General features: G+C 42.0%; 4 protein-coding genes and 1 pseudogene across 10 annotated transcripts; 2 read left to right on the top strand and 3 right to left on the bottom strand.

The window, feature by feature from the left end:
* Positions 1-7,883: 7,883 nt before the first annotated feature.
* On the bottom strand, positions 7,884-12,116 carry LOC139412672 (Rieske domain-containing protein-like). Its single transcript, XM_071159333.1, has 3 exons — positions 11,888-12,116; positions 8,422-8,456; positions 7,884-8,003 (listed from the first exon to the last, which is right to left on the bottom strand). Exons 1-3 carry the CDS (start codon positions 12,114-12,116, stop codon positions 7,884-7,886), a joined length of 384 nt encoding a protein of 127 aa, XP_071015434.1.
* Positions 12,117-14,341: 2,225 nt separating this feature from the next.
* Positions 14,342-20,405, top strand: LOC139414429 (nudix (nucleoside diphosphate linked moiety X)-type motif 2). Of its 5 annotated transcripts, none has more exons than XM_071162343.1 (3): positions 14,342-14,415; positions 19,000-19,129; positions 19,629-20,405. In XM_071162343.1, exons 1-3 carry the CDS (start codon positions 14,407-14,409, stop codon positions 19,949-19,951), a joined length of 462 nt encoding a protein of 153 aa, XP_071018444.1. In that variant the 5' UTR covers positions 14,342-14,406; the 3' UTR covers positions 19,952-20,405. The 5 variants fall into 5 exon arrangements, with proteins under 5 accessions (XP_071018444.1, XP_071018443.1, XP_071018441.1 ...); XM_071162342.1 differs by having other exon boundaries at positions 14,379-14,415; positions 18,997-19,129; XM_071162340.1 differs by lacking the exon at positions 14,342-14,415 and adding an exon at positions 15,007-15,161 and having other exon boundaries at positions 18,997-19,129.
* A 4,736-nt stretch (positions 20,406-25,141) lies between these two features.
* On the bottom strand, positions 25,142-40,116 carry LOC139413783 (ubiquitin-conjugating enzyme E2 R2-like). Of its 2 annotated transcripts, none has more exons than XM_071161530.1 (6): positions 39,783-40,116; positions 38,632-38,821; positions 37,153-37,239; positions 36,955-37,052; positions 35,928-36,062; positions 25,142-28,440 (listed from the first exon to the last, which is right to left on the bottom strand). In XM_071161530.1, exons 2-6 carry the CDS (start codon positions 38,806-38,808, stop codon positions 28,149-28,151), a joined length of 789 nt encoding a protein of 262 aa, XP_071017631.1. In that variant the 5' UTR covers positions 38,809-38,821; positions 39,783-40,116; the 3' UTR covers positions 25,142-28,148. The 2 variants fall into 2 exon arrangements, with proteins under 2 accessions (XP_071017631.1, XP_071017632.1); XM_071161531.1 differs by having other exon boundaries at positions 39,481-40,114.
* On the bottom strand, positions 27,577-27,683 carry LOC139414533 (U2 spliceosomal RNA; annotated as a pseudogene).
* A 5,332-nt stretch (positions 40,117-45,448) lies between the features above and the next one.
* LOC139413782 (ubiquitin-associated protein 1-like) lies at positions 45,449-63,946 on the top strand. Of its 2 annotated transcripts, XM_071161529.1 has the most exons (8): positions 45,449-45,615; positions 54,312-54,352; positions 54,480-54,604; positions 54,846-55,628; positions 55,799-55,945; positions 56,874-56,975; positions 58,624-58,683; positions 61,258-63,941. In XM_071161529.1, the coding sequence occupies exons 2-7, from the start codon at positions 54,319-54,321 to the stop codon at positions 58,654-58,656; spliced, it is 1,224 nt and encodes a 407-aa protein (XP_071017630.1). In that variant the 5' UTR covers positions 45,449-45,615; positions 54,312-54,318; the 3' UTR covers positions 58,657-58,683; positions 61,258-63,941. The 2 variants fall into 2 exon arrangements, with proteins under 2 accessions (XP_071017630.1, XP_071017629.1); XM_071161528.1 differs by lacking the exon at positions 58,624-58,683 and having other exon boundaries at positions 61,258-63,946.
* Positions 63,947-64,693: the final 747 nt, after the last annotated feature.

Raw genomic sequence — 64,693 nt, 5'->3', positions numbered from 1 at the left:
CAACATTGCGCCTCTCAGCAATCTATGATCATGTATAATGAATGAGGCTCATTTACTCTCCCAATCAATGTATGTAATTGACTTGCAATTCTTGAAGTCGTGACATGATCGCTTGGCCTATACACCAAGACACTGTGCCTTATGTAATGATAATGGCATGATAATTGGCAGATAACGGCGTGATAATGTCGTGATAATGAAGAGGTGTTGAAGCTGGCATATATGCTAATTAAGCTTGAGCCGATGGAATAATTGGTGTTAATTGATTGATGCAGTGTGAAACTGTAGTATTTGTATTTATTACAGATCCCCATTGGCAGCAGCTACTCTTCCTGGGGTCCAGCAAAATGAAAGCAGTTTATACCATTTTTAAAAACATTACAATACATTCACTGGTTTCGCAACACAATGTGTGCCCTCAGGCCCCTACTCTACCACTACCACATATCTACAATACAAAATCCATGTGTACGTGTGTATAGTGTGCATGTTAAAGTGTGTGTGTATGCATGTGGCTGTGCCTATGTTTGTGTAGCTCCACCGTCCCCACTGTTCCATAAGGTGTATTTGTATCTGTTTTTTTTATCTAATTTTTGTGCTTGCATCAGTTACTTGATGTGGAATAGAGTTCCATGTACTCATGACTCTATGAAGTACTGTGCCCATCCCATAGTGTGTTCTGGACTTGGGGACTGTGAAGAGACCTCTTGTGGCATGTCTTGTAGGGTATGCATGGGTGTACGAGCTGTGTGCCAGTAGTTCAAATAGACAGCTCGGTGCACTTAACATGTCAATTCCTCTCACTTTTAATGAGTTATGTGCAGTGGGTAGGGACTCTGTAGGCTCTACCTACTGCAGTAGGCTCTACCTACTGCACATAACTCACTACAAGTGAGAGGATATGTTAAGTGCACCGAGCTGTCTGTCACTTTTAATGAGTTATGTGCAGTAGGTAGAGTCCCCTTTAGACAAACTCCAGGATCTTAATGGGGTTGTTCCCTCAAGGGGACAGACATGAAGACAAATCAAATCAAATTTGTGCCGTGAGATGCTTACAAGCCCTTAACCAACAATGCAGTTCAATAAATAGAGTTAAGAAAATATTTACTAAATAAACGAAAGTAAAAAATGTAATAAAAAGTAACACAATAGAATAACAGTAACAAGGCTATATTCAGGGGTACCAAGTCATTGTGCGAGGGTACAGGTTAGTCGAGGTAATTTGTACATGTAGATGGGGGTAAAGTAACTATGAATAGATAATAAACAGCAAGTAGCAGCAGTGTAATGTAAATAGTCTGGGTGGCCATTTGATTAATTGCTCAGCAGTCTAATGGCTTGGGGGTAGCCATTCGGCCTATATGTAGCAGGGGTTGTTCGGTGAACCACGCTCATGTGAAGAGTATCTTGCTTAAGTGAGACCTGAAGATTTGCGTTGACTCCCAGAGCAAATGCCCTTGCACCTTAGCTCAGCGGGCTAACACTGTCTGAACCCAGGGTCACATTGGTGTTCTGACTTGGATGGATCTCTGCAAGGAACAAGAGGTCAAAGCGGGGGGTGAAGTGTAATGCAGGTGTTTCAGCTTGCGCGATGAGTAGCGTTTACCTTAGTAGGCTAACACAGTCTTCTGCATAGAAGAACAGGGTTCAAACAGAGTTGGTGAACTCAGACCTGCACTATGACTGACGAATCATGTTTTCTATTTTATATTCATGACTTCAAAAGAAACAGTCGCAAACATTGCACTGGAATGCTTACCAAATGTGCCCTTGTCTGGAACCAAATAAAGCCTAAGAGCCTATTAACCTACCTTTCCATGACATGACTCTCCTAAAAATAACATCTAGAATTCAACATTGTTTGATTGTGCATGCCTACGTTTGTGAATTGCATTACCATATTATAATATTTAATTTCTTAGTTATTATTGTGCTCAGCTTTATGTTACCTTGGGCATTTGTCATGTCTTGATGCAATGCAATGCGTCACATAAGGGCTTGTGGCTCTATTCGCATGCATCGGAGGTTACTGCAGATCAGCAGAAGAAAACAGGATCATTCACGCACGAGAGCATATTAATATGCCCCCCACACAAATTCCCGGACCACTGACTTCTGCTATTCAAAGGCCGATAGAGTACAACTAGGCCGATCACTCTCAACTCCAAGCATAATAATGCTCCTTTGTGGTGAGAAATTCAAAGGAAATATTTTATTTTATTTTAAATAGTACCAGATAGGGGTTCTTTGTCTTGTAACCATAGCAGAACTCTTTTGGGTGCTACAGTATATATAACCCTTTTTTTAAGGTTCAATAAAGAACCATGCTCCCAAGGTTCTAAATGGAAACTGTATGGTGCTATTATAAATAACCCTTTCATAAGGTTCTAGAAAGAAACATTAAAAAATGTTCTATATAGCACCAAAACAGGCTTTCACTATGGTTACAAACATTTTGGGGATATACAGAACCCTTTCTTATGGTACCTTATATAACCTTTATGGAGAAGGGTTTTATAAATAACCTTTCTCAATCTCAAAGGTTCTTTGTAGATCCTTTTGAAGAACCATACAGGGTTTTTTATTCTGGACAGCCATATTATATTGTTAAAATTCCATAGGTGATATTATTGTGTTAAGGTGAATGAAGTGAGCTACCTCTGGAACAGCTGGGGGTCCCTGAGGAGGTAATTGAGAACCACTGACTGATTTAGTCAACCGTTCACAATTGACACAATTCCATTCACTGGTCATAGTCATATATAATATGTCATGGCATAACACAACAGATTAGATCAACCGGAATGAGCTATGAGTAAACCACACTCCAAAACATTCTAATGAGCCACCTACCCTACATTTTAATTATCACAAAAAGTTTTAAAAACCCTTTGGTGAACTGCAAAGCACCATTGAAGAGCTCAGAGGGTTATTTGAGGCATTGTGGTTCCACATTGAACCATCACCCTTCCCAAAGAAACCCAGATTGTTTTGTGTGTACTGTCACCTCTTTAGTTTGAATTTGAAATGGCATTGCATTATTCTATAGACTATAGCTTGGCATTGCATTATTCTATAGACTATAGCTTGGCATTGCACTATTCTATAGACTATAGCCTGCCAGGGAAATGGAACCCTGGTGTCTTAATCACATCATAGGGCCATTTATTTGGGCTTGAAACTACACTGAACTAAAATATACAGTACCAGTCAAAAGTTTGGACACACTTACTCATTCAAGGGTTTTTCTTTATTTTTTTTACAATTTTCTACATTGTAGAATAATAGTGAAGACATCAAAACTATGAAATAACACATATGGAATCATGTACTAACCAAAAAAGTATTAAACAAATCAAAATATATTCTTCAAAGTAGCCACCCTTTGCCTTGATGACAGCATTCTCTCAACCAGCTTCATAAGGTAGTCACCTGGAATGCATTTCAATTACCAGGTGTGCCTTGTTAAAAGTTATTGTGTGGAATTTCTTTCCTTATTAATGTGTTTCAGCCAATCAGTTATGTTTTGACAAGGTAGGGGTGGTGTACAGAAGATAACCCTATTTGGTAAAAGATCAAGTCCATGTAATGGCAAGAATAGCTCAAATAAGCAAAGAGAAACAACAGTCCATCATTACTTTAAGACATGAAGGTCAATCAATCTGGACATTTTCACGAACTGAAAGTTTCTTCAAGTACAGTTGCAAAAACCATTAAGCGCTATGATGAAACTGGCTCTCATGAGGACTGCCACAGCCAAGGAACCACCAGAGTTACCTCTGCAGCAGAGGTTCATTAGAGTTAACTGCACCTCAGATTGCAGCCCAAATAAATGCATCACAGAGTTCAAGTAACAGACACATCTCAACATCAACTGTTCAGAGGAGACTGTGTGAATCAGGCCTTCATGGTTGAATTTCTGCAAAGAAACCACTACTAAAGGACAACAATAAGAAGAGGAGACTTGCTTGGGCCAAGAAATACGAGCAATGAACATAAGACCGGTGGAGATCTGTCCTTTGCTCTGATGAGTCCAAATTTGAGATTTTTGGTTCCAACCGCCGTGTCTTTGTGTGACACAAAGTAGGTGAACAGATGATCTCCACATGGCAGCATTCGCGCAAACTGAAAGCGTGAACCACTGCATTTAACCATGGAAAGGTGACTGGGAATATGGCCGAATACAAACAGTGTAGTTATTCCCTCCGCTGTCCCCACATGTTTCAAGATGGCCACCATTGTTCCTGTACCCAAGAAGGCAAAGGTAACTGAACTAAATTACTATCGCCCTGTAGCACTCACTTCTGTCATCATGAAGTGCTTTGAGAGGCTAGTCAAGGATCATATCACCTCCACCTTACCTTTCACCAGAGACCCACTTCAATTTGCTTACCGCCCCAATAGGTCCACAGACGATGCAATCGCCATCACACTGCACACTGCCCTATCCCATCTGGACAAGAGGAATACCTATGTAAGAATGCTGTTCATTGACCATAGCTCAGCATTCAACACCCTCCATGCTCATCATTAAGCTTGAGGCCCTGGGTCTCAACCCCGCCCTGTGCAAGTGGGTCCTGGACTTCCTGACGGGCCGCCCCCAGGTGATGAAGGTAGGAAACAACATCTCCACTTCACTGATCCTCAACACTGGGGCCCCACAAGGGTACGTGCTCAGCCCCCTCCTGTACTCCCTGTTCACCCATGACTGCGTGGCCATGCACTCCTCCAACTCAATCATCAAGTTTGCAGACGACACAACAGTAGTAGGCTTTGGGGTGCTGGTGACCAGCAACATGTGAAGGGCGAACAATATACTATTAATACTTGACCAACATCTCCCTCACTGTGTTATTTTTGTAACATTTCATTTGGAATCGAACCCAATTTACTAATCAGGCTTTTTTTTTGACATTTTTGGCCTTTTAATCGTAAAATGTAGAGACAACAACGGCTGCGAGCCACAAAGGAGCAGGTCTCTGCTGAAGTCTCGGGCTCACCTGACACGGACTCTGATCCCCACGACCTAGCCATGGTAATGGCGGCTATCATTAAATCTGAACAGACTGCTGACTAAGGTGGAGTCACTATTCACTGACATATCCACACAAAAAGCTATTCTCGCCACCGAGGTCTACATAAAGATCGACTCTGTTAAGGAAGCGAGACGTGACATCCGTCTGAATAGCCTGAAGGTTGGCGCAAATATTTATTCCGAATAAGTGGTGACACTGGAATAGCAAGTCACCCGGCTATCATCAGATGTCGTCAAACTCACTTCCAAGGTTGAAGACCTTGAGAACAGACAGCGCCGGGGGAACGGTCACATGTTCGGCATGAGAGAGGGACTCGAGACCGTAGGCGGAATGCGGCCTAGCCTGTCCATAGCTAAACTTTTACAGGAAAGTCTTGGCCTCGATTACACCCCCACCCTTGACCATGCGCACAGAAGCATACAGTCCGCACTGAAGAATGGGGAGCTGTCCAGACCCATAGTTAAATGCCACTATCTTCAGGAGAAGGAGGATGTCTTCCGTAAGGCAGCGCAAGAGGCTCCATCACCCACGATGGTAATCAAGGCCAAAAAGATCATCAAGGACAACAACCACCCGAGCCACTGCCTGTTTACCCAGCTATTATTCAGAAATCAAGGTCAGTACAGGTGCATCAAAGCTTGGACCGAGAGACTGAAAAACAGCTTCTATCTCAAAGCCATCAGACTGTTAAACAGCCATCACTAACACAGAGAGGCTGCTGCCTACATACAGACTTGAAATCATTGGCCACTTTATTTAATGGATCACTAGTCACTTTAATAATGCCACTTTAATAATGTTTACATATCTTGCATTACTTATGTACACTACCATTCAAAAGTTTGGGGTCACTTAGAAATGTTATTTTTTATTGAAAGAAAAGCACATTAAGAAAGGATTAAGATGGGCAAAAGAACACAGACACTGGGCAGAGTAACTCTGTGTTCTTTTGCCCATCTTAATCTTTAATTTTTATTGAGACATGGCTTTTTCTTTGCAACTCTGCCTAGAAGGCCAGCATCCCGAAGTCGCCTCTTCACTGTTGACGTCGAGACTGGTGTTTTGCGGGTACTATTTAATGAAGCTGCCAGTTGAGGACGTGTGAGGCGTCTGAGGATTATTTCTGTCTGTAATAAAGCCCTTTTGTGGTGAAAAACCTCATTCTGAATGGCTGGGCCTGACTCCGCAAGGGTTAGGCCTGGCTCCCCAGTGGGTGGGCCTATGCCCTCCCGGGCCCACCCACAGCTGCGCCCCTGCCCAGTCATGTGAAATCCATAGATTTCAATTGACTGATTTCCTTCTATAAACTGTAATTCAGTAAAATCTTTGAAATGGTTGCGTTTATATTTTGTTCAGTGTAGATTGCCAAAAAACATCCTTTATTTAAGCATGTAGCTGCCAGGAGGGCTGCAACAGCAGTTTACTATGCCCAGGCACAAACATTCAGTAGCCTACCATGGACAGTGCCTTGATCAGTGCAAACTAAAATAACATCACTATGCAACAATGGGTGGGGCTCTAGGGCTGTAGGAAGCTTGGCCTGCTGACAGACTCTGCCACGGATTTGCTATTGTTCCCATTCCCCTGACAATTTAAATTGTGAAATAAATAGGCTAAAAATCTATTGCAATACTGCTATTGGATTCTTTTTGGTAGACTCATTCCACTACTAAACATGAGTAGACCTACACATTGCGTAGGTCAACTAAGCTTACTGTCCACTATGACATCTAGATAGACATCATCTCTTTATATTATGTGAGTTGTTTTTCTTCTTCTGGTGTTGAACACCCGGGACACACTCGAGACCGTAGGCGGAATGCGGCCTAGCCTGTCCATAGGAGGAAAACAAGCCATCAACACTCATTTTACTATCTGAACCACAGGAGTCTTGTGCTAATCAGGCAGTGGAAGCCGCTGAGGGGAGGACGGCTCATAACATAGGCACATGCACACGCACACGCACACGCACACACACACACACACACACACACGATAACATATGCACTATACACACACGTACACATGGATTTTGTATTGTAGATATGTGGTAGTGGTAGAGTAGGGGCCTGAGGGCACACAGTGTGTTGTGAAATCTGTGAATGTATTGTAATGTTTTTAAAATTGTATAACTGCCTTATTTTGCTGGACCCCAGGAAGAGTAGTGCTGCCTTGGCAGGAACTAATGGGGATCCTTAATACATATAAATAATAATGGACATTTGATAATGAAATACAAATAATAATTCACATTTGACTTGTAGCTCCTTCTCAAGTTGGATGAGTTAAGTCTACCCGGAAACACAGGAAGTTGGTGGCACCTTAATTGGGGAGGGCAGGCTCGTGATAATGGCTGGAACAGAGCAAATGGAATGGCATCAAACACATGGAAACCGCTCCAGCCATTATTACGAGCCTGCCCTCCCCAATTAAGGTGTCACCAACCTCCTGTGTTTCCTGGTAGACTTAACTCATCCAACTTGAGAAGGAGCTACAAGTCAAATGTTCAACAAACAAAACATAACCCCCTACTCCACACATTAAGGACAGAGACATTCGTTTTTAGTTCAGTCAAATCCTGCCTTCAGAAGTTTTATGTCGTGATCTGATTTGCCACTTACGCATCTGGACATGAATCAAATGTCAAAGGTCGAGGTTGCCATAAATACTTCATCCCCATTTGAATACAAGTAAACTTCAGGAAAACCCCCAACTGTATATTAATAGTTTGATGTGGCATCATGTCCTTGCCTCCTTACCTCTTTCACCTTCCCTTCAGATCAGTGCAGATGAGAAAGCGAGGAGAGGAAGTAACTTTAGACTATTGACATGAGGCCAATCAGTCCATCAGGAGGTTGTGGCCTTAGATTTCTTAGTGGCATCTTCGGCCTCCATGCTCTCTCTCCCTACTTTGCCCTTCTCTCCCTGGAAGTAATCAGACTCGATAAAACAGGACACGTGTAATGTCTGGAATGGAATTAATAGAACAGTATCAAACATATTGAAACCACATGTTTGACTCCTTTCCATTCATTCAATTCCAGCCATTATAATGAGACAGTCTTCCTATAGCTCCTCCCACCAGCCTCCTCTGGTCACTAGTACCTTGTTTCCAACCAAGGTGCATGAATAAAGGAGCAAACTGAAAATGTGAAAGATATGCATGAATGTTATATTTATTTACGATAGAAACCAATTATTTCTTTGATGACACTGTTAAAAACACGGCACACGACACAAACACCGACACAGACACAGGCACACACAGCAACCCTGGAGCAGTTTGGGGTTTGTGTGCCTTGCTCAAGGGCACCACGACTGTAGGTGGCACCCGAGATATTGATTACAACAAAGATTAAATAGATTACAATACTAGGTCATTTACCTCTATGTCTCCATTTTGCAATGGCACTCCAGCATCTGTCCAAAGAGGAGAAATCAGAGTATTGCAGAATAAGCAAACAGTTTATGGCATTGTAACCATACCGATGTTGTGTGGTAAAATGTCCCATAGATAGTGACGTAAATCTACCACCGTGGTGGTAATTACAGTAGATTAATAGCACTTTATTATTATTTATTTATTTTTAACCCCTTTTTCTCCCCAATTTCGTGATATCCAATTGGTAGTTAGTGTCTTATCTCATTGCTGCAACTCCCGTACAGACTCGGGTGAGGCGAAAGTCGAGAGCCTTGCGTCCTCCGAAACACGACCCTGTCAAGCCGCACTGCTTCTTAACACATTGCTTGCTTAACCTTGGAAGCCAGCCGCACAAATGTGTCGGAAGAAACACCTGACGACTGCACTCAGCTTGCATGCGCCCGGCCCACTACAAGGAGTAGCTAGAGCACGATGGGACAAGGAAATCCCGGCTGCCCAAACCCTCCCCTAACCCGGACAACGCTGGGCCAATTATGCGCCGCCTCATGGGTTTCCTGGAGGCCCTGATTGATACCACTTTTGACATATATAACAGCCACTGAAGATCATGCAGAATGCATCTTCAAAGCTAGCTCGAGTCACAGATCTGTTTGCTGTCTTGCCCAACTCCGATATCGTTGTCACACCAAACAAAACCCTGTTAACACCTTGCACAGTATGTGTTTTTTGTGATATGATCAGGATGTGGAATTGGAGACAAGTTGAAGTGGAGAATGACAGTCCAAGATAAAAATATTTTAAAAATTAAGTCAAAATATAACATAACAAAAGGTATGTTTGAATGACACTGAGGGGCAGTGTTTTTAAAGCTAATGCTGGTTTGCCTGAGGCTTATGTGTTCGTACACATGCATATACACACACTCTCATTCAAATGCACACATGTGCACATACACTGACACACACAGGTAAATAGTGACATACATGCACTCTAACATATTCAGTTGGCCTTGCTGTTATGATTTATGTTGTCCTTGATGTCTTTGTTGTTTTTTTGCATTGTTTTTTGTTTTCCTTTGTCTGTCTTTTTTTTCTATTTTGTTCATTTTGTTGGTTGTTGGTGCATTTGGGGGGAGGGGGGGTCTTGGGGGTGGGGAATGGAATGGAATAATTGTTTAAAAATATATTTTCTTTTTTTGGGGGGGGGGTCTCGAATGGTTGAGAGGCAGCTCTTGAGGAACTGTGTGGGGAATCTTGGAGGGCTGGCGGTTGGGAGCTTGGGCCGGTGGCTGATGGATCGCTGGTTCAGGTCCCCGTTTTTTGACCTTGTGGGAGATCTGTCGACGTGCCCTTGAGCAGGTCATTGACCCTGGTTGCTTCGGTGTGTCACTCTGGATGGGAGTCTGTTAGATGACTAATGTGATGTAGTTGTTGAGCTGCTTCACTGCAAGTATATTATGTATATATGTGTTTTAAACATTCAATAAGAAATATTAAAATGTAAAAAAGTGAATATATTTATTTTAAAACAATGATTGATGCCATAAGTCAACGGTCACACCTGTTAATGATTTTCCATGGCGGTATAATGATGATTTAAATGATTTGACCATCTACAGTGGGGCAAAAAAGTATTTAGTCAGCCACCAATTGTGCAAGTTTTCCCACTTAAAAAGATGAGAGAGGCCTGTAATTTTCATCATAGGTACACTTCAACTATGACAGACAAAATGAGGGAAAAAAATCCAGAAAATCACATTGTAGGATTTTTAATGAATTTATTTGCAAATGATGGTGGAAAATAAGTATTTGGTCACCTACAAACAAGCAAGATTTCTGGCTCTCACAGACTTGTAACTTATTCTTTAAGAGGCTCCTCTGTCCTCCACTCGTTACCTGTATTAATGGTACCTGTTTGAACTTGTTATCAGTATAAAAGACACCTGTCCACAACCTCAAACAGTCACACTCCTATGGCCAAGACCAAAGAGCTGTCAAAGGACACCAGAAACAAAATTGTAGACCTGCACCAGGCTGGGAAGACTGAATCTGCAATAGGTAAGCAGCTTGGTTTGAAGAAATCAACTGTGGGAGCAATTATTAGGAAATGGAAGACATACAAGACCACTGATAATCTCCCTCGATCTGGGGCTCCGCGCAAGATCTCACCCCGTGGGGTCAAAATGATCACAAGAACGGTGAGCAAAAATCCCAGAACCACACAGGGGGACCTAGTGAATGACCTGCAGAGAGCTGGGACCAAAGTAACAAAGCCTACCATCAGTAACACACTACGCCGCCAGGGACTCAAATCCTGCAGTGCCAGACATGTCTCCCTGCTTAAGCCAGTACATGTCCAGGCCCGTCTGAAGTTTGCTAGAGAGCATTTGGATGATCCAGAAGAAGATTGGGAGAATGTCATATGGTCAGACTTTTTGGTAAAAACTCAACTCGTCGTGTTTGGAAGACAAAGAATGCTGAGTTGCATCCAAAGAACACCATACCTACTGTGAAGCATGGGGGTGGAAACATCATGCTTTGGGGCTGTTTTTCTGCAAAGGGACCAGGACGACTGATCCGTGGAAAGGAAAGATTGAATGGGGCCATGTATCGTGAGATTTTGAGTGAAAATCTCCTTCCATCAGCAAGGGCATTGAAGATGAAACGTGGCTGGGTCTTTCAGCATGACAATGATCCCAAACACACCGCCCGGGCAACGAAGGAGTGGCTTCGTAAGAAGCATTTCAAGGTCCTGGAGTGGCCTAGCCAGTCTCCAGATCTCAACCCCATAGAAAATCTTTGGAGGGAGTTAAAAGTCCATGTTGCCCAGCAACAGGCCCAAAACATCACTGCTCTAGAGGAGATCTGCATGGAGGAATGGGCCAAAATACCAGAAACAGTGTGTGAAAACCTTGTGAAGACTTACAGAAAACGGTTGACCTCTGTCATTGCCAACAAAGGGTATATAACAAAGTATTGAGATAAGCTTTTGTTATTGACCAAATACTTATTTTCCACCATAATTTGCAAATAAATTCATGAAAAATCCTACAATGTGATTTTCTGGATTTTCTGGATTTCTTCTCATTTTGTCTGTCATAGTTGAAGTGTACCTATGATGAAAATGACAGGCCTCTCTCATCTTTTTAAGTGGGAGAACTTGCACAATTGGTGGCTGACTAAATACTTTTTTGCCCCATTGTATATCTTTTTACACTTGTAAAATATCCAGATACAATGAGTCCCTGACTACCTCTAGAGGTAGACTGGAAGATCTGATCACAATTAGATCATTATGCATCTTTTAATCGTCTACACTTGTCTAAAAATGTAAGCACAATCATAATGGGGACAAGATGAGGACAAAGGATGTATGTTAGCCCATGTATAGGGGGTTAAAGACAAAGGAGTTGGTAATGGATGCACAAACAGATCTGGTACTCAGGCACATGAAGGAACAGTTACTCTACGGTAGCAGTGGAAGTCCAGAGCGTAGAATGTCTCCTGGTGATAGAGCACAAGTATGTCCCGGCCCTCCACGGTCCTGAACGACCGCTTGGCTTTTATCAGGTCCTCCTTCTTGCCCACAAAGTGCAAACCTGTTGCAGGCTCTTGTCTTTCTTCCCTCTCCTCCATGGATATGCTGATATTGCAAACACTGCTTACATATTGTAGAATGACATGTGAGATTTTTAGCATAGCTTTCAACTGTCCTAACAGAGTTTAAAAAAAAGTTCAATATTTAATGGTGAGTATATAAACACTAACAAAATGCTTTGGCCTAAAAGGCAGATGCAATACATAAAGTATTTGATTTCTCACATCTTTAAAACATGAATTACAAAGTGATGACTTTGTGACTAATATGTTGTGTCTGTGAGTATGTCCATATAATTTAAGTGACAGTGTAGAAAATCTCTCATGGCTACTTGATGGAATCTGACCCTTAAGTATTTGATGTATAACAGAGCGGAATAATGAGCATATTCAAGTTCAAGTTGAGTCATTTCTGAGAGTACATAAATAGTGAGAGCAGCAGGAGTCTGTGCCACATGTCCAACACCCTCTGGCAAAACCACGCCATATAGTAAGCTGCATATTTCATGTTGCAAAAATATTAATCGCCTGATGCATTCTAAATAATATAGGCCTATTTATAGTGTCTTCAGAATGTATTAACACCCCTTGACTTTTTCCACATTTTGTTGTGAATTTAAAATGTATTAAATTGAGATTTTGTGTCACTGATCTACACTCAATACCGCATAATGTTTACAAATTAATTAAATATTAAAAGCTGAATAAGTATTCTACTTAATAGAATAAATATTCTACCCTTATGTTATGGCAAGTCTTAATAAGTTCAGAAGTAAAAACGTGCTTAACAAGTCACATAATAGGTTGTATGGACTCACTCTGTGTGCACTAATAGTGTTTAACATGATTTTAAAACGACTTCCCCATCTCTGTAGCCCACACATACAATTATATGTAAGGTCCCTCAGTCGAGCAATGAATTTCAAGCACAGATTCCACCACAAAGACCAGTGAGGTTTTCAATGGTTCGCAAAGAAGGGCACCTATTTGTAGATGCTTAAAAAAAACAGACATTGAATATCCTTTTGAGCATGGTGCAGTTATTAATTACACTTTGGATGGTGTATCAGTACACCGTGTCACTACAAAGATACGGGCATCCTTCCTAACTCAGTTGCCGGAGAGGAAGGAAACAGCTCAGGGATTTCACCATGAGGCCAATGGTGATTGGTATGCTTGTCATCGGCAAGGACTAGGGAGTTTTTTAGGATAAAAATAAACGGAATAGAGCTAAGCACATGCAAAATCCTTCCTTACAAAAAAGTCCTACAGAAATCTTGCAGGATTGTATTCCTGAAGGACTACCGGCATGATTCCTACAGGATCCTGCAGGGATTGTCCAATAGGAAAGTGGCCCCAAAAGTCCTGTGCGATGTCCTGCAGGACTTCTTATTCTTGCAGTATATATATTCTGCAGGATTCCTGTAGGACTTTTTTGTAAGGGTTAGAGGAAAACTGGGTTCAGTCCTTACAAAAATACTGTGCGGTATCCTGCAGGACTTCCTATTCCTGCAGTATATATATTCTACAGGATTCCTGTAGGACTTTTTTGTAAGGGTTAGAGGAAAACTGGGTTCAGTCTGCTTTCCAACAGACACTGGGAGACAAATTCAACTTTCAGCAGGACAATTACCTAAAACACAAGTCCAAATATGCACTGGAGTTGCTTAGCAAGACTACATTGAATGTTCCTGAGTGGCCTAGTTACAGTTTTGACTTAAATCAGCTTTACAATGTATGGCCAGGCTTGATGGCCAGGCCAGGTTGATCAACAATCAACTTGACAGAGATGGAATCATTTTGTTAAAAACAATGGACAAATATTGTACAATCTAGGTTACCCAGAAAGACTCACAGCTGTAATCGCTGCCAAAGGTGATTCTATTTTACATAAATAAAAAATGTCATATATATATTTATTCCACTTTGACTACAGAGTATTTTGTGATTGTTGACAACAAAAAATGCTATTAAATCCAAGTTAAGGGGTGTGAATACTTTCTGAAGTATTCAGGCCCATAATCGTTTGACCCATAGAAGATGCATTTTATTTTTAAAACAAGATTGTTTAAATTTAAAAAACGACCCCTCCTCCTCTCCCCCCTTACTCTCTACTCCCTTTTCTCTTTAATAAAGTAAAAACACATTTCCATTTTTTTATTTTATTATGTCATATAGTGTTTTCTTTTCATTACAACCTCTCTTACTGAAGTTGTAATGAACTAATTTTAGATGCACCCAGTGGCCTGGTCTAATAAGGAGGTACCATGTCGTTATCTTGTCCCACCGGCCCATTTCCGTTGGTCATATCTACCCATCTCACTCTCTCAAGTGGGCACGTTGTTTAAAAAAATCTCTAACACAAGGTGGATATTCGCACAGACAGACTAGAATGTTTGATGTAAGACCATTTTTTGAATACATCGAATGTTATCAGTATTATTTAGTAAATTGATTAATTGTTATCAGTCATTGCATTCCGTGATAGCCTGCTAAATATTTCATAATACAAATAACATCTTAACTATCACAATGTTATCTTTGAGATATGCGCTGTCATTTTTGTTGTTGTTAATTAAGTTTATTTCTTATTTTTTTTATCCAACAAAATGATAACATGCCCTTTTTCCTCGAAAATACTGTAATGAAACAGGCAGGGAGCAGGTCTCGAACCCTCGACCTTCTAGCCCGAGGTCCGGCGCGCTTTCGACTGTGCCGCAAAAGCATGCTCGAGCGGCAGTGTCGATTTCCGCGCTTATAAACCCAGGGTCGTTACAATATGTAATGTCACGATTCCAAAGCTATGCGATATTACAGCGAACAAGTTAATCATCTCACATCTCTGAAAATATTTGTAATGTTGTGCTTCTTGTTCACAAAATTCATGCTAATGTTTGGTTTTTGAGCTAGCGCCCAATGGACTACCATTCACGCCTTGAAGGAATGCTCCCCTTGTCCCCAAATCGCCCAAAATGCAACGCGCGGCCCATTGTGTACGTTGCCCATGCGTCGTCAATGTGCGTTAATAGTAATCAATGCAGTTTCCCATTTCCTCAAAAGTATCTTTGGACATTCAGCCTACTTTCACGCTATCCTCGAGTTGGGACATCCCTGCCCCCATTGAAGTTCCCATTTAATTTGGTTAAGGTAAGATGTGTAGAGGTAGGGGCGTCCTAGAAATAGCATGAACTATTCAGCCAATGGGAACGCGAAATTAGAATAAGGAAAGCTACGTTCAAGAGTGTCTGAAATCAAAAAATGTTCATCAACAACCGCGCTTGTTACAAGTATTTCTGATGTAACTTGAGTAATCTCACAGTAAGTTAGTGTAGTGAATGATATAACTTATTTCAGAAACATGGTAGACTAGTGTGAGACCAAGCTAGCGAGCAATAGGCAAAATTCAATTTTCCCAGCGACAAGAGAACATGTCATGCTAACGCTAGTGTTCCGCATTCAGCGTTAACAGTTTACGGTTATGGCGAGGCGATGTGGAATTATTGTCTTGCGTTGTCTATGTTTATTTGGGGGCATTGCTAAAATCCTGTAAATGTAGTTATATAGCTTGCTGCATTTTAGAGAGGCTACTGTATGTACAGTAACCACGAACTCATAGGCTAGTTTCAGTAGCCAATGGTTCAACAACACAGTCTTTCAAATCAATGTGCGCTCTATTAGGCCTAGTACAGCCTGCCTTAATTGTTAAATAACAAAATTATTGGAGTGTCATGAAGTAAGTCATCATGGAGTTAATGTTTGAGTGATCATAAATGCATTTGTGAATGTACAGTGCATTCGGAAAGTATTCAGACCCCTTCACTTTTTCCTGATTTTGTTACGCTACAGCCATATTCTAAAATGCATTGAATTATTGTTTTTCCTCACCAATCTACACACAATACCCAATAATAACAGGTTTTTAGAAATTTTAGCAAATGTATTTAAAAATAACAAATAAATTCCTTATTTACATAAGTATTCAGACCCTTTGCTATGAGACTCTAAATTGAGCTCAGGTGCATCCTGTTTCCATTGATCATCCTTGATATTTCTACAACTTGATTGTAGTCCACCTGTGGCAAGGCACACACCTGTCTATATAAGGTCCCACAGTTGACAGTGCATGTCAGAGCAAAAACCAAGCCATGAGGTCGAAGGAATTGTCCGTAGAGCACTGAGACAGGATTGTGTCCAGGCACAGATCTGGGGTAGGGTACCAAAAAATGTCTGCAGTGGGCTCCATCATTCTTAAATGGAAGAAGTTTGTAACCACCAAGGCTCTTCCGAGAGCTGGCCACCCGGCCAAACTGAGTATCAGGGGAGAAGGGCCTTGGTCAGGGAGGTGACCAAGAACCCGATGGTCACACTGACAGCTCCAGAGTCTCTGTGGAGATGGGAGAACCTTCCAGAAGGACAACCATCTCTGCAGCACTTCACCAATCAGGCCTTTATGGTAGTGTGGCCAGACAGAAGCCACTCCTCAGCAAAAAGCACATGACTTCCCACTTGGAGTTTGCCAACAGGCACCGAAAGGACTCAGACCATGAGAAACAAGATTCTCTGGTCTGACAAAACCAATATTGAACTCTTTGGCCTGAATGCCAAGCATCACATCTGGAGGAAACCAGGCACTGCTTGTCACCTGGGCAATACAATCCCTACGGTGAAGCATGGCGGTGGTGGGAGACTAGTCAGGATCGAGGGAAAGATGAACAGAGCAAAGTACAGAGAGGTCCTTGATGAAAACTTGTTCTAGAGTGTTCAGGACCTCAGACTGGGGTGAAGGTTCTCCTTCCAACAGGACAACGACCCTAAGCACACAGCCAAGACAATGTAGGAGCGGCTTCTGGCCAAGTCTCGGAATGACCTTGAGTGGCCAAGCCAGAGCTCGGACTTGAGCTTGATCGAACATCTCTGGAGAGACCTGAAAATAGCTGTGCAGCGACGCTCCCCATCCAACCTACAGCTTGAGAAGATCTGCAGAGAAAAATGGGAGGACCTCCCCAACTACAGGTGTGCCAAGCTTGTAGCGTCATAGAAGAAGAAGAATTGAGGCTGTAATCGCTGCCAAATGTGCTTCAACAAAGTACTGAGTAAAAGGTCTGAAAATGTTTTTTTATATATAATATATATATATATATATATATACAGTGCCTTGCGAAAGTATTCGGCCCCCTTGAACTTTGCGACCTTTCGCCACATTTCAGGCTTCAAACATAAAGATATAAAACTGTATTTTTTTGTGAAAAATCAACAACAAGTGGGACACAATCATGTGTTACGACATTTATTGGATATTTCAAACTTTTTTAACAAATCAAAAACTGAAAAATTGGGCGTGCAAAATTATTCAGCCCCCTTAAGTTAATACTTTGTAGCGCCACCTTTTGCTGCGATTACAGCTGTAAGTCGCTTGGGGTATGTCTCTATCAGTTTTGCACATCGAGAGACTGAAATTTTTTCCCATTCCTCCTTGCAAAACAGCTCGAGCTCAGTGAGGTTGGATGGAGAGCTTTCCACAGTTCTTTCCACAGATTCTCGATTGGATTCAGGTCTGGACTTTGATTTGGCCATTCTAACACCTGGATATGTTTATTTTTGAACCATTCCATTGTAGATTTTGCTTTATGTTTTGGATCATTCTCTTGTTGGAAGACAAATCTCCGTCCCAGTCTCAGGTCTTTTGCAGACTCCACCAGGTTTTCTTCCAGAATGGTCCTGTATTTGGCTCCATCCATCTTCCCATCAATTTTAACCATCTTCCCTGTCCCTGCTGAAGAAAAGCAGGCCCAAACCATGATGCTGCCACCACCATGTTTGACAGTGGGGATGGTGTGTTCAGCTGTGTTGCTTTTATGCCAAACATAACGTTTTGCATTGTTGCCAAAAAATTCAATTTTGGCTTCATCTGACCAGAGCACCTTCTTCCACATGTTTGGTGTGTCTCCCAGGTGGCTTGTGGCAAACTTTAAACAACACTTTTTATGGATATCTTTAAGAAATGGCTTTCTTCTTGCCACTCTTCCATAAAGGCCAGATTTGTGCAATATACGACTGATTGTTGTCCTATGAACAGAGTCTCCCACCTCAGCTGTAGATCTCTGCAGTTCATCCAGAGTGATCATGGGCCTCTTGGCTGCATCTCTGATCAGTCTTCTCCTTGTATGAGCTGAAAGTTTAGAGGGACGGCCAGGTCTTGGTAGATTTGCAGTGGTCTGATACTCCTTCCATTTCAATATTATCGCTTGCACAGTGCTCCTTGGGATGTTTAAAGCTTGGGAAATCTTTTTGTATCCAAATCTGGCTTTAAACTTCTTCACAACAGTATCTCGGACCTGCCTGGTGTGTTCCTTGTTCTTCATGATGCTCTCTGCGCTTTTAACGGACCTCTGAGACTATCACAGTGCAGGTGCATTTATACGGAGACTTGATTACACACAGGTGGATTGTATTTATCATCATTAGTCATTTAGGTCAACATTGGATCATTCAGAGATCCTCACTGAACTTCTGGAGAGAGTTTGCTGCACTGAAAGTAAAGGGGCTGAATAATTTTGCACGCCCAATTTTTCAGTTTTTGATTTGTTAAAAAAGTTTGAAATATCCAATAAATGTCGTTCCACTTCATGATTGTGTCCCACTTGTTGTTGATTCTTCACAAAAAAATACAGTTTTATATCTTTATGTTTGAAGCCTGAAATGTGGCAAAAGGTCGCAAAGTTCAAGGGGGCCGAATACTTTCGCAAGGCACTGTATGTATGTGTATGTATATATATATATATATATATATATATATATATATATATATATATATATATATATATATATATATATTTGCAAACATTTCTAAAAACCTGTTTTTTCTTTGTCATTGGGGGTATTGTGTGTAGATTAATGAGGGGGAAAAACAATTTAATCCATTTTAGAATAAGGCTGTAAAAATGTGGGAAACGTGAAGGTCTTCACTATTTCTGTGCTTCAGCAGGTGATGGCCTTGCGTGCGTGTGGATTCATTGTGTTTCGTCGGCTGGCACAGTCTTCACCTCTCCCTGACAACATTGAGTACCTCCTCCTACAGACTTCATATGGCAAGCACCACTGGACCCCACCCAAAGGTATGGTGCATATCAGTGGCATATTAGTGTTCATACCCTTTCGGCCTGTTATAAATAACAGGCATAATATCACTCTTATGGGGGTCATAAGGGTCTATTGACAGCAGGCTACATATTTTAGTAGCTAACACTTTACTTGAGGTGTAGCCTACTGTCAATCGTCCCCTTGTGAGTTTTATAAGTATGACATTACATTACACCTGTTAAAACAGAGCTGGAGTATGAAAATCAACATGTCATGTTTTGTGACACATGTTCTCTAATGTGCAGAATAAGGTGTAGAATACATGCTCTATTCTAGCTTGCACTATCTTTGGTCCCATACCAAATCGTGAAACACACAAATACCTTTTGTTATGTCATTAGGGCACACTGTAGCAAAACATTTTGCAACAGAAAACAAAAAGGTTCTGATTGATCAAGGCCAGGAAGTCCCTCCCTGTTTGTCTGTTTTCTTTTGTTTGGTGCATAATGAACACAACCCTGTGCTGGTCTCTAGGCCACGTGGACCCTGGGGAGGATGATCTCACCACCGCTCTGAGGGAGACGCAGGAAGAAGCAGGGCTGCGTGAGGAGCATCTGCAGGTGGTGGATGGCTTTCTCCAGGAGCTGTGCTACGAGGTGAGAGGGCGACCCAAGACGGTTCTGTACTGGCTCGCGGAGCTGAGGGACCCCAAGATGGCCGTCACGTTGTCGAAGGAGCACCAGGACTACCGCTGGGCCAAGCTGGAGGAGGCCTGCTCCCTGGCCCAGCATAAAGACCTACAGGACACCCTGAGGGCAGCACAGCAACACCTAGACACAGAGCAAGGGAAGCATTAAGACACTACTACACACAATGTTGTGCTAGGAATTGTGAAGAGCAAGCTGCAAAAGCAAGTCTCTAGCTTTAAAAAACGTGTTTGTAACTTCGTCCCCAGGCTATTGGACACAGATGCGCGAGACTAGTGTCTGTGGGACTGCACAGCCTTGATATTTAATGGAACAGAAAGTGTGAATCTAAAGTGAGTTATAATTCTTAATTCTATGGTGGTAATTTGGTCTGAGCAAGTCATTGAACCCCTGTGTCACATACTTATACCCCCAAGGAACTGCCACCAAACTAAGGGTCAGAAAAGGATAACCTCTGTACTTTATTGACTACCCCTGTGCTTGGGAATCAGTGGCCAAATAATTCAATAGACACAATAAGTGTTTTATGTGTTAACAATGTGTGATGACTAATAATAACCTTTTTGTCTTGCACTTTAAACAAGAATAAAAACCATCCCTTAAATATGGACCTTCCAATATGCAACTTCAGCATTGACTAACCGATCTTTCACCCTTACTCCTGAGATATTTATGGAAAATATTCAGTAATATGATTTATGATCACAATGAGTGGGCAAATCTATACACAACTATGTGATAGTTAATTGGACAAGGCAACTACTGCTGAGAATTGCACACTCACCTATAATGTACTGCGATCCTGCAACACATCACCACCAAGGGGAGACAAAAACAAGTTGAATTTCACAGGAGGTGCACCAATTCATTCTTCCGTCAGCCAGAGCACAATTCAACCAGTGGCTCATTTCATGCTTGAGAAACCAGATGGGAGGTACTTTTGACAATAATGAATTTAGATCAATATTTCAGGTCAAATGAGCAGCCCAACATCCAATGGGAACTCATTTATTTATTTGTATTTATTTTATTTCACCTTTATTTAACCAGGTAGGCTAGTTGAACAAGTTCTCATTTGCAACTGCGACCTGGCCAAGATAAAGCATAGCAGTGCGAACAGACAACAACACAGAGTTACACATGGAGTAAACAATTAACAAGTCAATAACACAGTAGAAAAAAAAGAACAAAAAAGAGAGTCTATATACATTGTGTGCAAAAGGCATGAGGAGGTAGGCGAGTAATTACAATTTTGCAGATTAACACTGGAGTGATAAATGATCAGATGGTCATGTACAAGTAGAGATATTGGTGTGCAAAAGAGCAGAAAAGTAAATAAATATAAACAGTATGGGGAAGAGGTAGGTAAAAAATTGGGTGGGCTATTTACCGATAGACTATGTACAGCTGCAGCGATCGGTTAGCTGCTCAGATAGCAGATGTTTGAAGTTGGTGAGGGAGATAAAAGTCTCCAACTTCAGCGATTTTTGCAATTTGTTCCAGTCACAGGCAGCATAGAACTGGAACGAAAGGCGGCCAAATGAGGTGTTGGCTTTAGGGATGATCAGTGAGATACACCTGCTGGAGCGCGTGCTATGGGTGGGTGTTGCCATCGTGACCAGTGAACTGAGATAAGGCGGAGCTTTACCTAGCATGGACTTGTAGATGACCTGGAGCCAGTGGGTCTGGCGATGAATATGTAGCGAGGGCCAGCCGACTAGAGCATAAAGGTCGCAGTGGTGGGTGGTATAAGGTGCTTTAGTAACAAAACGGATGGCACTGTGATAAACTGCATCCAGTTTGCTGAGTAGAGTGTTGGAAGCTATTTTGTAGATGACATCGCCGAAGTCGAGGATCGGTAGGATAGTCAGTTTTACTAGGGTAAGTTTGGCGGCGTGAGTGAAGGAGGCTTTGTTGCGGAATAGAAAGCCGACTCTAGATTTGATTTTAGATTGGAGATGTTTGATATGAGTCTGGAAGGAGAGTTTACAGTCTAGCCAGACACCTAGGTACTTATAGATGTCCACATATTCTAGGTCGGAACCATCCAGGGTGGTGATGCTAGTCGGGCGTGCAGGTGCAGGCAGCGAACGGTTGAAAAGCATGCATTTGGTTTTACTAGCGTTTAAGAGCAGTTGGAGGCCACGGAAGGAGTGTTGTATGGCATTGAAGCTCGTTTGGAGGTTAGATAGCACAGTGTCCAAGGACGGGCCGGAAGTATACAGAATGGTGTCGTCTGCGCAGAGGTGGATCAGGGAATTGCCCGCAGCAAGAGCAACATCATTGATATATACAGAACAAAGAGTCGGCCCGAGAATTGAACCATGTGGCACCCCCATAGAGACTGCCAGAGGACCGGACAGCATGCCCTCCGATTTGACACACTGAACTCTGTCTGCAAAGTAGTTGGTGAACCAGGCAAGGCAGTCATCAGAAAAACCGAGGCTACTGAGTCTGCCGATAAGAATATGGTGATTGACAGAGTCGAAAGCCTTGGCAAGGTCGATGAAGACGGCTGCACAGTACTGTCTTTTATCGATGGCGGTTATGATATCGTTTAGTACCTTGAGCGTGGCTGAGGTGCACCCGTGACCGGCTCGGAAACCAGATTGCACAGCGGAGAAGGTACGGTGGGATTCGAGATGGTCAGTGACCTGTTTGTTGACTTGGCTTTCAAAGACCTTAGATAGGCAGGGCAGGATGGATATAGGTCTGTAACAGTTTGGGTCCAGGGTGTCTCCCCCTTTGAAGAGGGGGATGACTGCGGCAGCTTTCCAATCCTTGGGGATCTCAGACGATATGAGAGGTTGAACAGGCTGGTAATAGGAGTTGCGACAATGGCGGCGGATAGTTTCAGAAATAGAGGGTCCAGATTGTCAAGCCCAGCTGATTTGTACGGGTCCAGGTTTTGCAGCTCTTTCAGAACATCTTCTATCTGGATTTGGGTGAAGGAGAACCTGGAGAGGCTTGGGCGAGTAGCTGCGGGGGGGGGGGGGGGGGAGCTGTTGGCCGAGGTTGGAGTAGCCAGGAGGAAGGCATGGCCAGCCGTTGAGAAATGCTTGTTGAAGTTTTCGATAATCATGGATTTATCGGTGGTGACCGTGTTACCGAGCCTCAGTGCAGTGCACTCAGTGCAGCTGGGAGGAGGTGCTTTTGTTCTCCATGGACTTTTTGGAGTTAGAGCTACAGGATGCAAATTTCAGCCTGAAGAAGCTGGCCTTTGCTTTCCTGACTGACTGCGTGTATTGGTTCCTGACTTCCCTGAACAGTTGCATATCGCGGGGACTATTCTATGCTATTGCAGTCCGCCACAGGATGTTTTTGTGCTGGTCGAGGGCAGTCAGGTCGGGAGTGAACCAAGGGCTATATCTGTTCTTAGTTCTGCACTTTTTGAACGGAGCATGCTTATCTAAAATGGTGAGGAAGTTACTTTTAAAGAATGACCAGGCATCCTCAACTGACGGGATGAGGTCAATGTCCTTCCAGAATACCCGGGCCAGGTCGATTAGAAAGGCCTGCTCACAGAAATGTTTTAGGGAGCGTTTGACAGTGATGAGGGGTGGTCGTTTGACTGCGGATCCGTAGCGGATGCAGGCAATGAGGCAGTGATCGCTGAGATCCTGGTTGAAGACAGCGGAGGTGTATTTGTATTTATTTACAGGATGACGTCTATGAGGGTGCCCTTGTTTACAGATTTAGGGTTGTACCTGGTGGGTTCCTTTATGATTTGTGTGAGATTGAGGGCATCTAGCTTAGATTGTAGGACTGTCGGGGTGTTAAGCATATCCCAGTTTAGGTCACCTAACAGAACAAACTCTGAAGCTAGATGGGGGGCAATCAATTCACAAATGGTGTCCAGGGCACAGCTGGGAGCTGAGGGGGGTCGGTATTAGGCGGCAACAGTGAGATACTTATTTCTGGAGAGAGTAATTTTTAAAATGAGTAGTTCGAACTGTTTGGGTATGGACCTGGAAAGTATGACATTACTTTGCAGGCTATCTTTGCAGTAGACTGCAACTCCTCCCCCTTTGGCAGTTCTATCTTGACGGAAAATGTTATAGTTGGGTATGGAAATATCAGAATTTTTGGTGGCCTTCCTGAGCCAGGATTCAGACACGGCAAGGACATCAGGGTTAGCAGAGTGTGCTAAAGCAGTGAGTAAAACAAACTATGGGAGGAGGCTTCTGATGTTGACATGCATGAAACCATTCAGGAAAAGCCCCAGAGCATTCACCCAATCCAAGTCCTCAGACCTACCAGTTCCAATGGCGTCCTAAACAAGTTCCCGTGAATGCAAAAGGACATGGTTAAATTCACCTGAAGTAAATTCTGTTAAACTGTGTGTCCTTTTAAAGTTGCAGTAAACTCATTGTGGCATTTGATCTTTTCCTACACCAGAACCTTCACTCTTCTTTCCATAATCGCATAGCCTAACAGCTCATTAAACTTTCATTAGGAAGTGCATTAAAATGGTGAGAGGGAAGGAGGGAGAAGGAAACAGAGAGAGAAAGCTTGAGACCGGGACTGGCTATGTGTCCATAACTAATGTTGCCTAACAATGATTGAACCAGGAATGAAAATAATTCTTAATTTCCCCCTTTTCCAAGTCCAAAGATTGAAACCTGAACACATTTTTAAATAAGAGTTTTTTTCAGTGCAAGGCAAACAAAGAAACATCTGATCCTCAGGTGAGAGAGAATAGGATTTGGGGTAATGAAAGGAGAAAGGATGTCCAAGTGAACAAAAAATAACTACTGTAGAAAAAATGTCTTGTCCACTGACTTTGCTGATTGAGCTTTAAATTAAGATTTTAGTTACAGAAAAAATGCTTTGACAGATTACCATGTGAGGGTTAAATATCGACTCAGGAATCTAAATGTATATTCCGATACACCAACACCAGTGAAATGTTTTCTTGGGATTGAATAGTCAACATGCTTGGACTCACCTGATCTATCATTGCAATGACATTTTTTAAATGCCACAAATTGTATCACTACATTATGCATATCATATTAAAGTAATGAATCTACATTTTAAGTGTGCAGTTTTGTGGTAAATCCAGTGAGAAACGTGGGCATTTGGATACTTCCAACCTGTTCATCTCATCAGTGTTTACCATGTAGTGGAACCCCTGCGTTCACCTATACAATTGTGTTGGATCAGATATTATAGTTCAAGGAAGAAATATGCACTTGAAAACTAGTTAAACTTCCTGCTTTTCAAAATGATTTGTTCTTTCATTTCTTAAAGTATATCAAAGTACAGCAGCTGCTTTCTAAGAGACAGAAATGAGTTCAATACCAACTGGTACCATTGACAACACTCCAGACAATTCTGTCAATTCAACATTTTTAGAATATAAATTTAATAGGTGACATTTGCATCCTCACAACACAATAGGAAGAGATAATTAAATGAAAAACTACAAAACAAAGGAGGACTGCATCATCCATATCACTTTCTGTGGAAACAGTGAAGTAGTTTGTCCAAACGTGACTGTTTTCAGCCACAGAGGGAAAAGCTCCTCAAACACTGGTACACACACTTCGCAATAGTGAGATTCTGACAGCCTAGCATGTGGTCCTTCTAAACAAGTGTCATTTTGATCTAGGATTCAGGACCAGGTAAACGCTGTTCCAACTGCCTGCTCCACGTCAACACAGAAGGCAAAGGTCAGTGAGAATAAGAACGCTGGGTCTCAATACTCAATGGCTTCCTTCCTAGTGGAAATGTATCCATTCCTTTCACCTATCAGTGATCATGAAGAAAAAGGGGGCGAAGAGAGGAAGCCATTTAAAGAGTATTGAGACATGGTTCGCCCCGGTCGTTGACATCATATCCCTGAAAGTCCAGTGGCTGAGGAGAAGAACAATCTATTTGTGATCCATCAGTCAACTATTTTTTTGACATGAAGCCAGCCCCAGCGAGGGCATAAGTTCAACAGAGCAAGGGAGGAGAAAAGTTTATTTTGATTCTGTTAGTCTTCCTCAGACTGATTTGTCAAGTCTCTCCCTTATATAGTTGTTAAAAACAGGACATATTTCACACATATCCATAACTGACTGATGGTTGTGGCGTTACTGGAAGTGGTCATGAAACATTTCCTTGGCATAGAATCCAGGCCAGCACCTCCTTGTGAATGTGAGGTGTAACAGGTTCTGTGTTCCATTGAATGGGGTCATGGTAAAACACACACGCACGGAAACGTGAAAACTGCAGGCCTAATGAGCACAGATGATAGGTTGACTTGTCTGTGATGTCACCTCACTTACACAACCCAAGTATTTGCAGCAGAGTTCCAAGAAGCATAATTTTTTTTCCACCCAAAAAATGCAATTGTGCTCCATGTGTAACTCTGAATCACCAATGCAGCATGTGCTCAGTCACGAATTAGCAAAATCTATTTTCCTGGCTGATACATGTTGATGGTGACTAAATGTGCTCTTTCAGCTATATATGTGCTAACTAACATAAACAATGGCTAATGCCTTTTGGCATGTGTAAATAGTTGATTAAAATACAGAATACCACTTATTCAATTTCACTTTCCATTTTGACCACCTGACTGGCTCGCATAGAATTCCAGGAGTTTGCGCCAATTCCAAGAAAGCATATCAAGAACACGACAAAGAACCTGGTCTGGTTTAGTTTTGTGAAGCATGGCCAACGGAACAGGGCAACACAGAAATAACAAAGAGAAGGAAACATTGAATGGAGGTTGGAGGGGGAAAATGTAGGTGACATGGGGATCGATAGTGCTGTTGGAGATTTGAAGTTGCCTCTGTAAACACACAACCACAAAAAAGAAAAAAAAGAATCTAAACAATACCAAGCTCAACCTGAGGAGCAGTTTGAGTGAGCCCTCTCCAGGGATGTAGTAGTAAAGACATAAGGTGGGTAAACGCTGAATGAGTGCCAACAACACTTTTCACAACATATAGAGGTGCGTAGATGGCGTTAAGGTGCGTTTATTCTCCACTACATCCCTGGTTCTCTCCCAGTGAGAGTCTATGGAGGCCCTGCGGCAGGGAAAGGATGGATGGAAAGAGTGAAGGAGGATGTAACTCTCCTGTGGTTCTGTGCCCGAGACGGCATATCCTCTCAGTACCCCATAAAGGCTCAGTCATTACGTTTTGCTACAGAAAACAAAAATTAGCATTTCTTACTGGACAATTGAAGATGGTAGTCCATCCCTGTTTCTGTCCATTTTGGAACCTAATGAAGACCCCCCAGTTCTACAGGGATCAGAGTTCAGAGGTGAAACAGGAGGTGTGGGGTGAAGGTGGGGTCGGTCAGGGCAGAGTTTGTGTTGTGTCTGTAGGTTAAAGTTGATCGCCTTAAGAGTGAACAAACACACAAACGGACAGAACGACTGAGGCTGGCTGGCTGACAAAGCAGTGAGGGTGATGAGACAGAAAGAGGGAAACATTGACAGAGCAAGACAGCATGCCACACAAAACCGAGATTCAGCCATCCAGACAGTGAGACAGACTGAGAGAAAGCGCCAGACAGCCAGACGTACAACACAAAAATGAAAGATTAACATGGTATGAAGGGGCCAAGAGTGGACCAAAAAAAATTAAGATTTAAGCCAGAAAATTCTTCTAGCAAATACATGTAGTGACATGACAAAAAGCACAGTTGTTGGACATAAACAAAAGCAACCGCACCCAATGCTGTAAAGCAACACAAACACCACATTTCATTTAGCAGCATCTTGTGTGTGCTCCGTTACCAGAGGCACTGCAATAGCGGGTGATTCCGTAGAGCAGACAGATTAAGCCCATTTTCCATTTCCCCGTTCTAAAATGTTGTTCAGATTTTAAACGGACAATAACAGATACTACACTTGATCTTAGCCTAAAGGCAGAGATTATCTGCACATTTTGCAACAAACTATCTCCCCTGGGGTTTGGATGTTTGTTTGTGTTTATGTTCAACAACTATCTTCTTTCTATCAAGCTATCAGACCAGGGAGGCAGGCTTTGACTATATGACCATTGAGTAAGGAAACCAAAAGCATGCGTTAAAGTCACATTTCAAAAGGAGAAATTAAAACATTTCTGACTCCATCTGTGCTAAAAATATAATTTTAACTACACAAATTATATTTCGCTGAGATATTCAATATTTTTCATTGTTGTACGCGCCTTTAATTGGAATCCACTCAAATTGAGGTGTCCTATTTGTCCAGTTATTACTTGACTATCAATGTACCAGACGAAGTACATGTGTTATTCTTAGGGGATGTTCTAAGCTTAACAGGATCAGAAGGGAGGCTAGGATTGGACGTAGCAGGGTGTAAGGCGTCAATTTAGGGCGTCCATCATCATCATCATCATCATCAAGAGTCCTCGTTCCCAGAATCCTCCTGGTCGTCGTCATAGCAGCGAGTAGAGACGCCTCCTCCTTCACTTGTCCCACCTGCCTCTCCTCCTGACTCCATGTCATTATCTTCCTCCTCTTCATCCTCTTCTTCCTCCTCCTCCATGTCATCGTCGTAGAGGTCGTCGTAGAGTAGGTCTGAGCTGCTGTCCTGGGAGGGAACCCGGGTCTGGACACAGTACTCTGCCAGCGTGGTGGGTACCTTGACACCGTCGCGCTCCGCCTCTGCCACTGTGGACACCACCTGCTTCCTGTGGGAGGGGAAGAGAAGTCATAAAGGTCTCACTCACTGTGTGTGTGTGTGTGTGTGTGTGTGGTAGGGCTGTCCCCGGCAAAAAAAATATTGGTCAACCGAGAGTCATCCTGTTCTTTCGACCAATCGTTTGGTCAAAACATTTAAACTTATTGACAGACACCCTGTGTTTGAATAAAACCAACTACATACGCACTGAGCTTGTCTGATGCTTTAAGCACACTGTTTGATTAAATAATTAAGACACAAATGGTTCAAGAAAGAGTCCAATGGTCACACTGTGTTAAAAAAATGTTTTACAGTGAGAGCCTGTGTGACTGACAAGTTGTCGAGCTCTCCTCCCTAATGCAGCAAAAAGGCACCACAGCACAGCAAGTGTGCATTGCGCTGTCCGTGCTGAAACTGCAACATCATTACAGCCATTTAGTTGATTACTTTAACTGAAAAAAGTTATTACCGAAATCCCTAATTTGTTTATAAACAACATTCCCTAAACACTTGCTCTCTTTACATGCAACATGTAAGCAATACATGCATGTGACCAATAGGGCCTGACCCTATAGCCTATCATGATCACATTAATAAATGGTTTATAAAAAAAACTCAGAACAGTAACACGTGAAAGCAAAATGGATGCAGAGGATGTGAAAAAGAACACCGAAACAGGCAAATGTTTACTGGTTGCTCAGGAGGGAAAGGAGAAATCAGATCGGAGGAAAATATTCAGTATTGTTGTAATTGTCATTTACAAATAAGTTCAAAATATATATATATATGTATGGAGGGCGACCGATTATGATTTTCCAACACCGATAACCAATTATTGGTGTACCAAAAAAAGCCGATTACATATTTAAACCAAATTGAACATGTTCAACAATACTGAATGAACACTTATTTTAACTTAATATAATACAGCAATAAAAATCCATTTAGCCTCAAATAATGAAACATCTTCAATATGGTTTAAATAATGCAAAAACAAAAGTGTTGGAGAAGAAAGTAAAAGTGCCATATGTGCAATGTAAAAAAGCTAACGTTTAAGTTCCTTGCTCAGAACATGGGAACATATGAAAGCTGGTGGTATCTTTTAACATGAGACTTCAATATTCCAAGGTAAGAGGTTTTAGGTTGTAGTTAATATAGTATTTATAGGACTATTTCTCTCTATACCATTTGTATTTCATATACCTTTGACTATTGGATGTTCTTATAGGCACTTTAGTATTGCCAGTGTAACAGTATAGCTTCCGTACTTCTTCTCGCCCCTACCTGGGCTCGAACCAGGAACACATCGACAGCCGCCACCCTCGAAGCAGGGTTACCCATGCAGAGCAAGGGGAACAACTCCTCCAAGTCTCAGAGCGAGTGACGTTTGAAACGCTATTAGTGCGCACCCCGCTAACTAGCTAGCCATTTCACATTGGTTACACCAACCTAATCTCGGGAGTAGATAGGCTTGAAGTCATAAACAGCTCAATACTTGAAGCACAGCAAAGAGCTGCTGGCAAAACGCACGAAAGTGCTCTTTGAATGAATGCTTACGAGCCTGCTGGTGCCTACCATCGCTCTGTCAGATTGCTCTATCAAATCATAGACTTAATTATAACATAATAACAAACAGAAATACGAGCCTTTGGTCATTAATATGGTCGAATCCGGAAACTATCATTTCGAAAACAAAACGTTTAAAATTTCAGTGAAATACGGAACCGTTCTGTATTTTATCTAACGGGTGACATCCCTAAGTCTAAATATTGCTTTAACATTGTACAACCTTCAGTGTTATGTCATAATTACGTAAAATTCTGTCATATTAGTTCGCAACGAGCCAGGCGGCCCAAACTGTTGCATATACCCTGACTGTGTGCAATAAACGCAAGAGAAGTGACAATTTCACCTGGTTAATATTGCCTGCTAACCTGGATTTCTTTTAGCTAAATATGCAGGTTTAAATATATATACTTGTGTATTGATTTTAAGAAAGGCATTGGTGTTTATGGTTAGGTACAGTCGTGCAAAGATTGTGCTTTTTTCGGAATGCACTATTGTTAAATCATCCCCCGTTTGGCGAAGTTGGCTGTCTTTGTTAGGATGAAATAGTCTTCACACAGTTCGCAACGAGCCAGGCGGACCAAACTGCTGCATATACCCTGACTCTGTTGCAAGAGAGTTACCTAGTTACCTAGTTAAAAGAAATTCATGTTAGCAGGCAATATTAACTAAATATGCAGGTTTAAAAATATATACTTGTGTATTGATTTTAAGAAAGGCATTGATGTTTATGGTTAGGTACACCTTGGAGCAATGACAGTCCTTTTTCGCGAATGCGCACCGCATCGATTATATGCAACGCAGGACACGCTAGATAAACTAGTAATATCATCAACCATGTGTAGTTAACTAGTGATTATGATTGATTGTTTTTTATAAGATAAGTTTAATGCTAGCTAGCAACTTCCCTTGGCTTCTTACTGCATTCGCGTAACAGGCAGGCTCCTCGTGGAGTGCAATGAGAGGCAGGTTAGAGCGTTGGACTAGTTAATTAACTGTAAGGTTACAAGATTGAATCCCCGAGCTGACAAGGTAAAAATCTGTCGTTCTGCCCCTGAACAAGGCAGTTAAACCCACCGTTCCTAGGCTGTCATTGAAAATAAGAATGTGTTCTTAACTGACTTGCCTAGTTAAATAAAGGTGCAAAAAAAAAAAAAATCTGCCAAATCGGTGTCCAAAAATACCGATATGCGATTGTAATGAAAACTTGAAATCGGCCCTAATCATTCGGCCAACCTCATCCTTGCGAAAGTATTCGGCCCCCTTGAACTTTGCGACCTTTTGCCACATTTCAGGCTTCAAACAAAGATATAAAACTGTATTTTTGTGTGAAGAATCAACAACAAGTGGGACACAATCATGAAGTGGAACGACATTTATTGGATATTTCAAACTTTTTTAACAAATCAAAAACCGAAAAATTGGGCGTGCAAAATTATTCAGCCCCCTTAAGTTAATACTTTGTAGCGCCACCTTTTGCTGCGATTACAGCTGTAAGTCGCTTGGGGTATGTCTATCAGTTTTGCACATCGAGAGACTGAAATTTTTTCCCATTCCTCCTTGCAAAACAGCTCGAGCTCAGTGAGAACGGATGGAGAGCATTTGTGAACAGCAGTTTTCAGTTCTTTCCACAGATTCTCGATTGGATTCAGGTCTGGACTTTGACTTGGCCATTCTAACACCTGGATATGTTATTTTTGAACCATTCCATTGTAGATTTTGCTTTATGTTTTGGATCATTGTCTTGTTGGAAGACAAATCTCCGTCCCAGTCTCAGGTCTTTTGCAGACTCCATCAGGTTTTCTTCCAGAATGGTCCTGTATTTGGCTCCATCCATCTTCCCATCAATTTTAACCATCTTCCCTGTCCCTGCTGAAGAAAAGCAGGCCCAAACCATGATGCTGCCACCACCATGTTTGACAGTGGGGATGGTGTGTTCAGCTGTGTTGCTTTTACGCCAAACATAACGTTTTGCATTGTTGCCAAAAAGTTCAATTTTGGTTTCATCTGACCAGAGCACCTTCTTCCACATGTTTGGTGTGTCTCCCAGGTGGCTTGTGGCAAACTTTAAACAACACTTTTTATGGATATCTTTAAGAAATGGCTTTCTTCTTGCCACTTCCATAAAGGCCAGATTTGTGCAATATACGACTGATTGTTGTCCTATGGACAGAGTCTCCCACCTCAGCTGTAGATCTCTGCAGTTCATCCAGAGTGATCATGGGCCTCTTGGCTGCATCTCTGATCAGTCTTCTCCTTGTATGAGCTGAAAGTTTAGAGGGACGGCCAGGTCTTGGTAGATTTGCAGTGGTCTGATACTCCTTCCATTTCAATATTATCGCTTGCACAGTGCTCCTTGGGATGTTTAAAGCTTGGGAAATCTTTTTGTATCCAAACCCGGCTTTAAACTTCTTCACAACAGTATCTCGGACCTGCCTGGTGTGTTCCTTGTTCTTCATGATGCTCTCTGCGCTTTTAACGGACCTCTGAGACTATCACAGTGCAGGTGCATTTATACGGAGACTTGATTACACACAGGTGGATTGTATTTATCATCATTAGTCATTTAGGTCAACATTGGATCATTCAGAGATCCTCACTGAACTTCTGGAGAGAGTTTGCTGCACTGAAAGTAAAGGGGCTGAATAATTTTGCACGCCCAATTTTTCAGTTTTTGATTTGTTAAAAAAGTTTGAAATATCCAATAAATGTCGTTCCACTTCATGATTGTGTCCCACTTGTTGTTGATTCTTCACAAAAAAATACAGTTTTATATCTTTATGTTTGAAGCCTGAAATGTGGCAAAAGGTCGCAAAGTTCAAGGGGGCCGAATACTTTCGCAAGGCACTGTATATATATATATTTCAAGTTTTCATTACAATATATATATATATATATATATATATATATATATATATAGCTCAAAAAAATAAAGGGAACACTAAAATAACATCCTAGATCTGAATGAAATATTCTTATTAAATACTTTTTTCTTTACATAGTTGAATGTGCTGACAACAAAATCACACAAAAATTATCAATGGAAATCAAATGTATCAACCAATGGAGGTCTGGATTTGGAGTCACACTCAAAATTAAAGTGGAAAACCACACTACAGGCTGATCCAACTTTGATGTAATGTCCTTAAAACAAGTCAAAATGAGGCTCAGTAGTGTGTGTGGTCTCCACGTGCCTGTATGACCTCCCTACAACGCCTGGGCATGCTCCTGATGAGGTGGCGGATGGTCTCCTGAGAGATCTCCTCCCAGACCTGGACTAAAGCATCCACCAACTCCTGGACAGTCTGTGGTGCAACGTGGCGTTGGTGGATGGAGCGAGACATGATGTCCCAGATGTGCTCAATTGGATTCAGGTCTGGGGAACGGGCGGGCCAGTCCATAGCATCAATGCCTTCCTCTTGCAGGAACTGCTGACACACTCCAGCCACATGAGGTCTAGCATTGTCTTGCATTAGGAGGAACCCAGGGCCAACCGCACCAGCATATGGTCTCACAAGGGGTCTGAGGATCTCATCTCGGTACCTAATGGCAGTCAGGCTACCTCTGGCGAGCACATGGAGGGCTGTGCGGCCCCCCAAAGAAATGCCACCCCACACCATGACTGACCCACCGCCAAACCGGTCATGCTGGAGGATGTTGCAGGCAGCAGAACGTTCTCCATGGCGTCTCCAGACTGTCAAGTCTGTCACATGTGCTCAGTGTGAACCTGCTTTCATCTGTGAAGAGCACAGGGCGCCAGTGGCGAATTTGCCAATCTTGGTGTTCTCTGGCAAATGCCAAACGTCCTGCACGGTGTTGGGCTGTAAGCACAACCCCCACCTGTGGACGTCGGGCCCTCATACCACTCTCATGGAGTCTGTTTCTGACCGTTTGAGCAGACACATGCACATTTGTGGCCTGCTGGAGGGTCATTTTGCAGGGCTCTGGCAGTGCTCCTCCTTGCACAAAGGCGGAGGTAACGGTCCTGCTGCTGGGTTGTTGCCCTCCTACAGCCTCCTCCACATCTCCTGATGTACTGGCCTGTCTCCTGGTAGCGCCTCCATGCTCTGGACACTACGCTGACAGACACAGTAAACCTTCTTGCCACAGCTCGCGTTGATGTACCATCCTGGATGAGCTGCACTACCTGAACCACTTGGTAGCATGAGACAGAGTCTACAACCCACACACTAGAGTGAAAGCACCGGCAGCATTCAAAAGTGACCAAAACATCAGCCAGGAAGCATAGGAACTGAGAAGTGGTCTGTGGTCCCCACCTGCAGAACCACTCCTTTATTGGGGGTGTCTTGCTAATTGCCTATAATTTCCACCTGTTGTCTATTCCATTTGCACAACAGCATGTGAAATGTATTGTCAATCAGTGTTGCTTCCTAAGTGGACAGTGTGATTTCACAGAAGTGTGATTGACTTGGAGTTACATTGTGTTGTTTAAGTGTTCCCTTTATTTTTTTGAGCAGTGTATATAGCCTTTATTACAGCATACTAATTATTCAAAGCTCCCTTTATTTGATTTCAAAACTAAAATGATTGATTGCATTTCAAAACATGAATGTCTCGTATGCTGTGTGATGACATGAACAAATTAATAATTGATTCACCGATACAGTAGCCTATATTTTCAATTATAGGCCTAAGCAAATTACAGTATTAAGACTAAACAGGATGGGTTCTTAGGCCTAAGGCTCGATGGTGGTTATACAAGGCTGATATACTAAGCCTACTAATGATAATGACATTACTTATTATTATAATGATGATCATAATAATTGTAATAATAACAATAAGGAGATCAAGAAAAAGGAGAGTATAGGAGCGAGACCTGGGTGCATATTATGTGTGACAAATAGGTGCTGTTAAATTACAATATTATTGTTCTGCCTGTTTGGAACAGTGTAAACAGTAAATAAATCAGTAATACCTGTCAGTTCTAACAAAAACAAATTGTGAAGCCTTTATTACAGCATAGCAAGGATTAAAAACAGCCGAATCTGTGAAATTGCTTTATGTGATATTTTGCATGAGGCTTGGTGCTCACGGAATAAGTAGACTACTAAACGGGGCGGCAGGTAGCCTAGTGGTTTGAGCGTTGGACTAGTAACCAAAAGGTTGCAAGCTCGAATCCCCGAGCTGACAAGGTGAACATCTGTGGTTCTGCCCCTGAACAAGGCAGTTAACCCACTGTGCCCATCATTGTAATTAAGAATTTGTTCTTAACTGAACTTAACTGACTTGCCTAGTTAAATAAAAGTTTTTTTAAAATGTATGAAATAAATAACACTCAAACAGGCAACAGAAGCAGGATCTGTCTTACTTATGTAGACATACATATGGATGATTTATAAAGCCAGGCTATTGATTATAGACCTAATTAAGTTGGGGTTTCTTCTTCTCTCCTCAATTTTCTTAGACAATTAGGATGAGGAAAAGGCTGTTTCCTTGTCTCTGCTGCGGCAGCTGCCTCCGCTGCATTGTTCTCAATCCCAATGTGATGGTTAACTTTGTTATTATGCACGTAGCAACATAGGGAAAGGCTCCAATTCTACAGGGAACTGAAGATTATGTTTCAGAACAGCAGACAGCGACCGTATCCAACGCGTTTGTTATAAAATAATATTCAATTTACTAGTGTTGCACCAACATTTTTACATAATATAGCCATATACAATTTCCATATCACATCTTAGAGTGATGGACTGTGCCATCCCCACAGCCTCCACAATGGGTTAATCCACTGAGACAGGTGTCTTGTGCACCATGAAAGAAAATAAAATATTGGTCGACCAACAGCCTATCGACCAAACAATCAACCAGTAGACTAAATGAGGTCAGCCCTAGTGTGTGGGTAAGCCAACTTATTTGTTGTGAAAAAGGTACTCAATGGTTGGGTTAGTGTGCATATGTTCTTCCTACCTGATAATCTCTGCGTACTCCTTGTCCTTGCCCTTGCTGTCTCTCCACTTGCGGAACATAACTGAGGCATCCACGTTGGCCGGGGAGAAGGTGTTGGGCTCATTCAGCAGAGAGATCACACTCAGCAAGATGGTCCTGTACACACACGTCACTAATATGACTTTATGTCATCTAAAACATACCCATTACCTGAACATTACCTTAAAGTACACAGTTTACCTTAGCTTACCTTCTAAGTAATGTGGCCTTCATTTTCCTTGAGTGGGTGAGTTATCTGACCTGACTTCCTCTGTGAGAGCAGTGTTACCTCACCATCCCCCAGTGTTGCTCCATTTGATGCTACTTCGTCTGGGTGGTTGGTTAAACACACACTCAGAACTTTCAACCTGCCCCGAGGGTTGAGGAATTGTCCCACGAAGGGTAATGTGTCTTTGACACTTTTACTGCTGTTAGGGACTGTGTCTATTCCTAAGCTCTGCATTTTAAACATTTTACACATATTTGAGCAGTTATGACACACCATATTGCATTTTTGTCTCCCCCAAGTAGCCGGTAAGTTGTGAAGTCAATGGCTCTTTCTGCCGATGTAATCCAGTGTCACTTGTATCAACTTATATTGTAAATGTTGATTGTCTTTGTGGAAAACTGCTAAAAATTGGTAAAAGTCAAATCAAATGTTATTTGTCACATGCGCCGAATACAACTGGTGTAGACTTTAGCGTGAAATGCTTGCTTACGAGTCCTTCCCAATGATGCAGAGTTTAAAAATAAAATAGTAACACAAAAACACAAGAATGGAGCTATACACAGGGAGCACCAATGAAGTGACCAACCTAAATCAAATACATCTAATAAATAATTTCAAATAGATAAACACACTTTGGTTTTATAGTTTGACCCGCATGCAAGGTGGGGGGACTTTTTACTTTTAAGACTATTCCATTGGTTCTGTTGTTCCATTGAGCTAAATTAAGCAAACCTCAAGTATTTATACATGTTGAACCATGTTTGGAGCTAGGTGAGGTACCTGACATTCTGAGTGGGGTTCCACCTCTCTGAGGGGAGCTCCCCGCTCTGGGGGTCGTCGACGGGAGGGTGAAGGATGGAGATACACACGTCGCCGTTCTGTTGGAACACGACCTGTCAACTTCTGGATGGAGAAAACTCTTCAAATATGTTTGAATTCATATACATTGGGAATACATTAACTGGGCTTTACTCTTACCTCATAGATGTTGGGATGCCACATCTTTGTTAAAAAACGGAAGGTCGGAGGGGAGTAGGGGTAGTCAATGGGGAACTTGATGTGAGACTGATAGAGAGACACATAAATTGCCATCAGCTTCAAACATTTAATTGACAGCCAAATAACCCTGACAATTACAGTTAGATACAATTCGGCATGAGAATGATCCTGGTTTGTAGGTCATTTTAGTGTGTATGAGTTACTGGGTGCCACGTGTGTGTGTGTGTGTGTGTGCGCCTGCATGTGTACATGTACATTAGTATGTGCATGTGCATGTGTGACTAAATGTACTTCTCTATTGCTACCTCCCACCTGTCGATTAGAATTGTGCCAATTCAGCAAAATCCAATCACACACAGTGCTTGTTATATGTGCAACATTCCAGGCCTGTGCCATCAACACGCTACCATAGCCATTCAATTTGACACAAATATACTGCCTCTCTCCACTGTGTGTAATCCACTATATAAATGAATCCACTATCAAAATGAAACCAAAGAGAAGTGTGAGAACATTCTGTCCAGCAGCCCCAGCCCTTTGGGGAGCACTGCTCTGCTTCCAGATAGCATTAGCACCATTTCAAAACATGCCCTGTGTAGACATGTTGAGGTCAGTGAGAACTTCACCTTTGACACTCTTCACTACACTTCCCTTTTGGATCAGTTCCCTCTACGGCACCTATATTTTAAAATTCTAAACCTATAACAGGTGCAAACAGTAGCTTACTTGTTATAGGCAACCACTAGCTGAAAACCTAGTCTATAAATCCAGAAAAAGTTGGAATGTGATAATGACATTTAATGATTCTAATTGGACTTATGGTGGAGAAGGCATCATATAAAAGCATATTTTTGTTATCTGTAAGAAGGTTTATCTGGTCCGATAGCCAGACGAAAACATATGTGGTTGCCAAAAAAACATTTACACAACCAGTATACAACCTGACCATGAAATCACTCACATAATGTGTTATAATGATCATTGCATCTCTGTTAATGCAATCAGTTTTGCCTTCTTGGAAGAGTTTGCATGCCCTGGGCTGGATGTGAACTCTCACCAAACTGATATGCTAATGTGGAGGACTAGCCACACTGAATAAGTTATACAGGGAAAAAGGAGAAGAGCCTCATCATGCCCTTCTCTCTCTACCTCTATGCTGAGATGCCATTTATATCCGTCCACAGCTAAAAATAGGAGTCTGGAGCATAACGATCACACTGCAAGGGGGAAAGAGGCCGGGTGGGTAGGGGTGAGGATGAGCCCGGGGAGGAAGGGGGTGAGAGGCCGGGTAGGAAAGGAGAGAGTGGGAGAATGGAAGACTGAAATAGTGACAGGGAGTGAGAAAGGAGGGAGAAACACCTGAACACGTCATACACACGCACAAACATGCTACACAACTATGTGTTGTGCATCCAATGAAAGACCCCTCCCTTCCCCATCCCTCCACAGTTGCCTCACCTTAAAGTAGCCTCCCTCATACAGTGTGTTAGGGGGGCCAAAGATGGCCACCTCCCAGTTGTAAAGGTCTGACTCCTCCACCAGGCCGATGCGGAAGCCCTCCACCGGCTGATCCTGCAGGGACTTGAGTTCCATCATCAGGGCCTTCTGGGAGCTGGGCGTCGAATGGTGGGCCATGGCTATCCCACTTCTGACACATAAAGAGAGGGAGAGTGGTAAATTAGGGGAAAGGAGAGAGGCGAAAGGGATGTTCAGGTAACTAAGTGTACAACACTCACATTTCTGAATTTCCTCCTTGTGGGTTGGCTAATTGAATTACGTTTTAATAATGCCACAACCAAATCAAACAACGCCAAGTTCACGTGTTAGTCGAAACTAGGAAACTCGGAAATGTCAGACTTGCTAAGTGGTTCTAGTTATACACGTGCTGCGTTCAACTAGTTAGCAAGTCAGAAATGTTCCTAGTTCAGACAAGCAAATCAACGCGGCACAATAACCTTGTTGGCTTACTGGCTACAATAAATACATAGGCCTGTAACAATATTATACATGCATATACGGGAGGGGGTTAAGCTGGAAACTCCCGGGACCTAATGAGCAATATAAACAAACAATATTTTAACTTCGAAAAGATTTATGAGTTAGGCTATTAAGGAAAAGTTGCATGCCGTTTGAGTACAGAGGGGGCAATGACGAGACTAGCAAACGGCAACATCATATGTAATCATTAGTTACGAACTCAAAGCAGGACAAGCTCTGTCTGTATTCGTGTAGCAAAGCCTGGCGTTGACTGCAACGATTAGGCCTTTGACAACTCATACGGATTCAAGTTAATGACACACGAATTACCTCTATACACTCAGCGTTTGTACTATATTGTACCGTTTCAATGGGATAAAGCAATACGTTTCTTATGTTGCTAACTGCTGAAGCAAACACAGTCAAATCAATGGCACATATCAAGTTGTTGACAGTGTTCTATCATGCTAGGCGACAGGAACACAGTGAAATAATGTTGTCCTCGCGTGGTATTTTTCTTCTTTGTGCCACTCTTTGAACTTGGCGTGTGGGTAAACACCAACGTTAGAACACTATTTTAGCCATTATTGGGTCAAAAACTCGAGCGACGATTTGATCTCGCTGACATTTACCCAGTCTCGCCTGGTTAACGTTAGCCCCCGTTTGGACAGGCAGGCGCTCAGCTGACTCCCTGCTTGTTTGTTTATCTGCTCTTTTCTGGCAGCTCGAACTTCTCCACACGTCAGCTCAACCCCCACCAAGTAACTTGAAAAAAGAAACGGCCTTCTCTCTCCACAACATTTCCTCCACCGCCACGTCAAGAGGTCTGTAATTTATCGAGCTAACTTTCGTGGAAAAGGCAGTCCGTCGAAGCTTTGCACTTACGAACTACACTGAATTTGATCGATTTCTATTTTCACCCTATCGATGCTTCCGGCTATCATTGCGCGTGTCTGTCTCTCCACTACGTACTTGCGTAGATAGACTCACGTCCGACATGCGCGGTCCTCTCAGATGTGCAATTTTTTTATTGTCTGATAGGTTTTGTAATGCAATGACAGTTTACATAATTTAACGTAGTTTAGGCCTATAATTTTTCCTCATGTATAATTTACAGATAGAGTTGAGACTATGGACTGTCAATAGTGACATCAAAATATGGTGAATTGGAACCCATGCACAGATTCTAATCTAGGGCATGGTTACCCACACTTGGTCCTGGGGCCTCCACTGGGTGTACGTTTTGTTTTTTGCCCTAGCACTGCACAGCTGATTCAAATAACCAACTCATCATCAAGCTTTGATTATTTAAATCAGCTGTGTAGTGCCTGGGCCAACACCCAAACTTGCACCCAGGGGGCCCCAGGACCAAGTTTGGGAAACCCTGATCTAGGGTAAATAACCCTCAATGATAATTGGTCTGTGTAAGCCTACTCATTGTCAAACTAATACCACTAAAGCAAAAACAAGTTAGTCACTCTAGAACATGTTAGAATGCTTACGCTAGTCTTGTCACCAACGAGAGGTGCGTGTGTGATTCTTTTTGGTGTGCCGGAGAGAGCATTATCGAATCCAAGAGATGGTGCATGCTAGACCCTTCAGAAAGTATTCATACCCCTTGACTCATTACACATTTTATTGTTACAGCCTGAATTCAAAATGTATTAAATAGTTTTTTCCCCTCACCCATCTACACACAATAACCCATAACAACGTGAAAACATGTTTTTAGAAATGTTTGCAAATTTGTTGAAAATTAAATACAGAAATATTGAATTTACATAAGTATTCACGTCCCTGAGTCAATACTTTGTAGAAGCACCTTTAGGCAGCAATTACATCCGTGAGTCTTTATGAGTCTGTAAGAGCTTTCCACACCTGGATTGTTCAACATTTCCTTTTTTTATTTTCAACATTCTTCAAGCTCTGTCAAATTGGTTGTTGATCATTGGTAGACAAGCATTTTCAGGTCTTCCCATAGATTTTCAAGTAGATTTAAGTCAAATCTCGGCCACTCAGGAACATTCACTGTCTTTTTGGTAGGCAACTCCAGTGAAGATTTGGCCTTGTGCTTTAGGTTATTGTCCTGCTGAAAAGTTTTTATCTCCCAGTGTCTGGTGGAAAGCAGACTGAACCAGGTTTTCCTCCAGGATTTTGCCTGTGCTTAGCTCCCTTCCATTTATTTTTTATCCTGAACAATTCCTCAGTCCTTAACAATTACAAGCATACCCATAACATGATGCAGCCACCACTATGCTTGAAAATATGGAGAGTGGTACTCAGTAATGTGTTGGATTGGATTTGCCCCAAACATAACACTTTGTATTCAGGACAAAAAGTTAATTGCTTTGGGACAATTTTTGCAGTATTACTTCAGTGCCTTGTTTCAAACAGGATGCATGTTTTGAAATATTCGTATTATGTACAAGCTTCCTTCTTTTCACTCTGTCAATTAGGTTAGTATTGTGGAGTAACTACAATGTTGTTCATCCATCCTCAGTTTTCCCCTATCACAGCCATTAAAGTCTGTATCAGTTTTAGTCACCATTGGTCTTATGATGAAATCCTTGCCGTCAACTGAGTTAGGAAGGACACATGTATCTTTGTAGTGACTGTGTGTATTGATACACCATCCAAAGTGTAATTAATAACTTCACCATGCTCAAAGGGATATTCAATGTCTGCTTTATTGTTCTTTTTTTTACCCATCTACCAATTGGAAAACCTTACTGGTGTTTGTGGTTGAGTTTGTGTTTGAAATTCACAGCTCGACTGAGGGACCTTACAGATAATAGTGTTTTTTTCCAAATCAAATCAAATGTTATTTGTCACATGCGCCAAATACAACAGGTGTAGTAGACCTTACAGTGAAATGCTTACTAACAAGCCATTAACCAACAATGCAAGAAAAATACATCTTGAATAAAAAATTAATGAGTAAAATGTTGTTTTTAAAAAATAAAGATTTATTTAAAGAGCAGCAGTAAAATAACAGTACAGGGGGTACCGGTACATGGTCAATGTGTGGTGGCACAGGTTAGTTGAGGTGATTAATATGTAGAGTTAAAGTGACTATGCATAGATAATAAACAGAGAGTATTGGGGCTCCGGTACCGCTTGCCGTGCGGTAGCAGAGAGAACAGTCTATGACTTGGGTGGCTGGAGTCTTTGATGATTTTTAGGGCCTTCCTCTGACACCGCCTGGTATACAGGTCCTGGATGGCAGGAAGCTTGGCCCCAGTGATGTACTGGGTCGGACGCACTACCCTCCGTAGTGCCTTACAGTCGGAGGCCAAGCAGTTGCCATACCAGGCAGTGATGGTAGTGATGCAACCACAGACACATCGATGAGAATGGGGGCATCATTTAAAAATCATGTTAATCACCATAAATGCACACGGAGTGAGTCCATGCAACTTATTATGCAACTTATTATGTGACTTGTTAATCACTTTTTTACTCCTGATCATATTTAGGCTCACCATAACAAAGGGGTTGAATACTTATTGACTCAAGACATGTCAGCTTTTCATGTTTAATTAATTAATTAAAAAACATAAATCAACTTTGATACAATGGGGTGTGTAGGCCATTGAATAAAAAAAAACAACATTTAATCTATTTCAAATTCAGGCTGTAACACAACAAAATGTGAAAAAAGTTAAGAGGTGTGAACACTTTCTGAAGTACATTCGTAAAGTATTCAGACCCCTTCACTATTTCCACATTTTGTTATTTTACAGCCTTTTTCTAAAATGTATAAAATTATTTTTTCCCTCATCAATCTACAAACAATACCACATAATAACAAAGTGAAAACATTTAAAAAAAGGTTTTACATAAGTATTTAGATCCTTCGCTATGAGACTCTAAATTGAGCTCAGGTGCATTCTTTTTTCCATTGATCATCCTTGAAATGTTTCTACAACGTCGTAAATTCAATTGATTGGACATGATTTGGAAAGGCACACACCTGTTTATATAAGATCCCACAGTTGACAGTGCATGTCAAACAAAAACCAAACCATGATGTCGAAGGGATTGTCCGTAGAGCTCCGAGACAGGATTGTGTCGAGGCACAGATCTGGGAAAGGGTGCCAAAAAATATCTGCAGCATTGAAGGTCCCCAAGAACACAATTGCCTCCATCATTCTTAAATGAAAGAAGTTTGGAACCACCTAGACTCTTCCTAGAACTGGCAACCCCGCCAATCTGAGCAATTGGGGGAGAAGGGGCTTGGTCAGGGACGTGACCAAGAACCCGATGGTCACTCTGACAGAGCACCAGATATTCCACTGTAGAGATAGGAGAACCTTCCAGAAGGACAACCATCTCTGCAGCACTCCACCAATCAGACCTTTATGGTAGAATGGCCAGATGGAAGCCACTCCTCAGTGGCATGATCACTACAGTGAATCATGGTGGTGGCAGCATCATGCAGTGGGGATGTTTTTCAGCAGCAGGGAGAATAGTCACAATCGAGGGAAAGATGAACGGAGCAAAGTACAGAGAGATCCTTGATGAAAACCTGCTCCAGCCAAGACAACGTAGGAGTGTATTCGGATCAAGTCTCTGAATGTCCTTGGGTGGCCCAGCCAGAGTCCGGACTTGAACCTGATCAAACATCTCTGGAGAGACCTGAAAATAGCTGTGCAGCAAAGCTCTCCATCCAACCTGAAAGAGCTTGAGAGGATCTGCAGAGAAGAATGGGAGAAACTCCCCAAATACAGGTGTGAGAAGCATGTAGCGTCATACCCAAGAAGACTCGAGGCTGTAATCACTGCCAAACGTGCTTCAACAAAGTACTGAGTAAAGGGCCTGAATACCTATGTGAATGTGAAATTTGCTTTTTTTATTTTTAATAATTTTGCAAACATTTCTCAAAAACTGTTTTTGCTTTGTCTTTATATGGTATTGTGTGTAGATTGGTGAGGGGAAAAAACAATGTAACACATTTTAGAATAAGGCTGTAACGTAACAATATGGAAAAAGTCAAGGGTTCTGAATACTTCAAGAATGCACTGTGTATGGCTCTAAAGCATGCTACACAAATTATTGGGAAAGATAGACCATCCAAAGTGATGATAATCTAGATTTCACAATCATTAGGTATTGAGGCATTTTCCTAAACTGGATCTTTACATCATAAAGGCTACTGTGGTACAGTACACTTGCATTTGACTGTTGATGATGATGACATCACTATTGATTTGATAATGTCAGTTCTGATGTTATCCTTGATCAATGCATTGGAAGGAATATAAGTGTGTGGCTGATCTTAGTTTCATTCAAGGCACAATCTGGGATATTACCTGCTGTTCAATTGTCATTTCAATTAGCATATCATATTGTAGGGAACTTAGACTAACACCCAGCCATCTCGTCAAGAGACTCAGGATTGAGTTGGGCTACCCCCCGAATTCGTTATGTTGGTGTGGGGACATGTTTTTAGAATGAAGGGTGTTGAGTAGTGACCTTGGTACAACACCTTACCTGGACCTATTTGTGTAATGCATAAGGTGTTGAACTAACAGTCACATGGACCTGGGTTTGGATTTGAGAGTGGTTACATTTCCCCAGCACCATCCCTTAACTTTATACCAAACCAAACCTTAGGATTGTGGCTTTAAAGAGATTTGTAGCCGTGATCAGATGAAGCTTTAGTGCTATTTTGTTCTGAAAGGTCTTCATGCATAATGCTGAAGTATCTCATGGTGATAAGCTTTTGGGCAATATCATACCAACATTGGACACCAAGCTTGTCACTGTTTTATGAAAATTATCAATAAACTCAACGACATTGGCATGGTTATGGTTCTCAAGGGAACACTAACCATGTTTCCATGTAAACACTTGACTGACTAGCCATCATGATCTCCTGATCCCTATTCAGTTCAGACAATATTGGAGGGGATTAAATAATGAATGAATCCAGAGTAGGGTGACAAAAATCTTATAAAGAAAATGTCTGGGAACATCTCTTCAGTGTTGCCAAAGGATGATAGACAAAAAAATACTATACATTGCACTGGCATGTGCCATTGTTTTATTTAATTGTTTTATGTTTTTGAAATTACATTTTGTGTTTTCTGAGATAAATTACATTCGTTTCTGTTATGGTTGTGTCCAAAGTGTATAATTTTCCTTTTTTTAATGTAAAAAAATATTACAAAAACGTACACAACAAACTATTATGTGCAATTCAATGTGATGAGAGAATGCTGTGAATAAAATTACATTGCACCCTGTATGTTTATTTATCTACACTTGTGTCGTCATCAAGTGAAAACGTGACTTCAAACAGGAACCATAGGAAGGAAGGCGAATAAATCAAGATGGCGTTCCACTATGAAGCATGAAAGAGATTTCGATTCCAATAACATTTATTTTAACAAAGTTTGAAGGTGTCTTTGCTTTTAGGTGTACGTACGTTTTTGGAAAAGCAAGACGGAGCAGATAATACGGGTAAGGGGGTTAATGGAAGATGTTATCTCAGTTTTCTTTCAGGGGCGGTGGCGGAGAGGGAGTGAACTAGCCAGCACTGTCTAGTGCAGGCCACCAAACTAACATTAGCTAGCTAACGTTATCTAAAATGTCCACATCGGATATTCTTTATTTCTGATTGTCTTCCTTCCAGATTTTCAGTTAAGGTTTACGTTAACTTGTGGGTTATTTTGTGTCAGCTATCAAGCTAACGTTAGCTGGTCATGAAAAAGTTAGTTAGCTCATTTGTAGCTAACGTATTAACGTTAAACTGACAAAATTACCGTCCTATGCTATGTTAGCCTGCTATCTTTCTCCTCTTGAATTATCTTAATCTAACAGTTACTCGCCAATTGTTTTCCAAGGATAAATCACTCAAAATACCAGCTAACTATGTAGATAGTCACAAGCTGAGACAACCGAGCTAGCAGTCTACAGTCAGTAAGGGGTACTTTTATAGCCACTCTGACAGCTAGAAAAGTACACCCTAATGACTGTCATAGTTAGTTACGTTTTCGAGTACGTTCTTTACACATCACATGTATTTCATTTAATGAATTACTTAGCTAGTTACTGGAATGTTACTTCATAAAAAGTTGTCGCTACTCTTGCTACCTCTGTGGATGAGTCATGCAAGTATGACTCGTTCAATGTTTCCAAGATGAGATTACAGTTGGCTAGCTATAGCTGCTTGAAAATGTCACGTGTTTTTGTTGATTATGGTTTGAGTAAGTGCACTAAAATATGTTGCTAAGGACGGGTGGCCATTGCATCGACTGTCACTGCATCGACATTCCGACTGATCGAGCTATATTTTGCTCCATGGTACGCTAATAAGTCCACCCATTACTTTTTACATTTATTTTTTATTTCACCTTTATTTACATTTACAAGTGCGACCTGGTCAAGATAAAGTAAAGCATTGCGACACAAACAACAACAGAGTTACACATGGAATTAACAAGCTTACAGTAATATCACAATCGGGGAAAAAAAGTATATACAGTGTGTGCAAATGGCGTGAGGAGGTAAGGCAATGAGTAGCGAAGTAATTACAATTTAGCAAATGAACACTGGAGTGATAGATGAGCAGATGGTGATGTGCAAGTATAAATACTGGTGTGCAAAAAAGTAAATAAAAACAATATGGGGATGAGGTAGGTAGATTGGGTGGACTATTTACAGATGGGCTATGTACAGCTGCAGCGATCGGTTAGCTGCTCAGATAGCTGATGTTTAAAGTTAGTGAGGGAAATATAAGTCTCCAGCTTTAGCGATTGTTTTTATTTTTTATTTGAATTTTATTTTTAGTATTTAAAAAAAAAAATAATAATAATTTGCAATTCGTTCCTGTCATTGGCAGCAGAGAACTGGAAGGAAAGGTGGCCAAATGAGGTGTTGGCTTTGGGGATGACCAGTGAGATATACATGCTGGAGCTCATGCTACGAGTAGGTATTATCGTGACCAGTGAGCTAAGGCGGCGCTTTACCTAGCAAAGACTTATCGATGACCTGGAGCCAGTGGGTCTGGCGACGAGTATGTAGCGAGGGCCAGCCGACGAGAGCATATACAGGTCACAGTGGTGGGTGGTATATGGGGCTTTGGTGACAAAATGGATGGCCCTGTGATAGACTGCATCCAGTTTGCTGAGTAGAGTATTGGAAGCTATTTTGTAAATGACATCGCTGAAGTCGAGGATCGGTAGGATAGTCAGTTTTACGAGGGTATGTTTGGTGGCGTGAGTGAAGGAGGCTTTGTTGCGAAATAGAAAGCCGATTTGATTTTGGATTGGAGATGTTTAATATGAGTCTGGAAGGAGAGTTTACTGTCTAGCCAGACACCTAGGTATTTGTAGTTGTCCACATATTCAGTCAGAACCGTCCAGAGTAGTGATGCTTGTCGGGCGGGCGGATGCAGGCAGCAAACGGTTGAAAGCATGCATTTGGTTTTACTAGTGTTTAAGAGCAGTTGGAGGCCATGGAAGGAGAGTTGTGTGGCATTGAAGCTCGTTTGGAGGTTAGTTAGCACAGTGTCCAGGGAAGGGCCAGAAGTATACAGAAGAGTGTCGTCTGCGTCGAGGTGGATCAGGGAATCACCCGCAGCAAGAGCGACATCTTTGATATATACAGAGAAACGAGTCGGCCCAAAAATTGAACCCTGTGGTACCTCCCCATAGAGACTGCCAGAGGTCCGGACAACAGGCCCTCCGATTTGACACACTGAACTCTGAGAAGTAGTTGGTGAACCAGGCGAGGCAGTCATTAGAGAAACCAAGGCTGTTGAGTCTGCCGATAAGAATACGGTGATTAACAGAGTTGAAAGCCTTGGCCAGGTCGATGAAGACAGCTGCACAGTACTGTCTTTTATTGATGGCGATTATGATATCGTTTAGTACCTTGAGCGTGTCTGAGGTGCACCCGCTCGAAAACCGGATTGCATAGCAGAGAAGGTGCGGTGGTATTTGAAATGGGCAGTAATCTGTTCATTAACTTGGCTTTCGAAGACTTTATAAAGTTAGGGCAGGATGGATATAGGTTTATAACAGTTTGGGTCTAGAGTGTCACCTGCATTGAAGAGGGGGATGACCGCGGCAGCTTTCCAATCTTTAGGGATCTCAGACGACTTGCCTAAAAAGTGTTGTGATCCCGAAGTATGATCTGCTTCTGGGGGGCCGTCTTACATAAAGTAAACAGTGTTTTAAAAATGTTAATATAAGGAATTTGTGTACCTTTTACTTAGTACTTTTCCCACCATTGTATGTTTTAAACCAGCTGCTTTTAGACTTTTACTAAAGTAGAATTTTACTGGGTGACTTGAACTTTTAATTTAGTCATTTTAGGGCACTGAGTGGTGTAGTGGTCTAAGGCACCACAGTGCTAGAGGCGTCACTACACACCCGGGTTCGATCCCGGGCTGTATTACCACTGGCCGCAATCGGGAGTCCCATAGAGCAGCGCACAATTGGGCAATCATTGTCTGGGTTAGGGGAGGGTTTGGCCGGGGTATTCCGTCATTGTAAATTAGAATTTGTTCTTAATTGACTTGCCTAGTTAAATAAAAAAAATACATATATGGGGTACTAGTACAGAGTGGATTTTTCCTGGGGTATGAGGAAATTGGGGTAAATATTTACATTTACAGTGCCTTCAGAAAGTATTCACACACCTTGACTTTTTCCACATTTCTTTGTTACAAATTGGTATTGATGTATTTAATTGTTATTATTTTTCATCGATCTACACACTTCTCTGTCAGTGGAAGAAATATTAATATTTGTATAACATCTATTGAAAAAAAAATGGTATTAGGTAAGTGTCCAAACCTGTGAGTGTTAGAATTACCTTTCGTAGTGATTACAGCTGTGGGTCTTTCTGGGTAAATCGCTAAGAGCTTCCCGCATCTGGATTGTGCAACATTTGCCAATTTTATTTTGATTATTTTCAAAATTCTTCAAGGTCTGACAAATTTGATGTTGATCATTGCTAGACAATCATTTTCAGATTTTCAAGCAGATTAATATGTGCTATCTTTTAAAAATAAATACATTTAACCAAGAACAAATTATTATTTACAATGATGGCCTACCAGGGAACAGTGGTTTAACTGCCTTGTTAAAACCCGGGTTAACTGCTTTGTTCAGGGGCAGAACAACAGATTTCTTTACCTTGTCAGCTCGGGGATTCGAGCTGGCCCAACGCTCTAACCACTAGGCTACCTGCCACCCCAGGTGACTAGGCCACTCGAACATTCACTGTCTTGGAAAGCAACTCATGTAGATTTGGCCTTGTGTTTTAGGTTGTCCTGCTGAAAGGTGAATTCATATCAGTGTCTAGTGGAAAGCAGACTGATCCCGGTTTCCACTAGGATTTTGCCTGTGCTTAGCTTCATTCCGTTTTTTAAATTTTTTATCATGAACAATTCCCCAGTCCATAACGATTACATGCATACCCACAATATGATAGACTGTTCTCTCTGCTACCGCACGGCAAACGGTACTGGAGCGCTAAGTACTGGACCAAAAGGCTCCTGAACAGCTTCTACCCCCAAGTCATAAAACTGCTAAATAGTTAACCAAATATGTTACATGACAAAATGTATGTGGACACATGATTGTCGAACATCTCATTCCAAAATCATGGGCATTAACGTGGAGTTGGTCCTCCCCTTTGCTGCTATAACAGCCTCAACTCTTCTGGGTAGGCTTTCTACTAGATGTTGGAACATTGCTACGGGGACTTGCTTCCATTCAGCCACGAGCATTAGTGAGGTCGGTAACTGATGTTGGGCAATTAGGTCTGGCTCGCAGTCGGCGTTCCAATTCATCCCAAAGGTGTTTGATAGGGTTGAGGTCAGGGCTTTGTGCAGGCTAATCAAGTTCTTCCACACCGATCTCTACAAACCATTTCTGTGTGGAACTCACTTTGTGCACAGGGGCATTGTCATTCTGAAACAGGAAAGGGCCTTCCCTGAACTGTTGCCACAAATTTGGAAGCACAGAATTGTCTAGAATGTCATCGTATGCTGTAGCATTAAGATTTCCCTTCACTGGTACTAAGGGGTCTAGCCCGAACCATGAAAAACAGCACCAGACCATTATTCCTCATCCACCAAACTTTACAGTTGGCACGGCATTGGGACTGGTAGCATTCTCCTGGCATCAGCCAAACCTAGATTTGTCTGTCGGATGGTGAAGCGTGATTCATCACTCCCGAGAACGTGTTTTCTCTGCTCCAGAATCTAATGGTGGCGAGCTTTACACTACTCCAGCCGATGCTTGGCATTGTTCATGGTGCTCTTAGACTTGTGTGTGGCTGCTCAGCCATAGACACCCATTTTTTGAAGCTCCCGATGAACCGTTCTTGTGCTGACATTGCTTCCAGAGGCAGTTTGGAACTCGGTAGTGAGTGTTGCAACCGAAGACTGATGATTTTTGCATGCTACAAGCACTTGGCTATCCCGTTCTGTGAGCTTGTGTGGCCTACCACTTCACGCTGTGGTGTTGTTGCTCCTGTTCTGTGAGCTTGTTTCCACTTCACAATAACAGCACTTACAGTTGACAGGGGCAGCTTTAGCAGGGCAGAAATTTGTCAGACTTGTTGGAAAGGTGGCATCCTAAGACTGCACCACATTGAAAGTCACTGAGCTCTTCAGTAATGCCATTCTACTGCCCATGTTTGTCTATGGAGATTGCATTGCTGTGTGCTACATTTTTATACACTTGTCAGCCACAGTTGAAATATCAGAATCCACTCATTTGAATGCGTGTCCACATAGTTTTGTGTGTATAGATAGTCCAGGTAGCTACATTCTACTGTCTGCATCGACTCCTTTATGACTCTGCACACATAATGGACGACATACACAATGCACACTAGTCACACACTCATCACATATGCTTCTGCCTATCTATCCTATTGCCTCATCACTTTACCATTACGGCCCTACCTACAGTGCCTTCAGAAAGTAATCACACCCCTTTACTTTTTCCACATTTTGTTGTTACAGCCTGAATTTAAAATTGACGGAATTGCATTTAACTGACCAACACACAATTTCCCATTTTAATGTCAGTTAAGTTATTTCAATCAATAAGTATTCAACCCCTTTGTTATGGCATGCCTTAAAAATGTGCTTAACAATTCAGAAGTTGCTTGTACTCTGTGTGCCATAAGTGTTTAACATGATTTTTGAATGGCTACCTTATCTGTGTACCCCACACATACAATTATCTGTGAGGGCACCTATTGGTAGATGGGTAAAAAAAACAATAAAGCAGACATTGAGTATCCCTTTGCGCATGGTGAAGTTATTAATTACACTTTGGTTGTTTTCTCAATACACCCAGTCACTACGAAGATGCATGTGTCCTTCCTAACTCAGTTGACGGAGAGGATTTAATCATAAGACCAATGGTGACTAAAACAGATTGAGTTTAATGGCTGTGATATGAGAACGGAGGATGAATCAACAACATTGTAGTTACTCCACCATACTAACCTAAATGACAGAGTGAAAAGGAAGACTGTAAAGAATTAAAATATTCCAAAACATGCATCCTGTTTGCAGCAAGTAATACTGCAAAAAATGTGCAAAGCAATTAGCATTTTGTCCTGAATGCAAATTTATGTTTGGGGCAAATTCAACGCAATGCATTAGAGGATCACTCTCCATATTTTCAAGCATAGTGTTGGTTGCATCATGCTATGGGTATGCTTGTAATCATTAAGAACGGGAGTTTTTCAGGATTAAAAAATCAACTGAATGGAGCTAAGCACATGCAAAATGTTAGATGAAAACCTGTTTGTCTGCTTTCCACCAGGCACAGGGAGATACATTCACCTTTCATCAGGACAATAACATAAAACACAAGGCAAATCCACACAAGTTGCTTACCAAGAAGACCGTGAATGTTCCTGAGTGGCTGATATTTTCAAGTAGATGTAAGTCAACTCTGTCAAGAACTGAAAGTGGTTGTCTAGCATTGAACCATTTGACAGATCTTGAAGAATATTACAAAGAATAATGGGCTAATGTTGCACAATACAGGTGTGGAAAGCTCTTCGACTCATCCAGAAAGTCTCACAGCTGTAATCGCTGCTAAAGGTGCTTCTACAGAGTATTGATTCAGGGGTGTGAATACTTATGTAAATGAGACATTTCTGTATTTCATTTTCAATACACTTGCTCAAATGTCAAACTTGTTTTTACTTTGTCATCGTGGGGTATTGTGTGTAGCTGGGTGAGAAAATAAGTCCAACGGTATAAATACTTTCTGAAGGCACTGTAATATGCCCCCATGGATATACCACTGTGTTTCTACAAAGGGGGCCTGTATGGTAGCTTTTTGGGAGAGGGGGCTCCCCAGTTGCCTGGCTATTCAGACTCCTTGCTCCGGGCCAAACACTACGCCACACCTACGGACGTTGATTTCTTCCCCGCAATGAGTCTGGATCTGAGTACCTCCCCAAACGCTTTACAGAATGCGAACACATTCGGTTTTCAGCTGTGCTAACATAATTGCAAAAGGGTTTTCTCATGCTCAATTAGCCTTTTTTTTTTTAAATGATAAACTTGGATTAGCTAACACAACGTGCCATTGGAACACAGGAGGGATGGTTGCTGTTAATTGGCCTCTACACCTAATGTAGATATTCCATTCGAAAGTCGGCCGTTTCCAGCTACAATAGTCATTTACAACATTAACAATGTCTACACTGTATTTTGGATCAATTTGATATTTTAATAGACAAACATGCTTTTCTTTCAAAAACAAGGACATTTCTAAGTAACCACAAACTTTTGAACGGTAGTGTATAATCTGTTTTTGCTTTGTCATTATGGGGTATTGTGTGTAGATTGAGGGGATTAAAAAAATAATGAAACATTTTAGAATAAAGCTGAAATGTAACAATGTCTAAAAAATGATAAATAAAGTCAAGGGGTCTGTACTTCCAAATGCTCTGTATAATGGTGGATATGGTGTTGATGTTTTGTGTTGTTTCAGGGTGTTTTCACACTTGGTCCCGTTCAACCAATTTTTGTGTACTCAGTGCAGTTCTCTTAGTTTCTTTGTGCAGTGTGAACTCTCCAAATGAACTCAGACCCGTCAAAAGATCCCCGAACTGTAACCATCTCGTGAGGTGGTCTGAGTTTGGTTCTCTTGAATTCAGCGGTCTGGTTCTCCTTTTTTGAAGACAATTTTAACGCATAGCTCCCCAGGTTTGCATGTCATTATTCCCGTACCACACACTAGACTACTACAACACATTCCAAAATGTCTTTGTTCAGATTGTTTGCATTATGTGATCAATAGGCTGAGAGCTTCATAAGCTGTTCATTGATTGTGGGGTTTGAATAGTGTGAGAAGACGACATGTTTGGTGAGAAACAGATTTTGTACTATATTTTAGCTCTTAACGGGGTAGTAGCCTACCTTGTACAAATGTTTTTTTCAATTACAGCGTTGATTGAATAATTGCGGAATAAATAATCAAATGTATTTAAAGCCCTTTTTTACATCAGCAGATGTCACAATACAGAAACCCAGCCTAAAACACCAAAAAACCAAGCAATGCAGATGTAGAAGCATGGTGGCTAGGAAAAACTACCTGGAAATGCAGGAACCTAGGAAGAAACCAGGTTATGAGGGGTGGCCAGTCCTCTTCTGGCTGTGCTATATGGAGATTATAACAGAAAATGGCCAAGATGTTCATAGATGACCAGCAGGGTATTATAATAATAGTGGTAGTTATTCTGTTACCAATCAAATGCAAATATTAATAGCATCTTCTGATTGCAATTCTGTTTCATATTTTAACTAAATGCTGTCAATGTATTAGCGTACAAAATGTATAACTAGCTGTCCAATAACGCTTTCTGATTGAATGGCTTGTCCTACACATTGTAAAAACCCAGAATGCATGTTGGAAAGAGATATTGGTTCCTTTCTTAACATAGCAATGTGAATGCAAAGAGGACCACAAAATAGTTGAAGTGAACTGGCAAAAGAGTTGAGTCCTCAGTCAAAGGCAAGGGCAGTGTGAATACAAAGAGAACTGACTTCTTTTGCTCTTTGTTTTTACCCCAGAGTTCACTTTTAAATAGGACTGTGTGAAAACACCCTCACTGCTTCCTCTAAGGAATCTCTCGTTCATTCAAGAGCCCTTTGTGTTTTACAGACTATAAATGGCTGCGAGGAAGTCTGATACCCACAACAATGGTGAGTGTGTCTGTCTTTCGGCCTCTTCCTCTGTTCTCCATCTGCTCATTTTGTTTTAAAAATATTCCTGCATTTGCGTCATGGTGTCATTTTTTATTTAGGCCATTCATTCATCCTGTTTTTCCAGGACCCATCAGCTACCTTGATGATGTTCCATTTAAAATCAACGATAAGTTCCGCTGCCCTGCCAAAGTGGGTCTTCCTGTTGGCTTCTGCCTGCCTGACTGTCTCTCTGTGCTTGCAGACCTGCAGGTAAGCCTTCTGATTTATGTCACTGTTGCATCAAGCGTTTCAATGATGGGGATGCTTGGTAATTTTTATCGCTTCCCTGTAATATTAGTCTGTATTAGGAGGGCACCTCTGTAAATGTTGAAAATAAGATCTCATGACTCAACCAGATTCACCCGGGTTGATTAGTCTCGGTTCCTTTAGTCCTTTGTCTGCTGCTCCGCTCTAACTAGTCATGCTGGTTGTCTCTCTTTGGGCACTGCAGTATGACTTCTCCCTGGAGAGGCGGAGTGTGCGCTGGGGTGCGGAGCTGGCCGAGGCCAGGGCAGCGGAGGCCCGAGCTGCAGAGGTGGCCAGGGTGGAGTTGGAGAGCAGGGAGCACTCACCCCCCGCACAAGACCCTGACGGGGGATTGGCCGGCGGGGGCAAGAGGCCTCGCCCCGCCGAGGAGCAGGATGCTCTCCCGCCCGCATTGAATCCGCTGATGGCCGCACTGCGCCACAACGCTATCCTCACCCCGCTGCCCGCGCCCGCCAGGCAGACCGCTCCCAGCATCCCGGAGCCCCAGTACCTTAACCTGGCTGACTTTGAGCGCGAGGAGGACCCCTTCGACAAGCTGGAGCTGAAAACGCTGGACGATAGGGAGGAGCTGCGCAACATCCTCCAGAGCCAGCCACAGCCCCAGCAGCAGTCTGTATCCCCACCTGGGGAACCCCAGCCCGAGCTGGCATCGCGAGGCAGCACGCCTCCACCCCAACTCCTCGCCACCAGCCTTCCGGCAAAAACGGCCTTTTCCCTCAACGGGCTGGTGGCGCAACTGGACATGGACAGAGCTGGGAGTCTGGCCCAGGGACGGACAATGGACCCAGACCGGCCCTGCAACATCCGCTCGCTGACCTTCCCCAAGCTGTCGGACCAAGGGGACTTGTTATTTGACTCCTACTCTCCAGCCCCTGTACCACCTAGCCTATCCACCGGCAGCCCACCGGCACCCCAGCAGAAGACAGAGGAGCCACCCAGGCACACCCAAAATGGGGCACCAAAGCAGGTAAGCTTACACAAAGAAGGTGAAGTGGGTCGTTGCTTCGTTTCAATTACTAAATGTATTGCTTAATTATTTCAAACTTCTGAAAAGCTTAGAGGTTTTGTGGACCAGAGGAAGATGCTTTTTTTGGACTCTTATACAGATGTGATGCTATAAAAACTCTCTCTGCAAAGATAAATGCAGGTCCTCTCCCGTGCGGCGCGGCACTGCTCAACCTGTCTCCCAGTGGGCGGCAATGTGTGGAGACCATCGTGTCCATGGGGTACTCCTACGAGGGGGTCCTGCGGGCCATGCAGAGGCGAGGCCAGAATGTGGAGCAGGTACGCCCCTCCGCTCTCCCTCCCGATCACAGCACCCTAGGCCCATTTTCTCTACACAGATCTGTTACAAAGAAATGTTCTATTTGATTCTGAGCTGTCATTCACTCACTGCCCATTGCGCCCAGATAATTTTCTGTGTCATGGTTGACTGTGAAGTCATCAGGTGTCTACGTTATGTGATTGTCTGTCTTGACAAAAAAGTCCACCAGGCAACAAGTTGAGGATGGTTTTTGTGAATAGATGAATTGCGTTTACACAGTGTTTTCTTTTGTCTCAAAACACACCATCCATCACCTTTGTTTGATGCCTCAACACTATGATGGCATTGCAGTGATTGATTACAGTAGTACTGTAGGAGACACTCGTTAGGGGCTAGTTAACTCCCGAGTGGCGCAGTGGTCTAAGACACTGCATCTCAGTGCAAGACGCGAATCCAGGCTGTATCACATCTGGCTGTGATTGGGTGTCCCATAGGGCATCGCACAATTGGCCCATCGTCATCCGGGTTTGGCTGGGGCAGGCCATCATTGTAAATAAGAATTTGTTCTTAACTGACTTGCCTAGTTAAATAAAGGTTACAAAAAAACATTTGAATAAACATTAGCTAACAATGGAATTACAGAGTGGTAGTTGATACGTTGGACAGCTAACTTCCAAAATGAAAGTGTCCTCAAGCATCACGCAAGTACAATATTTTATCATGTGAATTTAGCTATCCCTCTAATCAACAATGAATATTCATGTATTTCTATTAAATGTCAACATTAGCTATTTCATAAATTCACCTCCAAGAATTTGGTCACCATCATATTTGCAGTCATAATTATCTTGCTCTCAGCTTGTAAAACCACCTAGCAAATAGACAGTCTGGACTTGCACATGAAGCCATCACCAAAAGATCAACAATGTCTGTCATCCTGTGACCCAGGTGCTGGAGTACCTGTTTACTCATACGCGTCTTTGTGAGCGGGGATTTGAGCCCAGTGCCGTAGAGGAGGGCTTAGAGATGTACCAGTGCTCTGAAGAGAAGGTGAGTCCACCTACAGTCTCTACCGTCACATACACTGATATGCACGTTTATACAGATGAACTCAGCATGCAGAACCAAAGACAGTTAGGATGACTAGCCAGCCAACTCCATTATCTCTGTTTCAACACACAAATGTTGAGTGGCCTAAGTTAAGGTTCACTTCCAGTTTTCCCTGAACTTAGATACACCAAGCATGTTCCGTTCTCCTCCCTCCACCTTTCTTCTCAAATGTGTGGTGGCCTAGGGAAAGTAATTAATTTGCGTTGGGATATTGACTATTTCAGAAAATTGCAAACTGTCCCAAATCCAGATATATTTCTGACCCTGAGGACAAAATAATAAAGAATACAACTGCATTCTAAGATACCGTTATTTAAAAAAAATCCATTAACACTTGAGAGAAGAACACCAACACTGATTGATTGTTTCAAAATATTTATTGTCACTATTTATTCTGAACAAAAATATAGACATTTCAAGTGTTGGTTTGTTTTTTTATGAGCTGAAGTAAAATATCCCGGTTTCGGGGCTGTCGCTGGGCAATACGGACTTTCAGCTCCCTCCAAAGATTTTCTATTGGGTTCAGGTCTGGAGACTGGCTAGGCCACTCCAGGACCTTTAAATGCTTCTTACGAAGCCACTCCTTAGTTGCCCTGGCTGTGTGTTTTGGGTCGTTGTCATGCTGGAAGACCCAGCCACAACCCATCTTCAATGCTCTTACTGAGGGAAGGAGGTTGTTGGCCAAGATCTTGCGATACATGGCCCGATCCATCCTCTTCTCCAAACGGTGCAGTTGTCCTGTCCCCTTTGCAGAAAAGCATCCCCAAAGAATGATGTTTCCACCTCCATGCTTCACGGTTGGGATGGTGTTCTTGGGGTTGTACTCATACTTCTTCCTCCAAACACGGCGAGTGGAGTTTAGACCAAAAAGCTCTATTTTTGTCTCATCAGACCACATGACCTTTTCCCGTTCCTCCTCTGGATCATCCAAATGGTCATTGGCAAACTTCAGACGGGCCTGGACATTCGCTGGCTTGAGCAGGGGGACCTTGCGTGCGCTGCAGGATTTTGATCCATGACGGCGTAGTGTGTTACTAATGGTTTTCTTTGAGACTGTGGTCCTAGCTCTCTTCAGGTCATTGACCAGGTCCTGCCGTGTAGTTCTGGGCTGATCCCTGACCTTCCTCATGAGCATTGATGCCCCACGAGGTGAGATCTTGCATGGAGCCCCAGACCGAGGGTGATTGACCGTCATCTTGAGCTTCTTCCATTTTCTAATAATTGCACCAACAGTTGTTGCCTTCTCACCAAGCTGCTTGCCTATTGTCCTGTAGCCCATCCCAGCCTTGTGCAGGTCTACAATTGTATCCCTGATGTCCTTACACAGCTCTCTGCTCTTGGCCATTGTGGAGAGGTTGGAGTCTGTTTGATTGAGTGTGTGGACAGGTGTCTTTTATACAGGTAACGAGTTCAGGTGCAGTTAATACAGGTAATGAGTGGAGAACAGGAGGGCTTCTTAAAGAAAAACTAACAGGTCTGTGAGAGCTGGAATTCTTACTTGTTGGTAGGTGATCAAATACTTATGTCATGTAATAAAATGCAATTACTTAAAAATCATACAATGTGATTTTCTGGATTATTGTTTTAGATTCCGTCTCTCACAGTTGAAGTGTACCTATGATAAAAATTACAGACCTCTACATGCTTTGTAAGTAGGAAAACCTGCAAAATCGGCAGTGTATCAAATACTTGTTCTCCCCACTGTGTATGTATATAATGTGTGTGTGTGTGTACAAACAAAGCATGTGTTTAGTGAGTCTGCAAGATCAGAGTTGGATTGGAATTGGACCCTTTTACATTCAAAATGTAATGAGTACTTTTGGGTGTCAGGGAAAACATATGGAGTAAAACGTACATTATTTAAAAAAAACTAAAAGTACATTAAGTTAGTTGTCAAAAATATAAATAGTAATGTACAGATACCCCCAAAAAAACAACTTAAGTAATACTTTCAAGTATATTTACTTAAGTACATTACACCACTGCACATCCAGCTTCTTCACGTGCGGGATCGATTGAGACCAGTCACTTGGACAGCTGATGAAACTGAGGAGTATTTCTGCCTGTAATAAAGCCCTTTTGTGGTGGAAAGACTCATTTTGATTGGCTGGGCATGGCTCCTCCCAGTGGGTGGGCCTATGCCCACCCATGGCTGCCCTCTTGCCCAGTCATGTGAAATCCATAAATTCCTTAACTAACTCAGTAAAATCGTTGAAATTGTTACATTCTGCGTTTTATTTACACAAGTGTAAAGGAATTAATAAGAATATGTACATAAAAAAAAATATGTGCGATGGCCGAACGGCGTATACAAGATGCAGTAGATGCTATAGAGTACAGTATATACATATGAGATGAGTAATGTATGTAAACATTATATAAAGTGGTATTGTTTAAAGTGGCTAGTGATACATTTATTACATAAATTTTTTCATTGTTAAAGTGGCTAGAGATGAGTCAGTATGTTGGCAGCAGCCACGCAATGTTAGTGATGGCTATTTAAGTCTGATGGCCTTGAGATAGAACCTGTATTTATTTCGGTCCCTGCTTTGCACACCCATCTGATGACGAAGTGTAAACATGTTTTTAGAAATGTTAACAAATGTATTAAATCACAAATTTCAAATTTACGTAAGTATTCACACCCATGAGTCAATACATGGTAGAATCCCCTTGCATGTTTTGGAATATTATTTTATTCTGTACAGGCTTCCTTTTCACTCTGTCATTTCAGTTAGTATTGTAGAGTAACTACAATGTTGTTGATCCATCCTCAGTTTTCTCCTATCACAGGCATTAAACTCTAACTGTTTTAAAGTCGCCATTGGCCTCATGGTGAAATCCCTGAGTTGTTTCCTTACTCTCCGGCAATTGAGTTAGGAAGGACGTCTGTATCTTCGCAGTGACTGGGTGTATTGCTACACCATCCAAAAGTGTAATTAATAACTTCAAGTAATCTAACGGGTACTGGAAAGTGTTGCTGACGTCTCCATGGCGAGGAGAAACAATCTTGTCTGCTGAGGTTTTTCATACATGCAAAGTAAAAACAAAAATACTACAAGACAATTGCACAAAGCATAAATATAACAGTAGAGGCAAATAAAATAGTACAGTACTAGTGTGTAAAAGCAGATAGGGACTGGGTAGTGCCATGTAACTACGACCTGGTGTTGTTGAAGGCCCAGATGGCAGTGGGTAAGAAGGATTGAATTCATATTGATATTCATTCATTTGACACTCTCTGACAAACACACAGAGATTTCTAACAAACACACAAACCACTAGGTTGTCATTCTTACCTTAGCCAAGTGCTCCATGGTGAAGACCACCTTGTATCCAGTGCTGACAACCAGATCTTTGAGCCTGCCCATGATTTTATCAGTCTTATTTATTTGGGTCCATATTCAAGTAAATTGTCATGGAGACCATGTTGAAACCACTCAAAGTAATCCTTGATTAGCGATTATTCAGAGCTCAAAGTAATGACAACTAACTACCTAATCAAATAAAACATCACTTTATCTGAGAAGTCAGCTTCAACGATGATTGATGACTAATTAGAAAGCGGAAAGACTGTGTGCGTTTCTTACTACTAGGCTGAATGGAGCCCAATCCCATATTGCACCCCTCCTCACCTGTGCACTCATTCACACCGCCTCAAATATTTAAAGCATTGGATTGGTGTAGCTATGTTGGTAGGCAGTGAAGGCAAGTGGCTAGGGCTAGCATGAGATGTGATGCGGCTCGAATGACAGACAGCAAGATGCCTCTCGCTTCCAACCAGTTTAGGATAGGGCATCGGTTGCATTGCTACCTATTTTATTTTTGAACTGCAGAAATTGCTGCAATACTGTTAATATATTTGTAGCACTTTTCATGTCATTTTGGCCCGCTGATAGGCCTACCAACCGATCAAGCAACATTAGAAGGTGTGAAACTCATGAACGTTAGCTCCTGCGTAAGGCCACTTGAAGACAAAATGAAAATCCAACCCACTTGTATTCATAACTACATTGTTGATTGTAAATAACGACTTTATACTACTACGTTACTAATCAGATAGCTAATTATTGTCTAAACCAGCCTAATATCATTGATCTGTTCAGGTTCTCATAGATCGCCTTGCAAATGTTTGTAAAAAATAAAAATCTAGTTACATTTTTACAAACAATACGTAACAAGAATTCCCAATTACAATGTATGTTTTTCATGATTTCTTCAGGCCTTAGAGTTCCTGTCGCTGATGACACGGTTCGGCGAGATGGGCTTTGAAAGGGACACCATCAAGGAGGTGCTACTGGTGCACAACAACGACCAGGAAAAGGCTCTGGAGGACCTCATGTCCCGTGCCGCAGCCAGCTGAGCCCCCCCTTCAACCATCCACCCACATGCTCCTTGCTGGCTTCCTCCCACCCCACACACACATACACACACGCACAACCCCCATGTTTCAACAGTGTTGCAGCACAGAGGGGTGAACTCCGACCCAACGCAGCTCCTGACTTCCGCTCATGATCCCACTCTGTTCCACTCTCACACAGTGACTCTAAGCGAGCAAACACGTACACATCCATAGTCTATTCTTCTGTTCTTAGAGTGTGGGGGGGTAAATGGAAGAATATGAGGAGCACCTGCGAGTTGAGGTGGTTGGTTTGTGCTGACCACACCAGGGAAACTTGCCTGTTTTTTTTTTTTTCTTTTACATTTCCTAGCATGTCAATCGACGTGTGTGCACCGTGATGGTTGGAAAGGAGGCATGAACTTCCCAAAGGAGCATAAAGGAGGAGACCCAATGCTGCACAGCACTTTGGTGAGTGTGTCTGACTCTGTGGATGGGGACAATGGGCCCTGAACTAGGAGGAACCACTAGCCAGGCTCTACTTTCTACAGCACAGTTAACACTCCCAGCTAACTAAGCTGCCATCTTCCGCTGCCCAACATAGGCCTACAAAATGGTAGAGTGGAGGGGACGCCAAGTGGCCCATGTGTGACTAACTGACCGACTGACGCCAGAACCTAAAAACACAAATGGCATCGTCGCAGAACAGAGAACTGAGTTCAAGAAGTGCCCCCTCTGTTCCCGCGACTGGCGTTCACCGATCTTCCTCATCTTTTCTCTGCTGTCGTTTTGCTTGTTAATTTGTCCGTTTGTTCAAAAGGACACACATTGTTATTGTTTCCTGAGTCCTTGTATAGAGATTCTTTCTTTGCTTTCTGTTTTAGGAACTGCATTAACAAACCTTAAAAGTAATAATAACATAACTGATACTACTGCCCGTTGGCTCGTCCTGCACTGGAACGGACTGCAAGACCAGTGGAGAAGAGGTGGTCAAATTATTTTGCAGGAAACATGTCCAAACACATACAAACACTCACTGGCACAGAGAAGTGTGACAAACTGTACAGACACACACACACACACCTCGCCAACATAGATATTGACTTATTTAAAATTACACTGACATTTTTAGTAATAAAGAGATGAAATATGATCTAAAATGAGAACCTTGTATGAGAAGCAAGCACTAGGATGTAAGTGGTGCTTTGAAATGGTCCCTTTTGGTTTTGATTCAGACTGGACAGAGAGCTGGAAAAAAATAATTGTTTTTGCAACCTAAACTTTTGTGCAATATGTTTTATAATGTGTGACTGACTGGCATATTTTTGGGACCCAGTAAACCTTGGGTCTAAGCAGTGAGTAACTCCCAAAATGACAGATTGCCTTTGCTGGAGACACTCACTGGAGGAGGAAATCTGTAAAAAAAAAAACATTTGATTTAATTGTCTGCTGTCATTTACTCCCCTCATTACTGAAGATCAGGCTCTGCTATCAACTATGATTGTGATCTTTGTAACACACATTCATGCTGATCTGAAAGTGTTTTTGCCTCTTTGCCTGGTGTCGTGCATAGGAATCGGACTGGCAAATATTCCAAGAACGGGTCAGAAGATCAAACAGCTTGTCAGTTAAATGATTAACCAAATTCATTAGGGTGATTTATTTGATTTTATAATTGCATTTCATATAGCTATGTTTTCACCTTGCATCAACCCTTTTTTATTGACCTGTGTGTATGAGTCTACAGGTGATTTTTGAAGTGCCATGATGCTCTCCATTTAATGTTTGAATCTTGTGTGCAGAAAGCTGCTTTCCTCTCCCAACCAAGCAGCCAGTCGATTCAAGCTTCATGATTACTTGCCTAGTGTAATGACCAATGTCTTTAGAATACAACAGTCTTGATCTCTCTGGTAATCAAGAGGATCTCGTGACAAATTACAACATTAACATTTGATTTTAAGATTCAGAGCTGAGAAGTTGAATGCACTACAGGGGAATGTGACTGAAAATTGGCACTTACCTCTGAGGTTGTACCTAGTTCTACCAGAAGACATGTACAAATCAATTGTTGCAGATTTACATTATCACATAGGCCTACTATTATAAGAAGGATCTGTTATTGAGAGCATACGATCTGTGGAGTTTGATCTTTGTATTGATAATATGTTGGCAATACGTGTGTGTGCGTCTGCATCTGAGAGTGGTAGAGGAGAGCAGACCGAAGGGGCTTTCTGGTATTATAAGATGCCAAGCCACATGGAACATGGTGATGGTTGAGGGGAAAAAAATATTGCTGGCCTGCTTTCTGTATTGTGGACATTATTGGGTCTAATCTTAACTTGAGATCTTGGTTTTGTAGTAAGCCTCGGAGTCAGTGAGAGACTTGAAGTGTGGGTCTGATATGACATCTGGATTTTGATGTCTTAAATTATAAAAATAAGGAGTTGTGTTCCTGGTAGCCCCTGAAATGTGATTTAAAAAATGTCAGTTTACTCCTGAATCATTTGGCAATTCTTCAATGTGATTAAATGTACACATCTTTTCAATGGTGTGGCTGTTACTATTTATAAGGTGTATGGGTTGTTTTGTCCATGGTTATTGGAAAACAATGAATTTGTTAGTACTCAAGCAGATTAGAAATTATCAATATTTCATAGATTGGGGTGTTTCTCACTTAGTGTGTACAGCAGCACAATGGTGAAGCGACGACAATGCAAAGAGATGATTGTTCCCTGAGCATTATGAGTAATGGCAAAAAACTTTCAGTGGTGTGGTCAGCAGAAAAAAACAATGGAGCCATATTTCTGCTGTCTGTCAAAGCAGATCAGAGCTGTTCTGTTCATATACCATTACTGTGACATCACAGAGCATATAACGGTTTTGTTCCATGTCTGGTTCTATTTTGAAAATGCCAGAGTGTAAAATTACTTTTTGTGTTCACAGAGATCTCTAAGCTGTATAGGTGAAAGCAATACGGTTACAGCTAGACTTTGCCTATTGAGCAACTGAGTTGAGTAATAACCATACTGCTTACAACTAAGTAACCAGTCTTCTAGGACCTGTGAACACCACAAGTACTGTAGCCTGGTCTCAGATCTGTTTTTGTTATATTGCCAAATCCAATGCTGTCATTGTCAAGCCAAACATTAGGCATGATAATGAGTGACAATGAGTTTGTTTGACAGCACCGACAGACTGGGACTCAGGAAACACCAAAGAGAACTAGACTTAAATGGAACTAAGCTGAACGTGGGCTAAAAGCCATGGCATGACAATGTAGGCCATGACCTATATTTGTATTTCCTGTGTGCTTCCTTAA

Source organism: Oncorhynchus clarkii, chromosome 7 (assembly GCF_045791955.1).
Source record: "Oncorhynchus clarkii lewisi isolate Uvic-CL-2024 chromosome 7, UVic_Ocla_1.0, whole genome shotgun sequence".
In the NCBI taxonomy this organism is placed as follows: domain Eukaryota; kingdom Metazoa; phylum Chordata; class Actinopteri; order Salmoniformes; family Salmonidae; genus Oncorhynchus; species Oncorhynchus clarkii.
This window is presented reverse-complemented; position numbering and strand designations above follow the sequence as displayed.

Coding starts and splice junctions, on each gene's coding strand:
- LOC139414429 (XM_071162340.1), top strand. CDS start 15,030: ATGTGCGTTAATAGTAATCAATGCAGTTTCCCATTTCCTCAAAAGTAT. Junction 15,162..18,996: donor TCCCATTTAATTTGGTTAAG/GTAAGATGTGTA, acceptor TCTGTGCTTCAG/CAGGTGATGGCCTTGCGTGC. Junction 19,130..19,628: donor CCACTGGACCCCACCCAAAG/GTATGGTGCATA, acceptor GCTGGTCTCTAG/GCCACGTGGACCCTGGGGAG.
- LOC139413783 (XM_071161530.1), bottom strand. CDS start 38,808: ATGGCCCACCATTCGACGCCCAGCTCCCAGAAGGCCCTGATGATGGAA. Junction 36,063..36,954: donor AACCCCACTCAGAATGTCAG/GTACCTCACCTA, acceptor GTGTGTGTACAG/GACCATCTTGCTGAGTGTGA. Junction 28,441..35,927: donor GAGTACGCAGAGATTATCAG/GTAGGAAGAACA, acceptor CCCCTCCCACAG/GAAGCAGGTGGTGTCCACAG.
- LOC139413782 (XM_071161528.1), top strand. CDS start 54,319: ATGGCTGCGAGGAAGTCTGATACCCACAACAATG. Junction 54,353..54,479: donor GTCTGATACCCACAACAATG/GTGAGTGTGTCT, acceptor CTGTTTTTCCAG/GACCCATCAGCTACCTTGAT. Junction 54,605..54,845: donor CTGTGCTTGCAGACCTGCAG/GTAAGCCTTCTG, acceptor TGGGCACTGCAG/TATGACTTCTCCCTGGAGAG.
- LOC139412672 (XM_071159333.1), bottom strand. CDS start 12,116: ATGCTAAAAATCTCACATGTCATTCTACAATATGTAAGCAGTGTTTGC. Junction 8,457..11,887: donor TCTGGACTTCCACTGCTACC/GTAGAGTAACTG, acceptor CTCTTTGGACAG/ATGCTGGAGTGCCATTGCAA. Junction 8,004..8,421: donor TGCAAAATGGAGACATAGAG/GTAAATGACCTA, acceptor ATTCCATTCCAG/ACATTACACGTGTCCTGTTT.